This window comes from Miscanthus floridulus, chromosome 2 (genome assembly GCF_019320115.1).
Source record: "Miscanthus floridulus cultivar M001 chromosome 2, ASM1932011v1, whole genome shotgun sequence".
NCBI classification, from domain to species: domain Eukaryota; kingdom Viridiplantae; phylum Streptophyta; class Magnoliopsida; order Poales; family Poaceae; genus Miscanthus; species Miscanthus floridulus.
Window position 1 is genome coordinate 147,818,020 of NC_089581.1, and position 67,232 is coordinate 147,885,251.

General features: G+C 45.5%; 1 protein-coding gene and 2 pseudogenes across 1 annotated transcript; all 3 read right to left on the bottom strand.

Moving 5' to 3' along the window:
- Positions 1 to 34,699: 34,699 nt before the first annotated feature.
- On the bottom strand, positions 34,700 to 45,180 carry LOC136540027 (aspartic proteinase nepenthesin-1-like; annotated as a pseudogene).
- A 322-nt stretch (positions 45,181 to 45,502) lies between these two features.
- LOC136540028 (pentatricopeptide repeat-containing protein At1g56690, mitochondrial-like) lies at positions 45,503 to 48,956 on the bottom strand. The gene is made up of 4 exons (XM_066532012.1): positions 46,741 to 48,956; positions 46,424 to 46,573; positions 46,062 to 46,314; positions 45,503 to 45,753 (listed from the first exon to the last, which is right to left on the bottom strand). The coding sequence occupies exon 1, from the start codon at positions 48,918 to 48,920 to the stop codon at positions 46,800 to 46,802; it is 2,121 nt and encodes a 706-aa protein (XP_066388109.1). The 5' UTR covers positions 48,921 to 48,956; the 3' UTR covers positions 45,503 to 45,753; positions 46,062 to 46,314; positions 46,424 to 46,573; positions 46,741 to 46,799.
- Positions 48,957 to 50,402: 1,446 nt separating this feature from the next.
- On the bottom strand, positions 50,403 to 59,675 carry LOC136532545 (ABC transporter I family member 20-like; annotated as a pseudogene).
- Positions 59,676 to 67,232: the final 7,557 nt, after the last annotated feature.

The following is a 67,232-nucleotide window of genomic DNA, read 5'->3' on the forward strand; positions in this document are numbered from 1 at the left end:
GCTAGAGCTAAGAATTGCTTGTTTGAATCTTTTAGCATGGATGTGTTTAACCAAGTGTTCACATTAAATACGGCACATGAAATTTGGTTAAAACTCCAAGAGCTCCATGACGGTACAAGTAATGTCCGTGAGCAAAAACATTGTCTAGCTAAGCAAAATTATGATTCCTTTGCTATGAATGATGATGAGCTTGTTCGTGATATGTATTCTCGATTGAATCTAATTATCAATGAGCTCCATTCAATAGGATTATTAAAGATAGATGATGCCGACATCGTGAGGAAGATCATCTCCGTTCTACCACAAAAGAAATATGCAAGCATCATCACCATCCTTCACAACATGGAGAACTTGAGCACCATGACCCTAGGCATTGTCATTGGCAAGTTAGTGGCATTTGAAATATCACGTAAGATGGGGCAAGAAGAAGCTTCTTCATCAAGCAAAGGCAAAGCTCTCGCTTGTAGCGAGAAGAAAAAGATGAAGGGCAAGAAAGTTGAGTCAAGCTCAAGCTCAAGCTCCTCAAGTGAAGAAGAAGAAGATGAGGGTGATGATGATGATGAACAAGAATCAAGTGATGATGATCAATCTTTCTCCTCCACCTCCGACCTTGACGAAGAATCAATCAAACTTATCAAAAAGGTGGAGAAGATGATCCAAAGGCTCAATGTCAAGGGTGTGCCCATCCAAATTCAAGATCTCATTTTCACCAATCAAAGAAATGAGCAAAGAAAGAAAGGATGCTATGGATGCGGCGAGTTGGGGCACTTTGTGGAAGTTTGTCCAAACAAACCCACACCCAAGACAAAGAAGAAGACGTGCAAGAACAAAGCCCTCACAACAATAAGGTCATGGGATGATTCTTCAAGTGAAGAAGAAAACCATCATAAGAGGCGAGGTCACAAGCACTCATCATCAAGCTCTTCTCGTGTGTGCCTTATGGCACGAGGTAACGAAAGCTCATCCTCTAGTGAGAGTGATAGTGATGATGATTTGCCTTCTTATAATACAATTGTGCAACAAAATCTTAAATATGCTAAAGTTTGCACTAGTCAACAAAAGAAGCTCAAAAATTTAAAAGAAGAGCTAGGTAGTTCACAAGAAGCATACAAAAATTTGCTTGAACAATATGAAAACTTTGCAAATCTCAATGTTGAACTATCTACTAAAATTGAGCAACTTAAGGCTAGTGCAACAACAAATGCATGCACAATCAATGATGAGCAACTTTTAAAGAAAAATGAAAAATTAAAAGAAAAGTTAGCTAGCTCACAAAATGATTATCAAAGTTTGCTTGCTAAAATGGAAATAATGTGCAAACATTGTGATGAGCTAACAAATAAAGTTGCTAATCTTGAGGCCGTCAAAAATACCCCCACCAAGGCATCTAAAAAGAAAAGTTCTATCATTAAAAAGGATGCCTCTACTTCTTGCAATGATTTATGTTTAGACTCACCTTTGTGCAACCAAGTTTATGTTGAGAAAGTTATTGTAGATACATGCACACAAGTGGTTGCAAAGGAGAATGAGCAACTCAAGCAAGAAGTAGCTCGCCTCACCAAGGACTTGACTCAAGTGAAAGGCAAGGCGAAGCAAACCCAACTTCATCAAGATAACACCATCAAGGGAGTGAAGAAGCTTGATGAAGGACAAACCGTGGTTTGTTATGTGTGCCACAAGGAAGGTCACAAGTCCTATGAGTGCAAGGTGAAGAATGGGGGAGGAGCAAAGAAGAAGGAGAAAAAGAAAACAAGCAAGCTCTCCAACACCTACACCAACAAGGTGGACAAGAAGGCCTCCACACCTTTTCTCTTGAAGAAGAAGAAAAATGACAAGGTGGTGGCCATCAAGGTGAACAAGCAAGCCAACAATGGGGTCAAACGCTTTTGGGTGCCAAAGGAAATCATTTCCAACATGAAGAGCACCAAGAAGGTTTGGATCTCGAAAGGGAAGTGAAAAGTCCGTCGGACGACGGGGAATTTGGAGACTTGGCAAAGTATGGGTGCATTTCATGGGGTGCATCATGATGGACAAAGTCATTGCCAAGTAGGTTAGTGAATACTATGGACCCAAATTCCCCTTCCCATGTTAGGTAACTAGATGTCATTACTTTCAATTAGTATTCATTTCAATTGGTTTTGTCCTTCAATTGATATACTCTTAAAACATCTAGTTATCTTTCATACATATGTTTGCATTTACTTGCTTAAATCTTTTGTCATGCATTCAATAGGTACATCATATGGTAGGCTTGCTCGGTTTCATTATCAACCCTTGGAGCAAACCTACATGGTTTAAAAATTGTTTAGAAGCACGGCACATAGCTTGTTTTACAATTATTTATCTAATATGTGCCAAAGTCCAAATTGTAGATAATCTCTCTCAAATATCATCTTTCAAGTGGTATTTTGATACTTAAATCAATGTGCACAAATTTCATAAGTATTCAACACTTGTGTGCACAAATTTAGGGGGAGCTTAATCTACAAGTTGGATGCTTTGAGACTAACACCTTTTCAAGCTTATCTTATGTGTTGTAGTTTCATTGCATGGAAAATGGAGTCCCCGGAGTTAAGCATCATTCTTCAATTGGCATCATCATGTTGTTTACTTTTCTTTCATATATGCTTTCTCCATGCATTATATAGATTAAACTCTCTTATACAATAAATTGCTAATTATGCATATGCTTTGCTTTCTACCATATGTATGCATACATTTAGGGGGAGCTTAGTCTATATAATGTGAGAGTCAAATTTTGTGATCCATTTCACTCTATACACAAAGGATCACGAAATTTGACCCTCCCTTGTGCTACTAATGTCTTCCTTTTCGGTGTTTGATGCCAAAGGGGGAGAATTTGAAGGACCAAAGGCAAGCATCAAGTTGATGTCTACAAGTGGTAATGGTCTAAGAAAGGGAGGAAAGTGAATTATGGATTAGTCTAAGTAATGGGTGAATTTTTTTTAGAAAGATAGGCTTTAATCCATAATACCACATGGGGACATTTGCAACGGCAAGACATGCTTTTAAGTAAAGTTTTAATTGGTATCTGTCAATTAGTATCATATAACCTTGCCCTTTGCATTGCAACCTAGCAAGTAGGTAGTTTTTAACTTCCAAATTCTAATTATTTGCTTGCTTTGGTCATGTTGGCATCAATCACCAAAAAGGGGGAGATTGTAAGGAAAATGGACCCTTGGCCCATTTACTTTGGATTTTGGTGTTTGATGACCAACACAACCAAATTGGACTAATGAATTTGCAAGTGTTTATTTTGTAGTTCAATAGGGTGCAAGACATGACTTGGACGTAGGTGACGTGATGATCCGATGATCAACACCTTAAGAAAGACCTTAGGAGCACAAGAAAAGACCCAAGATATTAAGCAAAGTCTAAGCATAAAGATAAGAACCAAGCCGTACGCAAGATCGCGAAGAAACGAGCTCGCAGAGGCGATCGAACACTGGACCGGACGTTGGAAGCGCGACCGGACGCTGGACCGGTGGCTCGATAAGACAAGCGACCGGACGTGAGGGCCGGACGTTGGCGGCAACCGATCGGACGCAGAAACGCAGCATCCGATCGAGTACAGAGAGGTTCCAAGCACGTGAAACTATGACCGGACGCGTCCGGTGGCAGGCGACCGGATGCTGGCAGTGTCCGATCGACAGTTCGCGGCTGCAACGGTCGAGACGACCGGACGCGTCCGGTCAGGACGATTCAGCGTCCGATCAATAGCTGTTTCATGGGAATTCGACCCCAATGGCTACTTTCTCAGTGGGGCTTATAAATACAACCCCCAACCGGCCATTTGATAAGAGTGGAGCTAAGGAAACATACCAAGGGTGTTGATACACCATTTTAGTGATCTCCACATGCATAGTGCTTAGTGTTTTATTAGGTGATTAGCATAAGTGCTTTGCGAAGTGCTTAGGTTGATTAGACCACCGCTTATGCGCTTGCTCTAGGTGTTTGCCTAGTGTTTAGTGAGGTTTGCATACCTCTTGCCACCCCGTGCTTGCGAGCACAAGTGTTGTACATCGGAGGGGCTTGAAGTCTTGCGAGATCACACCAACCGCGGTTGTGGTGTGGCCGCCATCGTGTACCGGAGGGAACAAGGCCCATGACGTTTCGGCCGGAAGCTTAATAGTGAAGACGGTGGGGAGCATCTGGGAGAGGCTTGCTGTGAGGCACATCGGAGACCCACTTATGCGTGGGGAAGGCCCGAGGCTATCCACGGAGTCACCCGACTGGGAGCTTGGCCCTTGCGAGGGATTCCTTGCGAGGGGCTCCAACGAGGACTAGGAAGAAGCTTGTGCGCTTCTCGATACCTCGGTAAAAATACCAGAGTCGTCGATGGGAGTTTGCATATCTCTACCTTGCTCTTTAGCTTCCGCATTTATATTGATTACTTTACTACGTTTGCGGTAGAGATAGCAACATACTAGCAAAACCATAGTTGCACATCTAGATAGCTTATCTATTGCATAGGTTTTGCTAGGGTTAGAAAAAGAGGCCATAGTTTACAGTTAAAATTTTAAGTTGCCTAATTCACCCCCCTCTTAGGCGTCACGGTCCCTTCACATGCTTATCTGAAGGGGTGCATCTTATTTAGGAAAGAGTATGCGGAAGAAAAGTACTGTGTGAAGTGTGAATCATCTAGGTTCCTAGAGGTAGACTCTGGTGATGGTCAAAAGAGGCAGCTCGTAATCCCCGTGAAGAACCTACAGTACCTTTCTTTCATACCGAGGATCCAACGGCTTTACATGACTGAGGAATCCATGAAACAGATGACATGGCACAAAAACGGATGTCGATATAATCCTGAGAAGATGGTACACCCATCCGATGGTGAAGCCTGGACAAGGTTTGATGAGATTCATTGTGAGAAAGCTCTAGAGGCTCGTAATGTACGTGTTTCACTGGCAACAGATGGGTTCAATCCTTATAGAATAGCGGCTGCCCCATACACCTGTTGACCCATGTTCGTTATCCCCCTCAATCTCCCCCCTGGCGTCCTCTTTCAACGACAGAACATATTCTTGTCGTTGATAATTCTAGAACACTTGGGGAATAATATGAGTGTGTACATGGATGATTTGGTCCATGCTTGGGAGGAAGGGGTATGGACATACGACCGAGCTACAAGGACACACTTCAAGATGCATGTTTGGTACCAGTACTCCCTGCATGACTTGCCGGCATATGGGATTTTCTGCTGCTGGTGTGTTCACGGGAGGTTCCCATGCCTAGTATGCAAGGCTTCTCTAATGTTATTTGGTTGACAAAGGGTGGCAAGTATTCTTCGTTTGACAAACATCGACAATTCCTCCCTCCTGACCATCCATTCAGACTAGACATCAAGAACTTTATGAAAGATGTAGTTAAAGACCCTGCACCGCAGATGGTGATAGGAGCCGTGGTTCATGCTCAGTTCAACGCTCTCGAGGTCAATAAACAAGAAGGTGGTTTTGTGGGATATGGCGAGCAACATGCCTAGACTCAGAAGTCATGCTTGTGGAACCTCCCCTATTTTGATGATCTTCTTCTTCCACATAACATTGATGTAATGCACACTAAAAAGAATATCGCCGAGGCAATTTTTGGTACAATCATGGACATTCCTGATAAGACAAAGGATAATGTTAAGGCTAGAGTGGATCAAGCGAGGTTATACGACAGACCAAAGCTAAACATGGTGCCTCCCAGAGCCGGCAAGTCGTGGAGAAAGCCTAAGGCCAATTTCGTCCTGACGAGGGCCCAAAGGAGGGAGGTACTAGAATGGTTCCAAACGTTAATGTTCCCTGATGGGTATGCAGCGAATCTGAAGAGGGGAGTGAACTTAGCTACTATGCGAATCAACAGGCTCAAGAGTCATGATTACCACATATGGCTTAAGCGCCTACTTCCGGTGATGGTTCGAGGCTATATCCTTGAGCATGTCTGGCAGGTGCTAGCGGAGTTGAGCAATTTCTTCCACCAACTATGTGCCAAGGAGTTATCTCGTACCGTGGTTGCATAAATGGAAAGAATGGCGCATGTGTTGCTCTATAAGTTGGAGAAGATTTTTCCACCCGGCTTCTTCAATCCGATGCAGCATATGATTCTGCACCTCCCGTATGAAGCACGAATGGGGGGGGGCTATGCAGGGCCGTTGGTGCTATTCAATTGAGAGATGTCAAAAGGTTCTTCGAACTAAATGTAAAAATAAATGCAAATTGAAGCATCTATTGTAGAGGCATATATTCTGGAGGAGGTGTCAAACTTCACAACAAAATTTCTAATCACTTTGCATTTTTGCCGAGCATCCATTGCAGAGGCATAAATTCAATTGAAAAATGGGTACGCAAATTCATTTCTTTATTCTAACACTCAATTCTGCATAATTTCTAACCATTTTGCATTTTTGTCGCAGTCGTCGTCATATGATGGCTAGCCTTGCTCCCAGTTGAAGGCATGGGTTCTGTCCAAAAAGGGCAAGGCGACGGCAAACGTTGACTTCAACCCAGAGGACCCGCCCGAGGCGTACAACGATCCCAGCATCCACAGCAGCGTCAGTGAGTACATAGTGATGGTAAGGCAGGTTCATGGGCCACAGTTCGATCCGAGCACCCAGGATCTTGATGGAGAAATCGTGATGAGGGTGGGAGGAGGCAAGAAGCATGGCCGATACTGGATTGGCGACAGTACACTCGACACGACCTCTACTCCCACTCTCTCCTAGATCTGAGCAAGGAGCACGAGCTCGAGCCCGCGCGATACGCCCACGGCTAACCGCTACACAATTTCAGATGGAGGCTCTCCAGGTTATTTCTGTTTTATTCATCGTTCGTTGATTGTTACGTACTTTAGCTTTGCATTGTAACATTAGGATGAAATGTTATAGGCCTGGGTGGAAGCAGAAACGAAGCAACGGGAGGAGATGGAGGCGAGGGTGGAGGAGAGGATTCAGTAGAGGATAGAGGCTGAGAGACAGAGGATGGAGGAAGAAAATTTGTTGAGGATGGACCAAATGTTCCAATACATGCAGAATTTTGCATCGAGTATGGGTCAACCTTTGCCACCGCCACCGATGCTATTCCCTTCACTTCAGCCACCCACAACCACTCCTGTGAGTCACTTGACACCTTATACTGCAGATTGAATACTTTGACTTAGATAACTTTAGATGTTAGCCTCAAGACACGGACTTAAAAGAATTAGGGTGTTGCATGCTTGCTCATCATCACACAAAAGCATGATCCAAATGGAATGCATGCTAGCTTTGCTAGAAGCTGGACCAGCTAGCTAGCTGTGCTGATATAGCTCATGAGTCATGATGTAAGAGTCAATGCTAGTTTTTGTGACGAGAGTATACATACTACTGGCCTGGTTAACAAAAAAAAAATAGTCTAGTAATTTAGTACCTGGATCTGGATGGCATGATGGTGAGAGGAGGAAGTGTTGGCTGGACAGCTGGTTGGGATCTGCTGACCGTCTTGAGACAAAGCAGCTGAAGCAGCAGCAGCAGATGGTAAAGTGGTAAAAATGTCCGAAATAGTGATGTGGATAGTTGCTGCAAGAAACAGCTTCGTGCTTGCTCTGTTGTGCTGATCTTCTTGGGTGAAGAAAGCAGAGGCAAGTGGTGAAAGGAAGTGTTTGTTGCTTGCTTATCTTCTTGTTGAGGCCGAGGACTTGAGCTCCATGGGACACGTTCTTGGTTATGTGGGCTCCACCCTGACGGAGCTTTACTTGCTTCAGATGTTAAGTGCAATAGTGATTTGTGTGTACGAAGCAAACAGGGCAAACTTATGTGGGCTTATGACCTATGATCAGGAGGTCCCTGCTCTAACCTTGCTAGATAACACTAGTTAATTAGGAGTAGTCACCATTAACAGTGCCTTGTCAGACACACACTAGTACCTGGAATCCTGCACACGCCAGCTATGAAAATATATACTGCCAACTGTACTCCATGCAAGAGGTCCCTGATCTGAATATCCTTTTTTTAAGAAAAATTAAACATCATCCTATAATCAGGAGGCTGTACTTTCAGTATTTTAAAATGTCATCTATGCACAATATAAAAATGTCCGAAATGTCCAATACGACCAAGCTGTCAGTCTGGATGTCCAGTACTAGTACAGTACGTGTATTTATTTCATTGACCATTCTGAATGCTCGCCGTCGTCAGCCGGTTACAGCGAGCAGTTTTGCTTTGACGGTCACTCGGCCATGCAGCCCTGGAGTTTGCTGTTGTTCCTCGCATCATTAAGGGGGTGTTTAGATCCCTTCCAGTTTGGAAAATGGACACTGTAGCACTTTCGTTTGTATTTGACAAAAATTATCCAATTATGAACTATTTAGGCTTAAAAGATTCGTCTCGTCAATTACGGGCAAACTGTGCAATTAGTTGTTCTTTTTACCTATATTTATTGCTCCATGCATGTGCCGCAAGATTCGATGTGACGGAAAATCTTGGAAAATTTTGGATTTTGGGTGGGATCTAAACACCCCCTAAATTAAAATTTTTAACCCGTGCTCACCTCACCTGTTTTACCGCTGCCACATTGCCTGATGCATAGGAAGAACCCAACTCAAGAGCAGCCTTTGCAGTTTGGTATTCTTGAAGCTTAATGCATGCAGCACTGTAAACAAGAAATAACGTAGTACATAGATAAAAATGAGCAGAGAGAATTATGGGAGTGTTAATCTATTATCATTTTCCTGCAACTTAAAAAGGAAGCTAACACTGTTTCGAATACTTCTCTTTTGTGCAGAATCAATCGGCAACATCAAATAATCAGTTTCAAGACTCGGATTTGTCGTAAAGGTTCCAAGGGCCTCCGCAGTGATTACATTTGCATTTGTGGCTTATTGTGACTTAGTTGTGACTTGTGATGATGGTTTATTGTAAATTGTGATGATGGTTTATTGTGACTTGTGATGATGGTTTATTGTCAATTATGATGATGGTTTATTATGATTGTGACATAATTATGTCTGTGATGATGTTTTATTGTGAATTGTGATGGTTTATTGTGAATTGAGAGGGGTCCGTTATACGTGACAGATTAGTAAAAAAGGAGGGTCTTAGTCGCTTTGCCGAGTGTAACACTCGACAAAGAGAGGAGTTGCCGAGTGTCAAGGAAACACACTCGGCGAAGAGGCCATTTTCTGTTATCTGGGAACCTTCTTTGCCGAGTGTATTCAAATGGACACCCGGCAAAGTGATCATAAAATCTGGTCGTTGCGTGCTTGTTTGCCAAGTGTTTTGAGCGTGACACTTGGTAAAGTGTCTAAACTTTGCCGAGTGTTTTAGGCTGGACACTCGGCAAAGTTTGGAAACTTTGCCGAGTGTTTTGGTCTTAACACTCGGTAAAGTATATGAACTTTGCCGAGTGTTTTGGTCTTAACACTCGGTAAAGTATAGGAACTTCGCCGAGTGTTTTAGTTCGGACGCTCAACAAACTTGAGAAACTTTGTCGAGTGTTTTTCCGTCGTGCACTCGACAAAATCATCGTCACCGTGCCATCCCGTTAACATTTTTTTGCCGAGAGTTTATTTTTGCCGAGTGTTTATTGACACTCGGCAAACTATTTGCCGAGTGCTCGATAAAAAAGTTTGCCGACAAATTAATGCCGTGTGTTGTATGCCGAGTGTTACACTCGGCAAAGACTTTACCGAGTGCCCCTGGCACTCGGCAAAGCTACTTATCCCGTAGTGGTGGGAGGGCCTATGGTCATCAAATGTTGATATATAGTACATCCTAGCTAATAATATATTCTTCATCTGTACCTAATATTAAAGCCAGGAGCGTTTCTTCCATCTGTCATCCCTTCCACCCAATGAAAAGTGGTCCGAATTGCTCCTATGTCTCTCCCATGGCTAGCCAGAACTTCACTAACATTGTTGGATTTTATGATCAACTAATTGCCTACAAAAAACCCATAATGACAAAGTCCAACTATATATAAGCCTAGATTCGTTTTCGCCCACTGTGTTCTTTTCTTCAAGTCCTTCGATGGGATATCATGTGTATTAGGCCATTAAGGACGGTTGTGTTTGTTGCCGACTGAGAGCCATCCGTTCTTGATCAAATAGGTAGAGTGAGTTTGCTGTCATCATGCTAAATTCACAACTTAGGCCTAGCTTTTCAGACCTAAGGTCCATGTGAAACACACTTGTGTTACTAGTTAGGCCGAATGCAGCCGCACTACCGGAGACGGCTTCTTTGCCGAGTGTCTCAGACTTTGTCGAGTGTTTTTTATCGGGCACTCGGTAAAGAGGCTGTTTGCCGAGTGCCAGAGAGAAAGCACTCGGCAAAAAGGTGGTTTGCCGAGTGCCGAACACTCGGCAAAGAATAACACTCGGCAAAGACCAGGTTTGCCGAGTGTCAAACAATAACACTTGGCAAAGGGCCGCCGCCGTTAACGGCCGGCAGCCGCCGTTAATCCTTTGCCGAGTGTCTTCTCCTGACACTCGGCAAAGAGGCTTCTTTCCCGAGTGTCATTTTTTGACACTCGGCAAACCATATTTTTTTTTTTACTTTTGACCTCTAAACTTTTTCTGCAGTCGTCAGACAATACCTGGTACTTACCTGGTACTCCATGTTCCAATGTGGCACATTTCTTGGACTTTTTCTATATTTCTTTAATTTATTTTATTTAATTAAATTTTCTTGGATAATTCAAATTATAACTGCTAGTCATTCGAATAATGAAAAAAATGAATGGAAAATGATATTCATGTTATTTAGTATAATGTGAGGCCGTATCTAGGAACAGGCCACCAATTTCGAACATCTTGTTCACGAAACATGACCACGAACTTGCGGTCGAGTTGTTTTTAAATTCTATAAAAAGCAAAAGAAGTCTGAAAATCATGAAACTTATCAAGATGTCAAGATATCATATGTGGAGGCTGTGATAAAAAAATTGAGGAGGTTTCACGCAAGTTGTCACGTACGATGCTTGCAAACCGAAGTCGGCCTCTTCCCTGTACCAACGAGAAACAAGGGGTTGGATGCAGAATAGTAACGACATATTTAACAAGTTCGTTGAGAACTTACTGCATGTATGGCGCCACATCATCAAGGTTGGTCAACACGTATAGCATGATATGGCACCACTCTTCATGATTCAAGGTCTTGGGGGTCGATGCACTTGCGCTTCCGAGTTGCCCTCAGAAAAGGCTGAGGTTCGATTCATTTTTTCTAGCATTGTAACGAGGGGGTGGATTATGCACGTGAAAGAAATAGCTCAACTCTGCTAGCACTAGCCAGACATGCTCAGGGACATAGCCTCAAGCCATCGCCGGAAGAAGCCACTCAATCCATATGTGGTAGTCATGACTCTTCATCCCTAAAACTCGCATAGTAGATAAGTTCACTCTCCTCCTCAGATTAGCTGCATATCCATCAGAGAACATTAACGTCTACATCCATTCTAGTACTTCCCTCCTTTAGGGCTTGCTCAAGACAAAATCGGTCTTAGGCCTTCTCCATGTCTTGCCGCGACTAGGAGGCTTCATATGTTGATTTGGTCTATCGCATAACGTTGCCAGATCCACTCTAGCCTTAACATTGTCCTTTGACTTGTTAGGAATGTCCATGATTGTTGCCCAAAGTGCCTCGGCGACATTCTTTTCAGTGTGCATTACATAAATGTTGTGTGGAAGAAGAAGGTCATCAAAATAGGGGAGTCGAGTCAAGCCCGACTTATGAGTCCACATATGTTGCTCTCCATATCCCACAAAACCACCTTCTGGATTGACCACGAGACCATCTATCTATTCATGAACCGCGGCACCAGTCATTATCGGTGGTGTAGGGTCTGTCACTATGACACCTTTCGTAAAGTTCTTGATGTCTCGTCTGAATGCATGGTCAAGAGGGAGGAATTGCCGATGTTTGTCAAACGATGAATACTTATCACCCTTCTGCAACCAAATGAACCTCAGACCTTCCTTACATACTGGACATGGAAACTTCCCATGAACACACCAGACGCAGAATATCCCATACACCAGGAAGTCATGCAGGGAGTAGTGGTACCAAACATGCATTTCAAAGTTTTTCTTTGTAGCTCGGTCGTATGTCCATACCCCTTCCTCCCAAGCACGGACCAATTCATCAATCATAGGCTCCATGAACATACCCATATTATTCCCCGGGTGTCCAGGAATTATCAACGATAAGAATACATTCTGTCGTTGAAAGCATACGCCGGGGGGAGATTGAGGGGGATAACGAACATGGGCCAACATGTGTATGGGGCAGCCATCATTCCATAAGGATTGAACCCATCTGTTGCCAGTGCAACACGTACATTATGAGCCTCTTTAGCTTTCTCATGATGAATGCCACCAAAGTGGGTCCATGCTTCACCATCGGATGCATGTACCATCCTGTCAGGATTGTATAGTTTACCATTTTTGTGCCATGTTATCTGTTTCGTAGATTCCTCGGTCATCTATAGCCGTTGGATCCTCGGTATGAACGGAAGGTGCCGTAGGATTGTCACGGGAATGTCAAGCTGCCTCTTTTGGCTATCACCAGAATCTACCTCCAGGAACTTAGAGGATTTATACTTTGGACAGTACTTTGCTTCCACGTATTCTTTCCTAAATAGGACGCACCCCTTCGGGCAAGCATGTATCTGCGCATACGACATCTTAAGTGCACGAAGGAGTTTCTATGACTCGTGCATGCTCTTTGGCAGAAGGTGACCCTCCGAAAGCAGGCTGCCAATAACTGTCAACATACCATCAAAGGCGTCTCGACTTAGGCTATACTGGGACTTTAACGCCATTATGCGTCCAATGACATCCAGTTGAGAAACCTTTGTCTGGCCATGAAGGGGTTTCTGTGCCGCGGCAAACATGGCGTAGAACACCTTTGCAGTTGCCTCTGGCTCCTCCTCCGTACGTCCTTCAACGAACTATGCCTCGTGATAGTCATTTAACATGTCTGCTACCCCGGCATCAACATCATAATCCTCGACGCGTGGTCTCACCACCTCTTCTCTCATACGATCGGCTTCACCATGGTAGACCCACCGGGTATAGTCTGCCATAATTCCATTCTTCCAAAGATGTTCTCCCATGACCTTCTTCGTTTGTCTTTTTCTGTTTGCACATTTGCTGCAGGGACAACAAATTTTACTCACTCCTTTAGCAGCCATGCCAAATGCCCGTTCCAAGAAAGCATCGGTCTTGTCAATCCACTCATTAGTGACCTAACCCTGACTTGTGTGCGGCCCATGTACATCCACTCATAGTAATCCATCCTCTAACATATATAGCGACGAGTAATACAAACATCAATTGCATCTACACGATGTTCCTACTATCTAATAGGTGAGGATAGGTCCTAATCCCATGCGAGGATGCGTATGTGGGGTTAGTTTCCATGCTCTACTCCTATCCGAGACAGAATTTCGGCAGCACATCCCCGCTGTTCTCTAAATACACATCCTGTCAGGGAGAGTGTGTATCCGGAGAACAACAGGGAGATGATGATGAAACTCTGTCTCAGATCTGAGCAGACCATGAAAACTAACCCCACCTACGCATCCGCGGGCTGTCCAAAAAACATAGATAATTCGAAATAGATACGGTTTTAGATATAGAAATATCTGCATATTTTCAACCGTATCTCTTTCGAACGGGAGACGCCTAACTGGGTTACGTGATCTACGACCATGATACGGAAAGAGGGGTTATACCTAGGGTGGCGGTGGAGTCAGGCTAGCGGGGCCGTGGCGGGTCGGTGTAGTGGTGAGGCGACGCGGTGCAGGCAGACCCGCAGCGGCGATGAAGGCGATCGGGGTCGCCGAGGTGCTCCGGCTCCGCTCCGACGGGCTCTTCTCTACAAAAAAAAGAAACATAAAACTGTCAATACAAAATTTCGACAGCACCTCCCCTGCACGGTGAGGTTTCCAAAATATGCAAGAAAACTAACTGCACGATGGCCGACATGCACATATATATGAATGGTACGATGACCGACATGCACAAGATTATATCCAACCACATATATATAACAATGTCACAACCACTCCTGCGACTACCACCACTGCTACTCTACCACTACTACTACCGCAACTACTAGTAATACTACGACGATGACAACGGTAGGGCATACCTAGTGGGCGTCGTAGGGCAGCGGTGGTGAAGGGGCCAGGGCGCCGGTGGACAAGGCGACGGCTGGGGAAGCGCTGGGGACAGCGCGGGCGGGGGCGGAGGTGGCGGCGGGGCTGGCGCCTCCTTCTTCTTCTTCCTCCTCCTTCTCTTCCTCCTTCTTCCTCCTCTCCTCTCCTCCTCCTCCTCTCTCTCCTCCTTCTCCGACGGCACGGCACGGGGGGCGACGCGGGCGGGGGCGGCGGCGGCGGGGCTGGCGCGGCGGCGCGGGCACAGGCCGGGGCGGTTTCGTGAAGAGGCCGACTTCGGTTTGCAAGCATCGTACGTGATAACTTGCGCGAAACCTCCTTAATTTTTTTATCACAGCCTCCACATATGATATCTTGACATCTTGACAAGTTTCATGATTTTCGGACTTCGTTTGCTTTTTATAGAATTTAAAAACAACTCGACCGCAAGTTCGTGGTCATATTTTGTGAACAAGATGTTCGAAATTGGTTGTCTGTTCCTGGATGTGGCCTCACATTATACTAAATAACATGCATATCATTTTTCCATTCATTTTTTTCATTATTCGAATGACTAGCAGTTATAATTTGAATTATCCAAGAAAATTCAATTAAATGAAATAAATTAAAGAAATATAGAAAAATCTGAGAAATGTGTCACGTTGGAACATGGAGTACCAGGTATTGTCTGAGGACTGCAGAAAAAGTTTGGAGGTCAAAAGTAAAAAAAAAATATGGTTTGCCGAGTGTCAAAAAAAAATGACACTCGACAAAGAAGCCTCTTTGCCGAGTGTCAGGAGAAGACACTCGGCAAAGGATTAACGGCGGCTGCCGGCCGTTAACGGCGGTGGCCCTTTGCTAAGTGTTATTGTTTGACACTCGGCAAACCTAATCTTTGCCGAGTGTTATTCTTTGCCGAGTGTTCGGCACTCGGCAAACCACCTTTTTGCCGAGTGCCATTTGTTTGCCGAGTGCTTTCTATCTGGCACTCAGCAAACGGCCTCTTTATCGAGTACCCGATAAAAAACACTCGGCAAAGTCTAGGACACTCGACAAAGAAGCCGTCTCCGATAGTGTATAATGGTGAGTATTAGCTGGTTGAAATGATCTCGCGTCTGAATTTAGTAATTTACATGCAGCTGCCTATTTGAGTTTCCAAGGAGAAAAAATAGGAAGGAAACACTTCTATGTTTCTAGTTCCCATAGCACGTGGTGAACTGAACTGGCATTTAGTCACACACATTTTCATTTTTATGCATATCTCAACCGCACGATCAATCTATACAGAAAAAATCAAGAGTTAGCTTCATCGACATCGCGGCCCCTTCCGTCCTTCCTACGGCTACAACAGCATCGCCGCCTTCATACAGCATAGCGCAGCAACCAGAGCAGCCCGCAGCCGGAGCCTCGACTCCTCGAGGAAGCCGGCAGCATGGAGCGAGGCACCACGTGAGGCGGTGAGGGTGCCGGAGCCCGTAGCGGAGTCGAAGACCCATCGAGGAAGCCTGCTATGGAACCCGCCGTGCGAGCGTTAGAAGCCGAGAAGGCACATATGAGCTCGCGGAGAAGAGCGGCGCATCGGCCCGGCGGCCAACCCGGTGGCACACTGGCACCCATGAACTGAAAAGGCGCCCGTTGCTGTCGTCGGCTCGTCGCGGAGGATGCCATCATGGTGCTACTGAGCTCGGCCCTTCCTTGATGCTTCATGCTTCAGTACTCGAGGTACGGCGTCACCGGCGGTGTATGACTAGGGCAGCGAGCAAGTTCGCTGTTCGCGTAGCCACGCTTTCCGCCTCCGTGTCCATATATGACTTCTTGGACCAAAGGCTTTCGGCCTGTCATTTCATCTCCTAAGCATAGCACATTGTTTTCGGCGCGGAAGAGAATTCGACTTGAGTTCAGTGTGAAAAAAATGGACACCGAGCGGATAGAAAAAATATGGGAACTATGGAGAAAACGGACCGGATACGCTGATATTATATTTGTTTTCATATTTCTGTTCGGATTCAGATTCGAATATGGTTAATATCAACCATGGCTTTGTTCGCTTGAGCTTATAAGCCAGAATCAATTCTACTTTTTCAGCCATGAATAGTGTTTTTCTCTCACAACAAATCAGCTCTACAAATCAGCTGCAGCAGCAATAAGTCCTGCCGAACAGAGCCCATATTGGATAGGATACGATTGGATATCGATATTATAAATATACGATTTGAGTATTCAAATACGAATACGATATCGGACGTTGAATATCCGGACTCGAATACGGATAGATCTGAGCTTCATTAAACGGATTCGATCTTATATACGGTCGGAAAATATCCATACCGTTTTCATTCCTAATCGAACCATGTGAACGACGAACCAAGTCAAGAGCACTTTACGAATATAAAAAAGATGGTTCGAAGAATCGCTTCACTCTTTAGTATTAGGTAGAGTAGAGATAGGGGACGACCTAGAGGGTTTTCTATTATTGGATTGCATCAATCGTATCTAATGGTCAATAATGTTTCGAACTTGTGCGGAAAATCATGTTGCAGTTCACAAATCAGGACGCGACCATTAACAAACTTTTCCATGTGTCATGCTCATGCAGATGCTAGGAGTGCATTCTGGCGCATAGGCACACCTGCCAAAATCTGCCGAAGCTAATGGCTTTTTTAGGACTTCCCCAACGCGTCAGGATGGCCTACTTCCCCCCATCCTCCACCTCGGCATCAGCGTGCCATATCACTTTCTTTTGGTGGTCTCACAGAGCCCAGCAGTAGCCTACAGAAGAACCAGGATCTCTACCTGACAAATAGCAGGAGAGAACGCTCGAGAATGCACCGTGACCGGCGCATGGTGGCCTTGAAGAGTGAGAAATAAGAAAAGGTGCTGCATGCCCGCTCTTAGACGGTCTCCGATAAGAAACTTACGCCTAAATTTAAAGCGGGTAGCACGAGATTCAAAATCAGCATCTAATAGAGTATATATATGGAAAACCTATTTTAGGTTGTTTAAGAGACACAACTTAAATATGGACATCCTCTCTCCTAGAAACTTATTTACAGAAATGATTCTCTTTTGGATCTTTTTATTGGAGAAAATGACGAATATGTATTGAACCTTTTGTCTGTAGCACTACCCAAATGACAAATGAGTCTTGTATTTTGGGTGTTGTTGTTGGAGATAGCTTTAGCAGGACGATGGGATAGGCTGATGGTGTGGCTTTAGCTATCTCCAATAACAACACCCAAAATACAAGATCTATTCGTCCTTTGAGTAGCGCTACAGGTAAAAGATTCGATACATATTCGACATCTTCTCCAACAACCAGATCCAAAAGAGAATCCTTTCTGCAAATAGATTTTTAGGAGAGATGATGCCCATATTTGAGTTGTGCCTCTCAGACAACTCAAAATAGGTTTTCCGTATAGATACTATGTTGAAGACTAATTTTAAATCTCTTACTACCTATTTTAGATTTAGATGTCTATATGAGTTTCGATCCTAAGAGAGAGTGAATATGGAATCTGCTTTTAGTCTGAGGCTAATGGTTACGTGTGCCTTCGTTGTACATGCCCTGAAAGAAAAAGAAAAGACACAAATGATAATGAATTGCTGCTCGTGTACCAGATTGACCTTTTTGTGTGCTGGAAAAAAACAGTACGCGGTTGTGTTGTGTACTTGCAAACAAAGATAGCAACAGATCGAGGATGACCTCGAATTTTTCTCTGGTCACACAACCTTTTGAATCTTTTAGCTACCCTGGAACTTCCTCTCCCTCGGTCCACCAGTAGAGAAATAACTTTTAATCCACTTTGAAATTTGGCTTTAGTTTCGATATTTTTCGCGCCCGGGATTAGAGAAACCTTTAGTCCTGGTTGGTAGCTTCAACCGGGACTAAAGGTCCCTACCCAACGGCTACTGAGGTGTGTCAGAGGCACGTCAGTGCGAGAATCTTTAGTCCCGGTTTGAGACATGAACTCGGACTAAAAGTGACTTTTAGTCCCGGTTTGAGGCACGAACCTGGACTAAAGGTACCTTTAGCCCCGGTTTATGTCTCAAACCCGGACTAAAGGTGTCTCCAAACTGAATTTAAAAAGAAAGCGTATCTTATTTAAGTAAGATGTGTGGTGGTAGGTGAGATGGTAACACGTGTAAGAGCTGAAGTGAGAGGTCGTAGGTTCGAATCTCCACAACTGCAACTTTTTTCACCCAATAAACACCTCTACTCCCGGTTGAAGGAACCGGGACTAAAAATCAAGACCTTTAATCCCGATTTCATAGTACCGGTTCCAAAACCGGGATTAAAGGGGGTTGGAAACCGGGACTAAAGCCAGTTTGTCTACTAGTGGTCGTGGGTTCTCTTTCCATGGGCGGGGCAGTTCATCTGGCATGTGGAGGCCCCTTGCGGAAGGTTAGGAGTTAGGATAGAGTAAGCCGCAGAGCAGCGAAGGGCTTGGAAAGATGACAGGAGCATGCCTGCCGATAGATTTGGAGTGAAAACTGAAAAGAAAGGGGAACAGGCAAACAACTGCAGAAAGCCAGCTTTCTAGGGTGCTCGAGCGGGGGCGTCTGTCTACTCCGACTGTGGCCTAGAGGCTCAGGCATCATTAGCGGACACTTGTTCGCCACCGCCTAGAGGCTCAGGCATCGTTAGCGGACACTCGTTTGCCACCATGGATGGTCTAGCTCAGCTTCGCGGATGCTGAGGCGCTGAGGGTGGATGGTGACGATCTGCTAGATTCGCCTTCGGCCCTTGCCAGGGAGTTTGCTAGGCGCGTCTTCGCCCCGCTGAAGACTCCCATCCTCAAGGCGCCACCTCGACATCGAACCCGTAGCTCTCCATCGTCGGTCACCATCCGTCATAGCTAGCGTTTGGCGGCAAAGTGTGTCTCTCGGGCCCCTAACGCCACCCTTCAAGCGCAGAAAGTGCTTTTGTCAAAGTGGAAACCTTCTGCCTCACAGCCGTCGGATTCCCAGGTGGTGGTAGACTTCCAGCAGACATTCTAGGGTTCGCTCGACTTCGAAAAAAGGGCCACACTTCGAGCGCTTATGAAGTTCGACGTGACGGGGTTCGAGTGTATGTTTTGTTAGATATTATGGGCTTGGCCCATTTATTTAATATCTCTATTAAACTCTATGGTCCGTACATGTACATTAATGGTTTTATACCATATGGGAATTTAATCGAGAGGAGACTCTACTTAAATACTTGATCATTGATCGATCTATTTGAGAAGTAAAAGTGAATCACCTGGATGCCACACGCGCGCGCACGCGCCGCCGCCGCCGCCCGGCCCGGCCCGAGCCCGTGCCCGTGCGCGTGGGCGTGGGCGAGGCAAGGCGAGGCAGGCGGGCGGCGGCGAGCGAGCGGACGGGCGGGCGAGGCCTTTATTTCTGAAACTCCGTTTCCGTTTCCTGTGACGAATTGATTGGAGGTTAACTCCCGTGACTTCTGGCTCTCCGTCTCCGTCTCTCCCACCGCAGAAGGGAGGTGTGACCCCTCGGTGCCATCGGCTTCTCGTCTTCTGGCCTCTACCTATAAAACAAATCCTCCCCTCTCGGTTAGGTTCTCTTGGCGAAGTACACCACTTTCCAGCAGTGCAAGTTCTTCCCGTTCCACCTCCGGCGAGCACCAGAGATGGAAGAGTAGGCCTCCGGAACGCGTCTCCGTCATGGGCTTCACCTGCTCGGGTGAAGACGGGCGATTACGTTTTTGGGGAGTGTCGGTGGTGGCACGACTACTCGCTGGTGAACCTGTAGCGGTGCCTCTTCACGGCGCCTCTTCACGGCGTCCTTTTCTGCACTGCATCGAGCGGGACGACTACAACAGCAAAGCACCACCATGGCTTTTCCTGGTGCGAGCGGCTCCGCCGCAGGGTATAATCTCCTTCACCCTCTTCTGAGTTTCATTATCAATATCATGATGTTCCTAGGCAATACTGCTTTCATATTCAACATGCTCTGTTTGGTTGATTCGGATGATTATGCTAGTACTGGTTTTCTGGTTCCTTTTAATTTTGTGATCATCATGATCTTGATATTTAAGAACACATCTTTTATATTTGTGATCATGTCTGTGATGCTTCAGCTATGTAAAACGATCATGTTTGTGATGCTTCAGCTATGTAAAACAATGTTTCACATATGTTTTGGCTCTATAATTTGTCTTATCATCATGTTAACATTTGTCATGAATTGTTTCTGTCTTTTTATTCATGACTTCATTCTCTTTTTTATTGCGTTATTTTTATGGATTAAAATAAATATGAAAATGCCTTATTTTTCAACATTCTAAAAACGTAATTTTAGGACATTTTCATCTGTTGGCTTTGCGGGCATGCTAAAGCCTACGCCGTTTGAGGGCACTCACTACAAGAGGTGGCGTGAGAAAGCCCTTCTGTGGTTGTCGGCCATGTGCTGTGGTCATGTGCTCAATGATCAGCCTGCTACTGTGAGATCCGATGAGGATGAACAGGCTTAGGGACATGCTGAGACCATGTGCAAGGCTGCACTATTGAGCATCATCAATGATTCTCTGGTTGATGCCTACATACCACTCCCGACTGGCAGAGCTGTGTGGGAAGCCCTTGAGGCCCGGTACGGTCTTTCCGACGCCGGCTCTGAGCTGTACATCATGGAGCAGTTCCATGACAACAAGATGGTTGATAACCGTCCTGTAGTCGAACAGGCTCATGAGATACAGGGACTGGTGAAGGAATTGGAGCTGTACGGCTGTCCTCTCCCTGACAGGTTCGTGGCAGGGTGCATTATTGCTAAGCTGCCACCTTCCTGGACTGATTTTGCTACTACCTTGAAACACAAGAGGCAACAGTTTAGCATTGCTGAACTTGTTGGCACTCTTGATGTTGAGGACAAGGCAAGAGCAAAGGATGTTAAGGGAAAGAGCAAGGGTGGGAATGGTGAGGCGACTACTAGTGCACATGTGGTGCAAAAGTTTCGTCCTAAGCCACAAAAGAAGAAGCCCTAGCAGGAGCTTAAGCAGAAATCCACTACCTTCTTCAAGAAAGGTAACAATAAGAAGATGGGATTAGACAAGGCAAAGATGAACTGCTTCACTTGTGGGAACACTGGGCACTTTTCTAGAGAGTGTCCTGAGGCTAAGTGGAAGCCCCCACCAAAGGCGAAGACAGTCAACACCATTGAGACTGATGCAGACGCTGCTGGGTATGGTAATTTATCTGCATTTACAGTTTGTTCCTCACCTGATTGGTGGGTTGATACAGGTGCAAATATACATGTGTGTGCTGATAAGTCCTTGTTTTCTTTTTACCAGGTCGGGAGGAGTGGAGCCTTGCTGATGGGGAATGGCGCGCGTGCTGGTGTTCATGGTGTTGGTACGGTGGATCTGAAGCTTACTTCGGGGAAGACCGTGCAACTCAAGAACGTGCATCATGTCCCCTCAATAAGGAGAAATCTTATTAGTGGCTCTCTGCTATGTCGAGATGGTTTTAAACTTATGTTTGAGTCGAATAAATGTGTTATGTCGAAGTATGGAACCTTTGTTGGACTAAAGGTCCCTACCCAACGGCTACTGAGGTGTGTCAGAGGCACGTCAGTGCGAGAATCTTTAGTCCCGGTTTGAGACATGAACTCGGACTAAAAGTGACTTTTAGTCCCGGTTTGAGGCACGAACCTGGACTAAAGGTACCTTTAGCCCCGGTTTATGTCTCAAACCCGGACTAAAGGTGTCTCCAAACTGAATTTAAAAAGAAAGCGTATCTTATTTAAGTAAGATGTGTGGTGGTAGGTGAGATGGTAACACGTGTAAGAGCTGAAGTGAGAGGTCGTAGGTTCGAATCTCCACAACTGCAACTTTTTTCACCCAATAAACACCTCTACTCCCGGTTGAAGGAACCGGGACTAAAAATCAAGACCTTTAATCCCGATTTCATAGTACCGGTTCCAAAACCGGGATTAAAGGGGGTTGGAAACCGGGACTAAAGCCAGTTTGTCTACTAGTGGTCGTGGGTTCTCTTTCCATGGGCGGGGCAGTTCATCTGGCATGTGGAGGCCCCTTGCGGAAGGTTAGGAGTTAGGATAGAGTAAGCCGCAGAGCAGCGAAGGGCTTGGAAAGATGACAGGAGCATGCCTGCCGATAGATTTGGAGTGAAAACTGAAAAGAAAGGGGAACAGGCAAACAACTGCAGAAAGCCAGCTTTCTAGGGTGCTCGAGCGGGGGCGTCTGTCTACTCCGACTGTGGCCTAGAGGCTCAGGCATCATTAGCGGACACTTGTTCGCCACCGCCTAGAGGCTCAGGCATCGTTAGCGGACACTCGTTTGCCACCATGGATGGTCTAGCTCAGCTTCGCGGATGCTGAGGCGCTGAGGGTGGATGGTGACGATCTGCTAGATTCGCCTTCGGCCCTTGCCAGGGAGTTTGCTAGGCGCGTCTTCGCCCCGCTGAAGACTCCCATCCTCAAGGCGCCACCTCGACATCGAACCCGTAGCTCTCCATCGTCGGTCACCATCCGTCATAGCTAGCGTTTGGCGGCAAAGTGTGTCTCTCGGGCCCCTAACGCCACCCTTCAAGCGCAGAAAGTGCTTTTGTCAAAGTGGAAACCTTCTGCCTCACAGCCGTCGGATTCCCAGGTGGTGGTAGACTTCCAGCAGACATTCTAGGGTTCGCTCGACTTCGAAAAAAGGGCCACACTTCGAGCGCTTATGAAGTTCGACGTGACGGGGTTCGAGTGTATGTTTTGTTAGATATTATGGGCTTGGCCCATTTATTTAATATCTCTATTAAACTCTATGGTCCGTACATGTACATTAATGGTTTTATACCATATGGGAATTTAATCGAGAGGAGACTCTACTTAAATACTTGATCATTGATCGATCTATTTGAGAAGTAAAAGTGAATCACCTGGATGCCACACGCGCGCGCACGCGCCGCCGCCGCCGCCCGGCCCGGCCCGAGCCCGTGCCCGTGCGCGTGGGCGTGGGCGAGGCAAGGCGAGGCAGGCGGGCGGCGGCGAGCGAGCGGACGGGCGGGCGAGGCCTTTATTTCTGAAACTCCGTTTCCGTTTCCTGTGACGAATTGATTGGAGGTTAACTCCCGTGACTTCTGGCTCTCCGTCTCCGTCTCTCCCACCGCAGAAGGGAGGTGTGACCCCTCGGTGCCATCGGCTTCTCGTCTTCTGGCCTCTACCTATAAAACAAATCCTCCCCTCTCGGTTAGGTTCTCTTGGCGAAGTACACCACTTTCCAGCAGTGCAAGTTCTTCCCGTTCCACCTCCGGCGAGCACCAGAGATGGAAGAGTAGGCCTCCGGAACGCGTCTCCGTCATGGGCTTCACCTGCTCGGGTGAAGACGGGCGATTACGTTTTTGGGGAGTGTCGGTGGTGGCACGACTACTCGCTGGTGAACCTGTAGCGGTGCCTCTTCACGGCGCCTCTTCACGGCGTCCTTTTCTGCACTGCATCGAGCGGGACGACTACAACAGCAAAGCACCACCATGGCTTTTCCTGGTGCGAGCGGCTCCGCCGCAGGGTATAATCTCCTTCACCCTCTTCTGAGTTTCATTATCAATATCATGATGTTCCTAGGCAATACTGCTTTCATATTCAACATGCTCTGTTTGGTTGATTCGGATGATTATGCTAGTACTGGTTTTCTGGTTCCTTTTAATTTTGTGATCATCATGATCTTGATATTTAAGAACACATCTTTTATATTTGTGATCATGTCTGTGATGCTTCAGCTATGTAAAACGATCATGTTTGTGATGCTTCAGCTATGTAAAACAATGTTTCACATATGTTTTGGCTCTATAATTTGTCTTATCATCATGTTAACATTTGTCATGAATTGTTTCTGTCTTTTTATTCATGACTTCATTCTCTTTTTTATTGCGTTATTTTTATGGATTAAAATAAATATGAAAATGCCTTATTTTTCAACATTCTAAAAACGTAATTTTAGGACATTTTCATCTGTTGGCTTTGCGGGCATGCTAAAGCCTACGCCGTTTGAGGGCACTCACTACAAGAGGTGGCGTGAGAAAGCCCTTCTGTGGTTGTCGGCCATGTGCTGTGGTCATGTGCTCAATGATCAGCCTGCTACTGTGAGATCCGATGAGGATGAACAGGCTTAGGGACATGCTGAGACCATGTGCAAGGCTGCACTATTGAGCATCATCAATGATTCTCTGGTTGATGCCTACATACCACTCCCGACTGGCAGAGCTGTGTGGGAAGCCCTTGAGGCCCGGTACGGTCTTTCCGACGCCGGCTCTGAGCTGTACATCATGGAGCAGTTCCATGACAACAAGATGGTTGATAACCGTCCTGTAGTCGAACAGGCTCATGAGATACAGGGACTGGTGAAGGAATTGGAGCTGTACGGCTGTCCTCTCCCTGACAGGTTCGTGGCAGGGTGCATTATTGCTAAGCTGCCACCTTCCTGGACTGATTTTGCTACTACCTTGAAACACAAGAGGCAACAGTTTAGCATTGCTGAACTTGTTGGCACTCTTGATGTTGAGGACAAGGCAAGAGCAAAGGATGTTAAGGGAAAGAGCAAGGGTGGGAATGGTGAGGCGACTACTAGTGCACATGTGGTGCAAAAGTTTCGTCCTAAGCCACAAAAGAAGAAGCCCTAGCAGGAGCTTAAGCAGAAATCCACTACCTTCTTCAAGAAAGGTAACAATAAGAAGATGGGATTAGACAAGGCAAAGATGAACTGCTTCACTTGTGGGAACACTGGGCACTTTTCTAGAGAGTGTCCTGAGGCTAAGTGGAAGCCCCCACCAAAGGCGAAGACAGTCAACACCATTGAGACTGATGCAGACGCTGCTGGGTATGGTAATTTATCTGCATTTACAGTTTGTTCCTCACCTGATTGGTGGGTTGATACAGGTGCAAATATACATGTGTGTGCTGATAAGTCCTTGTTTTCTTTTTACCAGGTCGGGAGGAGTGGAGCCTTGCTGATGGGGAATGGCGCGCGTGCTGGTGTTCATGGTGTTGGTACGGTGGATCTGAAGCTTACTTCGGGGAAGACCGTGCAACTCAAGAACGTGCATCATGTCCCCTCAATAAGGAGAAATCTTATTAGTGGCTCTCTGCTATGTCGAGATGGTTTTAAACTTATGTTTGAGTCGAATAAATGTGTTATGTCGAAGTATGGAACCTTTGTTGGAAAAGGCTATGAGAGCGGAGGCTTGTTCCGCTTGTCTTTGGTTGATACTTTACCTCTTGCAGTGAATAATGTCGTTAATAACGTTAATGTTGAGATGAATGTTTGGTATTCTCGATTATGTCATGTTAACTTTGGTTGCATGTCCCGCTTAGCTGGTCTGAATTTAATTCCTAAATTTGACGTTGCCAAAAGCTCCAAATGTCATACATGCGTTGAGGCAAAACAACCTCGCAAGCCTCACAAGGCAGTTGCGGCGAGAGAGTTGGCACCACTTGAACTCATCCATTCCGATATTTGTGAAATGAACGGAATTTTGACAAAAGGTGGTAAGAGATACTTCATAACGTTCATAGATGATTGCACTCGATATTGCTATGTGTACCTAATTAAAACAAAAGATGAGGCATTAAATTATTTTAAAACCTTTAAAGCTGAGGCTGAGAATCAACTTGAAAAACATATCAAACGGTTGCGGTCCGATCGCGGGGGAGAATATTTCTCTAATGAATTTTCTGAGTTTTGCGCGGTGCACGGTATAATTCATGAGAGGACACCTCCATACTCACCACAATCCAATGGGATTGCTGAGAGAAAGAACCGCACTCTAACTGACTTGGTGAATGCCATGTTGGAGACAGCTGGTTTATCTAAGGAATGGTGGGGTGAGGCAATTTTAACTGCGAATCATGTCCTAAATAGAGTGCCCACAAAGAACAAAGAAATCACTCCATTTGAGGAATGGGAGAAAAAGAGATTAAATATTTCTTATCTTCGCGTTTGGGGTTGTTTGGCCAAAGTGAACGTGCCAATAAACAAAAAGCGAAAGCTTGGACCAAAAACTGTAGATTGTGTTTTCCTAGGCTATGCCATTCATAGTGTGGGCTATCGTTTTTTAATAATAAATTCTAGTGCTCCTGATATGGCTGTTGGAACGGTCATGGAGTCTAGAGATGCCACGTTTTTTGAGAATGAATTTCCAATGAAAATAGGTGCATCTAGCATGTCTAGTCATGATCATGTTCCTGAACTTCATGAATCGAATATACACGCTGATGATAACACCCATGAGCTTGAGCAAAATCCTGAGGAGGATGATAATACTGTCACTCGAAGGAGTAAGAGGCAAAGAGTTGCAAAATCCTTTGGATAAGACTTTATTATATATCTCGTGGATGACACTCCCACAACTGTTTCTGAGGCATACTCCTCTCCTAATTCCGACATGTGGAAGGAGGCAGTGCAAAGTGAGATGGACTCCATTATGTCCAATGGGACGTGGGAAGTGGTTGACCGTCCATTTGGTTGCAAACCTGTGGGCTGCAAACGGGTGTTTAAAAAGAAGCTGAGGCCTGATGGTACAATTGAGAAGTACAAGGCTAGGCTTGTTGTTAAGGGTTATACACAGAAGGAAGGTGAAGATTACTTTGATACTTACTCACCTGTTGCTCGATTGACGACCATTCGTGTGTTGCTATCCCTGGCTACCTCACATGGTCTTCTCATTCATCAGATGGACGTTAAGACAGCCTTCCTAAATGGAGAGCTTGAGGAAGAGATCTACATGGATCAACCTGATGGGTTTATTGCAAATGGTCAAGAGGGTAAAGTTTGTAAGTTATTGAAGTCCCTGTATGGCCTAAAGCAAGCCCCCAAGCAGTGGCATGAGAAGTTTGATAAAACTCTAACATCAGCCGGCTTTGTTGTGAATAAAGCTGATAAATGTGTATATTATCGGTTTGGTGGTGGTGATGGTGTGTTATTATGCCTATATGTGGATGATATATTAATATTTGGCAACAATCTAAATGTGATTAAAGAAGTAAAAGATTTTTTGTCGAGTAACTTTGAGATGAAAGACTTGGGAGAGACTGATGTTATTCTCAACATTAAGCTTTCAAGGGAGGAAGGAAGTGGTGGGGTAACTCTTATGCAGTCTCACTATGTGGAAAAGGTCTTGAACCGATTTGGGTACAGTGAGTGTACGCCTGCTCCTACTCCGTACGATCCAAGTGTTCATTTGAGGAAGAATCACAGAATTGCAAGAGACCAATTGAGATATTCACAGATAATTGGTTCTCTTATGTACCTAGCTAGCGCAACCAGGCCTGATATCTCGTTCGCTGTAAGCAAACTGAGCCGGTTTGTGTCAAATCCGGGAGATACTCACTGGAATGCTCTTGAGAGAGTGCTGCGCTATTTGAAAGGGACAATGAGTTACATCATTCACTTTTTCGGGTATCCGAGGGTACTAGAGGGTTATTGTGATGCTAATTGGATTTCTGATGCGGATCAGCTGTATGCCACGAGTGGATACGTGTTTCTACTTGGAGGTGGTGCTGTTTCTTGGAAGTCTTACAAGCAGACTATCTTAACAAAGTCTACAATGGAAGCAGAACTGACCGCATTGGATACCGCTAGTGCTGAGGCAGAGTGGCTCCGTGATCTCCTGATGGATTTGCCGATTGTTGAGAAACCAATCCTAGCAATTTCCATGAACTGTGATAATCAAACTATGATCACTAAGGTAAACAGTTCTAAGGATAACATGAAGTCCACAAAGCATGTGAAGAGACGTTTGAAGACTGTCAGAAAACTGAGAAACTCCGGAGTAATTGCATTGGACTATGTCCATACATCAAATAATCTGGCAGATCAATTCACTAAGGGTCTATCACGCAATGTGATAGAAGGTGCGTCGAGGGAACTGGGTTTGAGACCCACATAGAGCCATCAACAGTGGTAACCTATCCTATGTGATCGGAGATCCCGTGAATTAGGATGGCGAAACAAGCTGTTGATTGACTGAGGGAGAGACCCCTTAGATTATAGCTCAGTTCGTTGGAGATGCACCGTCTCTCCAATACTGTTAGGCAGGATGATTAAGTTCTTAATGTGATCCGAGCGGCTTGGTATAGCGGGGATGTTGTCCTACAGAACATCCTATAAGGAACACACCTATATGAGCTCGATTGCTAGTCACAATCTATGAGATGTGGGTAATCTCTAGATGCTCATGAAAAGGCCTCGAAGTGTGACTTATATGCTTCAAAACAGAGGGAAGGTACTTGGCAGCCTAGTATCAGTTAAGAGGCTATGTGAAACTCATCTCGCACAAAACTGTCAATTCAAGGTTCTGTCCATTGTTCAGTTGTGGATGAGTGTAGCTAGCTTTCTAGATGGATGTTCAACTTAACAGTCTCCATCGAAACACTGGTATATAAAAGGAATGTGGTTCTGAGAACTTCAAACTGCGTACCCTAGAGTTTGGTGGGGATTATTAGATATTATGGGCTTGGCCCATTTATTTAATATCTCTATTAAACTCTATGGTCCGTACATGTACATTAATGGTTTTATACCATATGAGAATTTAATCAAGAGGAGACTCTACTTAAATACTTGATCATTGATCGATCTATTTGAGAAGTAAAAGTGAATCACCTAGATGCCACACGCGCGCGCGCGCGCCGCCGCCGCCGCCGCCCGGCCCGGCCCGAGCCCATGCGCGTGGGCGTGGGCGTGGCGTGGCGTGGCGAGGCGAGGCAGGCGGGCGGCGGCGAGCAAGCGGACGGGCGGGCGAGGCCTTTATTTTTGAAACTCCGTTTCCGTTTCCTGTGACAAATTGATTGGAGGTTAACTTCCGTGACTTCTGGCTCTCCGTCTCCGTCTCTCCCACCGCAGAAGGGAGGTGTGACCCCTCGGTGCCGTCGGCTTCTCGTCTTCTAGCCTCTGCCTATAAAACAAATCCTCCCCTCTCGGTTAGGTTCTCTTGGCGAAGTACACCACTTTCTAGCAGTGCAAGTTCTTCCCGTTCCACCTCCGGCGAGCACCAGAGATGGAAGAGTAGGCCTCCGGAACGCGTCTCCGTCGTGGGCTTCACCTGCTCGGGTGAAGACGGGCGATTACGTTTTTGGGGAGTGTCGGTGGTGGCACGACTACTCGCTGGTGAACCTGTAGCGGTGCCTCTTCACGGCGCCTCTTCACAGCGTCCTTTTCTGCACTGCATCGAGCGGGACGACTACAACAGCAAAGCACCACCATGGCTTTTCCTGGTGCGAGCGGCTCCGCCGCAGGGTATAATCTCCTTCACCCTCTTCTGAGTTTCATTATCAATATCATGATGTTCCTAGGCAATACTGCTTTCATATTCAACATGCTCTGTTTGGTTGATTCGGATGATTATGCTAGTACTGGTTTTCTGGTTCCTTTTAATTTTGTGATCATCATGATCTTGATATTTGAGAACACATCTTTTATATTTGTGATCATGTCTGTGATGCTTCAGCTATGTAAAACGATCATGTTTGTGATGCTTCAGCTATGTAAAACAATGTTTCACATATGTTTCGGCTCTATAATTTGTCTTATCATCATGTTAACATTTGTCATGAATTGTTTCTGTCTTTTTATTCATGACTTCATTCTCTTTTTTATTGCGTTATTTTTATGGATTAAAATAAATATGAAAATGCCTTATTTTTCAACATGTTTGAGGAGGCTTGCTAGTCTCGTTGGCACCTGTCCAATTGATTGCACAACTTTTTTGTAATATAATTTAAGTTAGTTTATTTGGATCATGTTGGCTTCCATCATTCCACGATAATTTATGGATTACTTAAGATATTGTAATCAGTCTTATACGTGTGGCAAGGACACTCTCGTGAAAAAAAAGACAACGTCGCCATGGGGCGGATCCCTTCTACTGCCCTCTCTCGTTCCCATGTGCACGTCCTTCTCCAAGCTCATTTGTGCGTAGTCTGAGCTTAGTATGTGGCCCTCTGGGCCCTCCGCCTCGGCTCGACGGCCAGGACAGAAACAGACGCACGTGTCAAAGAAAAGACAATAGGTTATGACACAAAGTTCACTGGTTGGCAAGTGTGGCAGCTCAGCTAGGAATGAAAACGGACGCCGTCGCGCTCCAATTTTTATTTTTTACTTCCTTTTTCATATTTATTATGGGATCCGTTTTTATATTTATGGAAATGAAAGAGAGGATTTCCCGTCCATTTTTACGGGATCCCATTTTCATGCGAGATGAACCCATATTTACCCCATTTTCAATCTATGCGGGGTATGTTGAACAGCTATATATTCTTATTTTTATGTTAATACACCTACTAATCATCAATTATGCATGTTAATAAGTTAACACACAAGGCATGCAAGTGAATATTAGATCGATCTTCATATGTGTATATTGTTGTGTGACTTTATACATGTATACTTGTGAATACTAGATCATGTGATTCTAACTAGATTTTTTGGTGGTCTGTCCATATTTGTCTGTTTCTATATGTCCGCATATTTTGATTGCACTCAACAATCAACCACTTGCTCTCCCCTATAATGTCAATTCTTTATGGCACTTTGATCCAGCACATCTATTGTTAAAAATTTCAATGAATTGGGAAACAATTTTAGAGCTCATGAACAATATCAAACAGGTACTTGCTCACCGTCTTCCTCATGCACAAGACTACACCACACATAGTAGCGGGCCTCATGCAACCTTGCTGTCTTGCATGTGAAAGCCCTAGTTTAATTTTGATAATTGGGTGTCAACCATGTGGAATAATGCTTTCATTGAGTATGGTTAAGCTAGGGTCCACTTGATGGTGATTGACAAGGCATTCGGTGATGGAGATGGATATCATGATCACAAGTGTGCATTACTGCCCTGTTTGCTTGGCTGATAAGCCATGACTGAAAGTATTGTTGACTGATTTGTTGTGAGAGAAAAATAATGTTCGTTGACTGAAAAAGTACGGCTTATAAGCCAAGCGAACAGAGCGTACAATTCTTAACTTGTGCTTGTGTTGTTGCTTGCCTACAGTTAACTAGTGTACTAGCTTAGTCTTCTTGTTAAGTTGTGTGGTTTAGTTGCTCCTGTTGCTAGCTTCTTAGTTGTTTAGTAGAGCCTCTAGTTACTTGTTTGTGTGAAGTGCTTAATTCTTGTTATTTGCAACTAGAATTGAATAGGGGGTTTGCGTTGTATTGCATAGACTAGGCAAGTAGTGCTTATCAGGATCATCTCTTGTACTAACACCTTTGCCTAGTGTTTGTGAATTTGTAGAAAAATTAATTAGACTATTCAGCCCCTCTAACCATCCATAGATCCTTTCAGCATGTGCTTGCTCACCGTCTTGCATGTGCTAAATGGGGTCGTTTCTTGCCAAGTGGGTCGCAAATATGCAAATCTTCCCACCGGATAATTATTTGCTCATTCTACATTAAAATGACTGTTTTGTTAGTTGTTTAGTGCAGCCAGTTTAGCTTTAGCGAAAATAAAACAATAGCTTTGCATTGTACAACAATTGTGTAGCTGTTGATTACGTACCACTAATTTGGCCCCCTTGACTTCAAGGCACCTTCGCCACTCACTACAACACATCTCTTAATTAAAGGTGTTTTGTTAAATGCCCTGTTCGCTTGGCTGATAAGCTATGGTTGAAAGTACTGTTGGCTGATTTATTGTGAGAGAAAAATAATGTTCGTTGGTTGAAAAAGTACGGCTTATAAGCCAAGTAAACAAGGCGAAAGGCATTTTTATAAAACTACCTTAATTTCTTTTTACTTAAAGGCATTCTTATGAAAAGGCCTCTAAAACCACTTTTATAGAGGCAAATATAAAACCAGTACTGGCCAGAACATCTACAGTGTCTATGACACTCCCACTATGACTGTGGATGGGTGTTGATTTCTGCCTATGGCTTCCTCTCCAATTTGACCATCCGAGGCACTCTTTCTATTCATGACACCGTTCAACAAATGTGGAGACGGTAAAGTATATTAGGATAAATGTGATAGATTATGATCATTTATAGTATCAGCCCGCGTCTTATCTCTAGGGAGACTATTTACCCTCTACTAAGCAATTAGCAACGTACTCCTATAAAACTCATCTATAAGGTTTAGCAATACAACACTAATTCTATCAATTCTATTCTCCAACCTTTCAATCTATCGTACTTTTTTTCCAACCGAGAAACCTTCCCATTCCCATTACTTTCATAACAGAAATACAGAGTTTGGAGGGAAATAACAGAAAGAAGAACGAAAGTGCGCAACTACTCTGGCTCAGAGCTAAAGACAACCATCACAAAGCGAACCTATGACCACCAACGGTCAGCATAACATCACCCTTACAAGTTTGTAAAACGCATCCAGAAAACCGGCTGTTGCAACACTAGACCAAAACAAGTTCCAGAGACCAAAAGTAAAGGAGCCAGCGTCCATCTTCACAAAGTAGCATTCCATCCAGAAGAAGCCACCTAGGCTGGAGTATCATCTTGTCCATCCTGGTCACCACCGAGGATGCGTCTTGCATCTTCTTGATCTTCCCTCTGGCACTTCAGGATCCTGTTTGCCAAGCGCAGCATCGTGTTGATACCTTCGATCAATTGCTCTCTGTCCGGCTCAGCAAAAAGACCTGCCCAGTATTTCATAAGCGCACACATATGACAGATAATATCTAAAGGACTCTTGATGATGATTTTGTCAAAGCATGTTTTATTGCGTGACTTCCAAATTGCTCAACAAATAGCTGAAACTCCTAAAACATGATACTTTCTACCAAGAGGTAACCATCTGTCACACCATCTCCAACTTTGATCTAAGTTCCCAGGAACAGTATCAGCTCCAAAACACTTAGCCACAATTGCCCATACTGATTTTGCAACATGGCAATGGAAAAAAAGATGCGAAATACTTTCAGGTTCATCACAAAAGTAACATGTCAGATCTCCTTGCCACTTTCTTTTAAGATTGTCTTTAGTCAGTATAGCATCATTCATAAGTAGCCACATAAAAATCTTGATTTTTGTAGGGATCTTTCCCTTCCACAGTATTTTATGATAAATCCCAGCATCACTCCTAGTCAAGGCATTATACATTGATTTCACAGAAAATTTATTGTTCTTTTCTAAAGACCACAAAACCATATCAGAGCCATTACCAAAGTTAAAGGTTGAGACGTCAGACAAAATTTTCTCCCATTGCAATCTAAGATCTTCAGGTAACCATCTACGGAAAGTAATTATAGAGACCTCATTCCTAACCTGGTCAACCATAACATCTTTAAGATTACACAAGGCAAAAAGTACAGGAGCAATCTCACACAAAGGTTGCTGGTACAACCATGCATCTTTCCAGAAACGAGTAAATCACTCCAGATATGAGAGCCATTTAGTTTATGTGATACATTATGGATTGAGTTGTTCCTTAAATACTTATATCTGACTATCCTTTGCCACAACCCATCTTCTTTTTCCAACTTCCACCACCACTTACAGAGTAAGCTAACATTCATTTTCCTCAAATTTTTAATTCCCAAACCACCTTTTTTCTTGTTTTTGCATATTTTTTTCCCATTTCAACAAATGATATTTCTTTTTCGTCCCCCCTCCTTGCCAAAAAAAGGATCTCCTGATCTTGTCCATTTTATTCACTATTGTTTTAGGCAACAGGTAAACCGACATGTGGTATATAGGAGAATTGTTGAGACTAGAACTGATCAGTGTAGACCTACCTGCAATGGACATACAGCTACCTTTCCAAACATCCAATCTTTTCAAGCATTTATCAATAAGTGATAACCAATCTCTAACATGTAAACGACTTGGACTAACTGGTACTCCCAAATACTTAATAGGGAAGAGCCCAACTTGACAGTTGAATAATTCAGCATAGGTCTGTCCCATTCTCTTCATCATTGATTGTGATAACTTCACTTTTGTTAAAATTTATTTTGAGACCAGCTATCATTTCATACAGATATAGCAAAAACTTCATGTCATTTGCCCCTTTCATATCATGTTTCAAGAAAATTATTGTATCATTTGCGTATTGAAGAACAGCAACTCCATAAGGAATAATATGATCAATCAAACCGGTGAAAAGGCCATTATGTTGAGCTTTAATGATCATTCTAGTCAAACAATCAGCAACCAAATTGAAAAGGATGGGTGAAAGGAGATCACCCTGTCTAACCCCCTTAAAACTTTTAATGTAAGGACCAATAGAGTTGTTCGGCTTCACACTTACAGTATCTCCTGTAACCACCTGTTTGATCCGGTTGCGAAAGGACTGCGAAAGAACAAGGTTTTTTATTCCAATTTTGGTACTCTTTATAGGAAAATTTTGTATACACTCCAACGTCGTTTTATCAGTCATTCACATAGGATGGAGGCAACTTTCCTGTTTTTTTCACGTAATTTTTCGGTGTTTTACAATCCTGGGGGTTTTGTACATCCATTTCTTTCGAATCCCTATGTTTTTTCTATCTACGTGGCACTGTTCTTATGGAGCCCTAAAGCCTGTTGCACCGAGCAGGAACAAAGGATTGTACATCCATTTAATTTCTTTCGAATCCCTAAGTTTTTTTTTTCTATCTACGTGGTACTGTTCTTACGGAGCCCTAAAGCCTGTTGCACTGAGCAGGAACAAAAGATAACATGTTGCCCACCAGGTCGTAGAGGACGTGGAGGTTCTGTTGCTGGTAGTTGCCGATGATGGTCAGGTCATCGCCGGCGTTGATAGCACCTGCGTCATCGAACTCAACCATGTAGTTCTCCCTCGGCAGGTCCAGCGTTGCGCCCTCAAAGTGCAACACCAGCTTTGGCACGTCGGGTTTAGCTCGCCGCGGCACCGAGAAGCAGAGCTGCGAGAGCGACGATGACGTCGCGTTGTCCACGGGCAGCCTCACCTGAGCCGTGAACACGTCGTGCACGAGCTTGTACGCATCCTGGGGCAGCGTTGTCATGCCGGTGCCAGAGTCGATGATCGTGCCGCCCGTCCCGTCCTGCTTCAGCGCGAACGTCGACTCGGAAATCCGCAGCCTCGTCGAGCCGACGGTTATGCCCTTTAGTGACAGGTAGTATGCTCTCAGAGACGAAAAGTTCTGGACCAGAGGAGTGGACTGGACTTCACCACTGGCGTCGCTGTAAAGGTTGGCCGAAAGGCCGAGCAGGACAGAGCTGGGCTCCGACCCCGTTATGGCGGTGAAACAGTGGGAAAAGTTGTCCACTTTGAGCTGCGATGGCAGGGACAACGCGCCGCGCCCGAAGCCGGCGATGCCGGTCTCGTTGGACGTGAAAATCCCGTTGTTGAAGAGACCGCAGCCGAAGGCCAGGTCCGGAATGGTGGCCTGCCCGGTGCCATCGGCGGCCGTGAACGTGAAGGTGTCGGCGTCGAGGTGGCCGGTGGTTATGGAGCCGTCGGCGTATGCGTAGACGTAGACACAGGTTCGGTTTCCCTAGTTGTGCTTGCCGCAGGACGACCAGGTGAGGTTGTCACACATGGGCGAGTTGCAGGGGAGCACGCCGAACGTGGAGGAGTTGGACGTGTTATACCGATAGGATTACTAGGAGCGTAGATCTAGCTAGGTACTTGCTGTGTGAATAGTATTATGAATCCTAGAACGACTACTAGAGCAGTAACAGTAGGTAGAACGAGAGAAAGGTAGAGGTAGAAGATGGACGCGTCAAATCTAACACCGTAGTGGAGGAAGATCCCTCGCATCCGCCATGGAGTCAATGTCTGCGCTAGGGCAGTGACGGTCGGTGAAGACAGTGTCGGTGATGCGCGGTGGCGACCGGCGGTGAAGGCAGTGGAGTCCGGTGGCGGCGCGGCTGGTGGCTTCCCGTCACTGGCTGCACGTCCTCTAGATCGGATTAGGGATTATCGGTGGGGAGCTCGGCTCAGGCGAACCTCGTGATAAGAGCCGCCGGCCCCCACCTCTTTTTATAGCGCAGTGTGATAGGGGCCCTCCAGCCATAGTGGGTTGGACGCCCCCGATCAGGGTGCGAATCAAAGGCTCAACTGGGCCGTTGGGTCCCGTTAGGATTATAGATTAATCTAACAATCTCCCCCTTGATCTCCTTCCATCTTTCATTTTTATACCATTTACTTTTGTTCATTCCATTACAGATTAGCGCATAGAGCATGTCTCATCGTCATGGTCCATTGCCGATAGATTTAACAGCTACAACACACCACTCTGTTCTGAAATAGATACTTATCTTTGGGTCTTCTTTTGTCCAGGAATTATAGGCTTTCCCTTAAACCCATGCCGGCTACATGTTCTCTGAACACATTGGCTGGTAAGCTTTTTGTAAGCGGATCCGCGAATATCTTTTTAGTACTTATGTGCTCAAGACTTATGACATGATCCTGGACTTTATCTTTCACAACATAATACTTTATGTCAATGTATTTGATAGCACCACTTGACTTATTGTTACGAGCATACTGTACTGTCGGATTATTATCGCAGTATAACTTAAGTGGTCTATAGATGTCGTCAACCACCTTCAAACTGGGTATGAACTTCTTTAGCCAATTCACCTGCCCCGTTGCCTCATAACACGCTACAAACTCGACATACATTGTGAACGATGTAGTGACGGTTTGCTTTGAGCTTTTCTATAAAATAGCTCCCCATGCGAGAGTGAATACATATCCAGACGTGTATTTTCTATCATCTCCCGCATAATCAGAATCTGAATATCCCACTATGTGGAGGGAATCAGATCTTCTATACGTCATCATGAGGCCTTTTGTTCCTTACAAATAATGCAAGACTTTCTTTACTAATTTCCAGTGTTCTGTTCTAGGATTGCTCTAGAATCTGCCAAGTAACCCGATAACAAATACCAAGTCAGGACGCGTATATACTTGAGCATATTGCAAGCTTCTGACAGCTGAAGCATATGAAACCGCTTTTATTTGATTGATCTCATATTGGTTCCTGGGGTATTGAAAATCTCCATATTTGTTGCCCTTGACTATAGGAGCAGGTGAGGGACTATATTTGTGCATACTGAATTTCTTTAAGATTCTTTCTATGTATGTCTTCTGTGACAGTCCTAATACCCATTTACTTCTATCTCGGTGAATCTCGATCCCTAGAACGAACGAGACTTCACCAAGATCTTTCATATCAAATTTTGAGGACAAAAACTTCTTTGTCTCTAGTAGTAGACTGACATCACTACTAGCAAGTAAGATGTCGTCCACATACAGGACAAGGAAGATAAATTTCTCATTTTTAAACTTTGCATAGATACAATTGTCCTCAACATTCTCTTTAAACCCAAAATTTCTTATTGTCTGATCAAACTTCAAGTACCATTGTCTTGAAGCTTGTTTTAATCCATAAATGGATTTCTTTAGGCGGCATCCTATTTGTTCTTTTCCTTCCATGACAAAACCTTTCGGTTGTGCCATATAAACATTTTTCTCTAGGTCTCCGTTGAGAAATGCCGTCTTTACATCCATCTAATGTAATTCTAAATCGTAATGTGCCACTAATGCCATTATGATTCTGAAAGAATCTTTACATGAGACTAGCGAAAAGGTCACATTGTAATCAATCCCTTCTCTTTGCGTAAAGCCTTTTACCACAAGTCGTGCTTTATATCTCTCTATATTCCCTTGAAAGTCAAGTTTTGTTTTGTAGGCCCATTTGCAGCCTACTGTTTTAGCTCATTTAGAAATTATTTTCAAGTCCCAAACTTTATTGGTATTCATAGATTTCATTTCATCTTTCATGGCCTCAAGGCACTTTGATGAACGATCACTTTTCATGGCTTCTTCAAATGAGGTGGGATCATCCTTCATTTGAAATTCCTCAGTATTGTATACTTCATAGTCAGCAGGAATAGCTGATCTTCTAACTCTTTAAGACCTTCGAGGGGCCTCTACATTTGGCACATCTTCTATTTGAGGCTGTTGTTGCTCCCCCTCATGTGTGGCAATAGTGAAAGGTCCTTGTTTGGTTTTGGTAATTGAGTGACAACTTAGGTGGACTAATTGTGTTTATGTAAGATACACAGGTGATTAGTCTATAGGTATATGTGTGTGAGCAACATATGCCATAAAGGTGAAAATGGCTTGGAGATGTTGCAAAGCTCACACATATGATGATGAAGGAGCTTAAATGCACATGAGACATGACATTGAGTCATGTGATCAAGGTGGAGAAGATCAAGACAAGACTTGGCTTGATGGACCGGTTGCAAGCGTGAAGGGCAAGTCAAAGGCTTTAGAGTGATGGACCGCGTGGCGGTAAAGCTTGAGCAAGACTTGGCGCCGATGGATGATGGCAACGGTGAAGAGCAAGTAAAGTCAAGATCGATGAACCAATATGATCATGTGATGATATAAAGTGGATCATATCATTGTTGATCGTGTTGGTGCATGTGTTGCATCGACATTAGAGGAGATGGAATGGAATGCACAAGGCAAAGGTATAACCTAGGGCATTTCATTTCACCGATCATAGGTGTGTAGAGAAGTTTATGACCAGGTTTAGGATAGATGGTCATACTATCAAGAGGAGCAAACTTGTTTGCATATCAGTCATCTAGTGCCACTCAAGTGATCTAACTTTGCATCATCGCTAGGATCGAGTGGCGTGGCAAGTTGAGTGGCTAACATCCTTTGGGAAATGATTGTGAAAAGTTAACACACATACACATGGTGGTGTACACTTGGTGGTGTTGGCACATCTACAAAGGAGGTGGTGTTTGCAGGGTTGATTCGGCGCTTTTGGGAAAATAAAATGCCTATTTTCTATTGTGCCGGATGCAAATTCTTATGGTTAGCACATTGGAGTAAGGGTAAAGAAGTAAGAAGTGAAAACGAGTTGATCGCGAAGACGCTGGCGTCGGTCAACTGACCGGACGCTGGGTCTGAAAGCACCGGACGCTGATAGGCTGCGTCCGGTCAAACTGATGGGTCTGCACAGTACCGAGGGTATTGCACCGGACGCTGGTATGTGTCCGGTCAAGGTGGACCGGACACGTCCGGTCGAAGAAATTCGCCTCGGGGAGCTTACTATAAATGACCAAACGCTGAGGTCCAGTGTCTGGTCAGTTGAAGCTACTACGTCCGGTCAGGTCAAGTGACTGTTGGAATCGGGACACGTGGCCGTCTGTGGGCGACCGGACGCTGAGGTCCAGCGTCCGGTCAACACGACCGGAGCGTCCGATCGGCCCGACTTTTGCCCAGTAAAGGGGTAACGGCTAGTTTAGCCCTTGGGGCTATAAATAGAAGTGGTCTTTGGCCATGACTGGTGCTGAGCACCTTGGGGGACTTTGTGTCCATGCTTGAGAGGGCTTAGGAGCCCTCCATCTCACACATACTTGATAGCGATCATCCGATTGTGTGAGTGAGCGATTCTAGTGCGATTGCATCGTGAGGTTGCATCGAGTGGCACTAGGTGATCGAGTTGTAAGCCGGTGGTGCTTGTTACTCTTGGAGGTTGCCACCTCCTAGACGGCTTGGTGGTGGTCCATGTCGAAGCGCGCAAAAAGCTTGTGTGGCGCTCCGGAAAAGTGCTTGTGAGGGGCACTTGTGCTCGCCCCGCGGGAGTCACGAAGAGCAACATTAGTAAAGCGTGTCATTGAGCTACCCTCACTCAAGGGGTAGGTTCTTGCGGCATCCGACGTGCGAGCTTAGCGGTGATGCCAATTAGCCGCCGAACCACCAAGTGAGCGGTCGACACAACGGGACTAGCGTGTTGGCAAACACGTGAACCTCGGGAGAAAAATCATCGTGTCAACCTTGTTCTTCCCGTTGGTTTGCATCTCCGTTACACAAGCTTGCATTTACTTTCATATACATTAAGCTTGTGTTGTTGCTTTTGTAATTAGTTAGCTTGTGTAGCTTGCTAGTTACCTTCATGCTTGTGTAGCATAGAAGTAGCTCTCTTACGTGGTTAATTTGGTTTATGTAATCTTGTTAGTCACATTACTTAGTTTGTGTAGCTAAGTAATTGCGCTCTCTAATTTAGCATTGGTTGCCTTGTTATTGAGTATTGCTAGTGAGTTTAGTTGGCTTTGTGCTTTTGCTTACTAGCATATGTAGGAGCTCCCTTGTAGCTTAAAGTACTAGTGGCATAGGTTTGTGTGACCTTGCTTCTAGAATTGGTTAGGAGAGCTCTAGCTAGGCCAACACCTTTGTTGCTTGATTAGTATCTTTGCAAGGTGCTAGTGAACATATATAGAGGGGTATAGTCTTGGCTAGACCGATAGTTTTAATTCTGCACTTGTTTCGGTTAGCCAACGTGATTAAGTTTTAAAAAGGACTATTCACCCCCCTCTAGTCACCATCTCGACCCTTCAAATAGGTTCTACAGGATCCTGAGGAACAGGTTCCTCATCATCATTCATTGTTGCCACAGGCGGAATAACAACAGGTGCTGGCACTACAGTATCTTGCACTGTTGGTGCAGCGACAACAGGTAGTGAGAAAAATGACTCATGAATCATCGGAGTGGGCGCATACACCCGCTTCTCTTCAAGGTCAATTTCTTAAGCTACCATGCTCCCTCTCATCATTTTATCCTCTAGAAAGACAACGTGTCTTGTTTCCACAAACTTTGTATGTCTGTTTGGACAGTAGAAATGAAAACCTTTTAACTTTTCTGGGTAGCCAATGAAATGGCAACTTACTATTTTGGGATCTAGTTTTCTAATGTTTGGGTTAAATACTTTATCCTCAGCAGGACTCTCCCACACACGTAAGTGGTTTAGTGAGGGTACTTTTCCTGTCCACAACTCATATGGTGTTTTGGGCACCGACTTACTGGGTACTCTATTGAGAATATGAATGATGATTTTTAATGCCTCCATCCACAGGCTCAACGGTAAGGTGGAGTAACTTATCATACTACGCACCATATCCATCAAAGTACGATTGTGTCTTTCAACTACTCCATTCTGCTGAGGTTTGCCTGGTGTAGAATACTGGGCTACTATGCCATTCTCCTGTAAGAACCATGCAAAAGGTCTAGGAACTTGGCCATATGAGGTATGCCGACCGTAGTACTCCCCCCACGGTTGGACCTGACTATCTTAATCTTTAAATTATGTTGGTTTTCAACTTCTACCTTAAATATCTTAAATTTATCCAATGCTTCTGTTCTTTCTTTGATTGGATAAATGTAGCAATAACGAGAGTAATCACCTATCAATGTTATGAATGAATCATAACCATCCATACTCTTTACAGGAAATAGACCACAGATGTCTGTATGAATAATCTGTAGAATTTCTACGCTTCGTTTGACATCTTTCTTAATTTTCTTTACATACTTTCCTTTAAAGCATTCTCTGCATTGTTCTAAATCTGAGAGCTCTAATACAGGAAGAATATCATTCTTAACTAGTCTTTCTATTCTCCCCCTCGAAATATGGCCTAAACGATAGTGCTATAATTTCGACAATGCATCGTGAGCTCTCTTTCGTTTTCTGTTTACAACCGCAGACGAGGATACATTCACATTGTCGCACGTAACGTTCCCATCATCGCATACAACATTTACATCATCACGTAGTGATATCAAATAAAACTCATTTTGTAAGATAGCAAGACCAACACATGCATTATTAAATGTTATCTTATTTTTGCCATTTCTAAAATGACAATCATATCCATCATTGTCCAAGAATGAAACACTAATCAAGTTTCTCTGTAACGAGTGAACATAAAGAACATCTCTAAGTAAAAGTGTGAAACCATCAGCAAGCTCTAGAGAAAGATCGCCAACGGCTTCGACATCTGCTCAGACTCTATTTGCAACTTTAACGTGTCTTTCTCTTCTTTGCGTAGTCCTCGCCGAACGGAATCTCTATAAAGAATTAGCAACATAAACAGTTACACCTGAGTCACTCCACCAAGTAGATTTTGAATATTGTACATACAGAGATTCATTTATGAACGTAATAATGTTCTCACCTTTCTTTGACATGATCATCTTTAAGTAATTGGGACAATCTTTCTTATAATGTCCCGTCTTCTTACAATAGAGACACTGGTCTTTATCTACTGTGAACATATTCTGCTGAGGCTGATGCAGCATGAGACTCTTTCTCTTTGACTTTGAGGAAAAGTTAGCATTATTATTCTTTCTTATTGTCTTTTAAATAATTGATAGAGCCACCATTGACAGCTTTCATTCTCTCCTCCTCTTGCACACACATATTTAGATGGATAAGAAACTCTTCCTTAAGAGCCAGATCCATTGGTTTTAACTTGGATGTCAAATTGCTCATTCTTAATATGTGCTCTCTTATGCCACCATTACCTGAGTACTTCTCTGTCACCAGCTATTTTATCAGCTGGGTAGCATATGTCTTTGAAGAGCCAGTAAACTGACTCTTTATTCTTTTGAGGTACTCGATGACGGTGTCACACTCTGGGATTGAGCCCACAATTGCAGGCGCAATCATGTTCTTTATCACAGCTAAATATTTTTTATTGGCAGTGGCCCACTTTCTATGTTCAAGGTCATATGATATTCTTTGGGATACAAAATCCCTCTCTTTGGTTGCCCAAACGACATCAGCCTCGTTTGTCTCCCTCACCAGTGCCACAGGCTCAGTGGGACACGGTGAGGTGACCACCCAGTCCACCTCAGCCAAGATGAAGGTTATGCCAATTTTTTTCTTCCACTCCGTGTAGTTATCACCTTTAAGAATGGGGATCTCTTTGATACAACCCATCAAGTTGTATTCGTCTGAAAACACAATTCATATAGAGTGAGAACATAAACATAATAATAACAATTACATGCCTTAGTTCCAACGTTAGTAAAAAATAAAACATACAATTGTCCTCTACACTAATTCTACATCATTGTTGGCTAGAAATAGAATTAATGCATGACAAAACTCATCATAATATAGCCATTAATCAACGTTGGTCAGAATAACAACAATATTATAATAAGCTAAAACATATTCATTTTTCAAAATTAAATTCTCCCGTTGGTTTGAATTTAATAATGAAAATAATATTTTTAAATACGTAGCGAAAAATAAATCTCAATTTAATAAATTTTACCCACAGGAAAATTCTCTTTTCTATTTTCTTTAAGCCATTTATTCATTTTCCAGGAAATAAATATTTACTGGAAAAAGAAAAAACAAAAAACTAATTCATTTCAGCACTGTTCATTTGGCCTAGCCGGCAAAATGCCCCGGCCCAACTCCCTTGTATGCGCGCTGCCCGCACCCAAGCCGCAACCTGGGCCTAGGCCAGCAAAGCCACGCGGCCGCTCGCACCCGCCTGGGTCGGCCTTCGGTCCGGTCGATCTCGCCCGCTCATTCAGATCCAACGGTTGTCCGCGCGAGTCGCTCGATCAAAACCACGACGGCAGCGGCTCCCCTCGAACCCTAACGCCATTTCTTTCTTCCCTTTCTCTTTCTTCACCGCTCTTCTCAGTGCAGCGCAGCCGCAGTCCGAGCGAGTCGAGCGGGCGAAACTGTGGAGTGATGGTGCTGTCGTCGGCCCCCTCACCGGCGTGCGCGCTCCCCAGCGGGTGAGCGTGCCGCCGTCAAGCGGCCTGGCCGCGGCGCCCCTTTGGCCGGAGCCAGGCGAGTAGCACCCCCAGCTCAGCCTTCTTCTCCCCACGCGCCGATGAGGCCGCAACGCTACGCAGCGGCGAGGTAGACCCCCTTTCCCCAACATCCCCCTCTGATTTGCTTCTTTCTTTTGTTCTTCTCAGATTCAACCAATTGAGGATTTAGGGTTAGGGTTTCTTTTCTTGTTAGGGTTACACTGTTTATCTTCCCCGTGAAATCTTCACGGGTTTAGGGTTCGGCTCTTAACTTCTTAAGGCCAAAACCCTCCTTTTCTTCTCCTTTACTTAACCCAGTTAGGGTTAGGGTACAACCGAACCCTCTGTTCTTCTTAGACCCGCACTGGATCTAACCTTCTACTTCCTTTTCTAATCGGTTTACCCGTTCTAATCTAAAAACCCTAGAAACCGATGGCTCTGATACCATTGTTATACCGATAGGATCACTAGGAGCATAGATCTAGCCGGGTACTTGCTGTTGAATAGTGTTATGAACCCTATAACGACTACTAGAGCAGTAACAGTAGGTAGAACGAGAGAAAGGGAGAGATAGAAGATGGACGCGTCAAACCTGACACCGTAGTGGAGAAAGATCCGCTCACATCCGACATGGAGTCTATGTCTGCGTTAGGGCAACGACGATCGGTGAAGACGGTGTCGATGATGTGCGGTGGCGACCGGTGGCGAAGGCAGTGGAGTCCGGTGGCGGCGCGGCTGGTGGCTTTCCGTCACTGGCTGCGTGCCCTCTAGATCGGATTAGGGTTTGTCAGTGGGGAGCTCGGCTCAGGTGAACCTCGTGATAAGAGCCGTCGGCCCCACCTCTTTTTATAGCGCAGTGTGACAGAGGCCCTCCAGCCATAGTGGGCTGGGCGCTCCGATCAGGGCGCGAATCAAAGGCCTAACTGGGCCGTTGGGTCTAGTTAGGATTAGAGATCAATCTAACAGGACGGGTCCAACGGTCCGAGCGCCCGACTGAAGCAGACGGGGCATGGTCGACACTGCGTCCAAACGAGGTCGCTCCCGGTGTCGAGGATGAGCTGCACGGGCTGTGGCGGCGTGCAGATGGCAAGGTGCACCAGGTACTCCGTGTCGGGGACGCCGTTGGTGTAAGGTCCCGGGTCTACGCGGGCGCTTGTGGCACGCCCTGAGGCCGAGAGCAGCCGCGCGGCGGGGGCCTTGCTGCGCGCGGCCATGCGGTGCAGCAGCTCGCGGCGGGTGAGGCTGCGGCCGCCGTCCACGTGGTGGGCGTGCAGCTTCAGGGCTGCCGCATCGCAGCAAGAAAAGGTCAGAGCAAGCAACGGCAGCCAGAGAACCATCTTTTCGAACGAGAGCGGTAGGAAGCTATCTTCTGAAGCTGCTTCATTTGCACTTGGTTCAGTTCAATCGAGCATACTCCGGTAGTGTTATCTGCAGGTTTTTGGAACAGAGATGGAGGCTTGTATATAAAAGATTTTGTACTTGCACTATTTGAGCAGTGTTTCGTAACTTGAGTAAGAAAAAATCAAAGAATTTGATATCGTACAGATATACCATTTTCCACGGGTACAACTCTTAGCTACCGTGTTGCTCACGTGCTCTTTCTGCCGTCGATGGTCATTCCTCCTGTATGCTTTGTCAAAAGATGTACGTCGTGAAAAGGATAGGGTAATAATAGAAACACACAACGCAGATCATTCTTCCTAGCACTTGACAGAGGCAGAATGGAAAGGAAAGGAACAGGTCGACTTGGGAGTTGGTGGAACCTTAATGCAGTGAAACATGGAAATTACCGATTGACAATGTGGGCTTATAGCTCACTGGCTCGCACAGGTTTGTCACATTGCAGGTGCAGCCATCCTTGGAACTATGGCACTTTAATCTTACACTCATGTTCAATCTAGAGCAAATATTCTTATGCTGGTTACAGTTACAGTTGAAATTTACTTCAGTTCAGGTCAACTTTTAAATAACAGTTGGATTTTTTTTTTTCCATTTCAAGTCGATCTTCAATAGTAATAGTGATAACTCCAACTATGTTATCCAATCGGTGTACCTTTAGATTCATGAACAAGGACTACGGATGTTGCAGATGTTACAAAGCTATGCCTCATTCTTCAAATTTGTACCTGCAGTCCATGAATCAGCATCATTACTTCAGTTTTGACAATAAAATCTGGTGCAAATTATTCTGTAACAAAGACCTTGCCAAACTAACTAGTTTCACCTGAAAACATATATTACACTCTTTTTTCTGAAACTTTACATATTTACATACAATACAAGGAATAATTAGTGGGTGTTTGTGTGTGGGTTTGGGTCTATGTATGACTCTCTCTTCTTCTATTAATATAATGATATTTGAGAAAAAAAATTGATGTCCACATATACAAATGAACACAGTAACATTTTAAAGAAAAAAAGGTAGTTGCTTTACCTTGGTCCCTGCTGGTGGTAGAATTATGTTACAAGAAATGTAAGTGAATTTCCATACTTGATCTCCACAAGTAATTGTCTAATCTGACCAGTGACAACCTGCACATAAAAGCATAATGTGCAGTCGTTGCTCTGTCGTTTTGTGAATTGTGACTATTCGCCAAACTTGGTGAGGTGCTTTAAGATGAAATACTGAATGCTGCTAGTCAATGTTTCACATCTATGATTCTGAACATCATACCAGGTACTAGTATCTGCAGAGTCGAAGTTTAATGTGAAATTAAAAACATGAATCTAAATGAGCGCACAAATTTTCCAAATGAAATATGACTTAAGTAGATATCATATAACAGTAATTTTCACCTCATAGCTTTCTTCGACTGTATCAACTCAAAAGATAAATTGTTCATGTTGAAATCAGAGGCTCTGCATTACAATAGAATTCGCAGTTGACCATGTGCGGATCCTGGATGTACCTCATCTTCAGTGGAAGTAACATCCTGAATGTGTTTCCTATAATAGATTAAGATATTACTAAACAAGGTACAGTGAGGCCTTTCAGTGGAAATCAATAGGAAGTATGTATTGTAGCTAATTTAATTAATGATTTGGAAAACTAAGGGTGACTGTCTTGAGTAACGAGACTTTCCGCTCAAAAAAAAAAAGGTAACGAGACTTACCAAATGAAAGGGTCATCAAAGCGATGATGTGAAGCAAGGAATTTACTAGAGCATTCACCTCACCAATAATCCCTGCATGAACAAAACCCATCTTTGAAATGATGGAACCGATTTGCATCTCTCAGTATGATTTCCCGAGATGTTATCTTAGCAATCAACTTTATTGCAGAGTGGCAATCACCACATACTCTGAGATTTTTCATGACACGGATGGGCAATTCTTCTGGGATTTTCAATAATCCATATGCCACAGCCTGCCTCTCACTGTGATACCGTAGGCTATGAGTTTTTTGCTCATCATCTATATCATGAAGCACAAAACTTCCATCAGCTGAGTATCCAGATTCCATCAACAACCCATCTAACTTCTCCAGCATTTTAAGGATAATAGCATGCTCTGGATGTGCTAATACATCACCCGATGTAAAGAGATGCACCCTCTTGTTGTATTCTATCCAACTACAGCCTGGTGATTTGTTCAAATGCCTTGAGCTAATGAATTTCCGCATCTTAGAAGCATCTTCCCATCTTCCAGAGGATGTATAAATGTGAGAGAGCAAGACATATGGTCCAGCATTTCCAGGCTCTAGCTCTAAAAGCTTCTTAGCAGAAATCTCAGCAATCTCAGCATTCTTGTGCATCCTACAGGCTCCCATCAAAGCTCCCCAGACGACAGCATCTGGTTCAACTGGCATGGTCTTTATCAAATCCAGTGCTTCCTCCACAAGTCCAGCTCGACCAAGCAAATCAACCATACAAGCATAATGCTCCAATCCAGGTTTGATGCAAGAATTTGTACCCATAGAATTAAAAATATCCCTGCCTTCTTTAACTTTTCCTGTGTAGCTACATGCTGTAAGGGCCCCTATGTATGTAATTCCATTAGGCACCATCCCAGCCAACCTCATGTCATCAAATATGCGGAGTGCTTCCTCTCCCAACCCATGTTGAGCATAGCCAGTGATCATGGAGTTCCACATCACAACATCTTTGGGCTCAAACATGTCAAAGACCCTTTTGGCCTTATCCAAATTGCCACATTTGATGTACATTGTGATTAATGCTGACACGGCAAAGATGTCCATGTCAAAGGAGCGCCTCAGCATTGCACCATGCAACTCTCTCCCATAATCAAGAACAGCCAGTGCTGCACAGACCGTGAGGATGCTGATGACTGATGGGTAGTTTGGACGGATTCCAATGTGCAACATCTCATGGAAGGTAGACAGTGCCTCCATCAAGAACTCATTCTGCTCATATGCTTTGATGATTGCACTCCATGTTCCATCATCTCTCTCACAAATCCTGTCGAAAACTGCCTTGGCAGCATCCACCATCCCCCGCTGCCCAAACCCAACTATCATCGCATTGCAGGCGGCCAATGGGTGATCTGGCATTGCATTAAACAGCTCCTCAGCATCCTCTATGCGGCCAGCCTGTATATACCCAAATAGCATTGCAGTCCACGACACCTCATTTCGCTCAGGCATCACCTCGAACAGCTTCCGAGCAAGGTTCACCTGCCCATTCTGAGTGTAGCCAGAGACCATAGCTGTCCACGATACAACATTCCTCTTTGGCATTTCATCAAACAGTGTGCGCGCCTCAGCGACCCGGCCAACCTGGCAGTACCCAGACAGCATGGCAGTCCACGCTACAACATCCTTTGCAGGCATTTCGTCAAACAACTTTCGAGCCTCGTCAACACGGCCGGCGTCGAGGAAGCCACCGAGCAGCACCGTGTACGATATGTGATTGCGCTCAGGCATCTGGCGGAACAGCTGTATGGCGTCAGCCAGGAGGCCGTGGCGCACGTACCCGCGCAGGAGGGATGTGAAGGAGACGACCGAGGGCGGGTAGGGGATGGTGGCGAGCGCCGCGGCGGCGTCGGGGAGGGTGTGACGGCGCAGGGAGAGGCCAGAGATGAGCGCGTTGTAGGAGGCGAGGTCCCGCGAGGGCATCCACTGGAAGACGCGGAGCGCGGATTCGGGGAGGTGATTGCGGAAGTAGCCGGCAAGGAGGGCGTTGTAGGAGGCGGTGGTGCGGAGCGGCATGGCCTCGAACGTGGCGCGGGCGCCCTCCATGTTCCCCGTGCGTGCCAGCCGGGCGATGCGGGCGTTCGCGTCCACTACCGCCGGCGCCGAGCTCGACGGAAGGAAGCGGACGGGCGGGAGGCGCATGGCGGCGAGGTATGACAGGAACGAGCACAGGAAGTCGGCCCTTGCCGACGGATGGCCACTTCGCAGGATTGCACTCGCCGAAAAGATGGTGGGTTTATGGTTCTGTACTTTCGAAATTGTAAAGTTCTCGAATCACATTTACCCCCTCTGTCCAAAATATAATTCTTAGGAAAAATATTGAGTTCAAACCATGGAAACGTGAAAACCCCTCAAAAAAGATACTCAGAACTTTTTAAATTTTTTGAAATGATGCAGGTTCATAGCACATCTATTGATGTACATTATTGCAGAAGTGGAGATGCAAAATCGTTTTGTAATATTTCATAAGAAAATGATAAGTTTCATGTGGATATGTGCTAAATGACAAAATCTCAATATTTTTGTCTTCTAGTGCAAGCACACAAGTTTTTTTTTTTTATTTTCATATTTGTTTTAGATTGAGTTTGCATCTAAAGTTCTGTAGCAATGCAAATCTATAGATGCACTATTGATGTTTGTTGTTTCGAAATTTTCAAAAACTTATATATATATATATATGTGTGTGTGTGTGTTTAGGGGGGGGGGGGGGGGGGGGGCTAATTCTTATGTGCAAACAAAAACTTTATTTTTACCTTTATTCTACTCAAGCATCTTAATTTGACCTAGTTCCTTTATAAGGAATACGACATTTACAATACATTTATAATGCAGATAAATATCACTAGATTAAATATATTTTCATAGTAAAGCTATTTGATTTTAAAAATTGTGATACCATTTTCTATAAACTTGGTCAAATTAAAGAAATTTGACTTTATTGAAAGCTAGTAATAAGTCTTTTAGGAAGGAAACAGACCATTCAGTATTTCACTAGCTTTGACTGAGTCTATACAAAATACACAAACATCTATAACTATAAATTAGTTCTTTAAATACATCATGAAATATCCCTTGACGGTGCCTTTATTTTATATTATAGATAATAATATATTTTTTTTATATAAATCTAGCTAAAGTTTAAAATAAAATACTTTGAAAAAGACTAAAACTGACTTCCGTTTTGTATGGTAAAAGTAGTCAGCCTGTTCGGGAGGCCGTATCGTATCGTGGATTATTTACTGCTGGCTGGTTTAGTGTGAGAGAAAAACACTGTTCCCGACTGAAAATTTACGATCGTTTACGAGCAAGCGAACAGGACGAGTGTTTGCAAGGATTATCAGTGATACTAGCTTATAACAACATGCCTATGAAACTTGGAAAACATCCCAGATTTTGCCGAAACAATTTTATCAGAATAGCAGGAACTACAACAGAACAAAGTTTAGGAACGAAACATATAAGTTTTGTCAGAATCTATTTAGGAACGAAACATATTATCATGTATGTAATTCAACAATCTTTTTTGTCAACTCACATCTCACATGCTCTGTATTTATGCATTTGTTCCACTTTGGCCATACAGTTCCCTTGCCTTGCATTTACGTATGAATAAACATGACAACATCTGGTAACCCGACCTAAGTAATATGTGGTACGCAGTATATATACGTTGTTACAGTGCACACAAATGTGGTACGCAGTATATATACGTTGTTACAGTGCAATTTCTTTTTCTAGAACACTCAGCTGCGAAGAAAATTACTCCGTACATTGTAAATATCCAAACTATAGAGAGAGAATTCTCCTTTCCAGACGGAACTTTCGCTGTAAATGCCAAAGCTCCAATGGTGTATCTATTGGATCTGCAAGACTGTTATTTACCATTTTCAATAAATAAAAAGCAACGTACAAAACAATATCATTGCCTAAGAACGATGTTTGAGCTGAAAACGAAATTCTCCTCTCCTGCGATCGTCGAGGTGAGGCGCCCTGCTGCCCACCCGTTGTTTACAACTCTGGCTGCGTTCTTTGCTGGATCACCTATAACCCGACTACCCTTGACAAGCTTGTCGAATTCTAGTAGGCCTTTCTCCTTTCGCTCCTTTCTCCTCCTCCTGTCCTCATCTCTTTCTTTCCTCAACCAGCTCTCCACAGTTCTCTGAAATGCAAATGCAAATCTGAATGGCCATGCTGTGCTAAAGCATACTGTGAATGGCCATGCTGTGCTAAAGCATACTGTTCTATATGGATGGATGATACTTACCATGAGAGATAACTGGCTCATTTCTTTCACCTTTTCCAAAGGCAGTGCTAATTGCAGTTTCCCATGAGCAATGTAAACCTTGAAATACAACAACAACATTAATCATCTAAGTCCACAACTCCACAAGAAATACTTGAGCTTATAAACAACGAGATACAGGGGAGCTTACAATGTGTGTTGGCCAATCATCAAGACCATCAAAAATATGTGTGGCATAGATGATTGTTGCACCTCTTTCCTCACATTCCTTTTTAAGATATGTTAACAGATTTGATCTTGCCAGAACATCAAGGTCAACTGTGATCTCATCAAGGAGGAGAACCTGCATTGTTTTTTTTTTTTCTTTATGAACATCTCATGGTGTGGATAATAGCATGATATCCTTTGATGACATGGAAAAGGAAAACAAACCTTGAATGCCTTAAGAAGTCCCATGCAAATCTGGACACGTCTCCTCTGACCATCTGATGCCTTGTGCATACGCCAGGCAAGGTCGATGTCTAAAATCTGAAACATGGTAGAAAGGTAGTTCAACAAAACAAGCTTTTCTAGCAAACCAAGTGCACAGTTGACTTGTCTAAAGTTTAGGTTTAATGAAGCCAATTCAAATTATCAACTAACACATCCTCCACAGAATTCAAGGCTTGCAAACTAAGCTTATCCAAAATCTATTAGGAATCAACCGCTAAGGATAGTAATTAATCAATGAAATAGTAGTGCGATATCTTTCAACATTAACACTTAATTACGTTCAGCATATATAACCTATATGTTTTTCCATAGATTCAAATAATAAAGGTAACATGAATATTAAGATCTCTTCTGTTGCTTTCCCAGGGAACAATGACAGAATTTGCATTTACAAATGGGTGTTCTCAATCCCCAAAGCCCTTGTAATTACATTAGAAGTATGAACATCATGCCATGAGAAAAGATTGGTGCTTACTGAATGTGCTATTGATTAGTTTTCTTAAATAGTACGCCCTTTACAGGAAGACACTTGCACACTTCAATTAAGTGTTGAACCCAAAAACACAAGCATTTGAAATACAAACTAATATACAAATAGCTAAGGACCAATTTGGATGGGCCAATAACTAGCTGGCTAAAGTTAGCCTAAATTAGACCCTTTTGGCCAGCTACTGGGCTAATGGCTAGAATGTGTGGGGAAAAAACCTGCTATTATGCCCCACATGTTTGGATGGGCTAATGGCAACAGGTGGGGGTTAATGGCTAATTTTATTAGAGTATATTTGGTAGTTAGGGATATTGTAATCCCGTATTGCCATATGTCCTGTACTCTATTTATACTACCCAAGGGCTCAATGTAAAACATCCATGCAGTATACCCATTGCTTCCTACCTTCATGGTATCACGAGTTTAGGTATTTCCTGAACCCTAAGGCTCCCACTGCTGCCACGCTGCCTCTAGGGAGATCGGTCTTTGTCAGGGGCAGGCCCTTGATTTTGGCCGCCTAGCATCGTCAAGCAGCAGCAGATCAGAGGAGGAGCACTTATCATGGGCACCGCCAGGCTGCCGCGCCATCACTCACGTCCCACCCTGTGTTCTTCTCCGTCCTCTGCCCCTCCAATCTCCCTCATCATGGGGCACCAGGCCACCGCACCACTCTGCCGGGCTGCTGCATTGGTTGCACCGCAAGGTTGTGCCCGATCTACCCAGCCGCCAGTGATTCGCCACCCACCAGGTACCTCCCCATGCTGTGGAGGCGAGGACGCCGCGCTGTGGGAGACGCTAGGCCATCGATCCACCACTGGCTACCAGTCATCTTCCGTCCCCTCCCTGTTTCCTTCGTTGACCATGAGTTCACCATGGTGGAAGAAAGGGAGAAGAGGGACATCTGGGTATGGGTACCCGAAATTCTACACGGAGATGTTCTCTACTTCTACTATTCTGTCTTATTTTTTTCCTGATCAGAGATCAGGATTGCGTCGCCTATTTTCCAATCCCTCAAGGATGACGTTGTCATTGTGTGCCTTCCCAGGCAGCAATGAAATTGCTCGTAGTCAAGCCATCTTCACAGTCGCTGCCTCTCCAAGATGGTGCCACCCACACTGCCGGTCCTCGTCATGCTCGCTCTCAGTCCGAGCCCGAGGCTACTGTTGCCACCTCCTGGACGTTGCCACCAATGTTGCAGATGGACGTGTGAGCCCTCGTCGATATGTCCAGTCAGCCTCGTCTACGTTCACCATCCAATCAGTTCACCATCCCACTGCGACTGTCGGCAAAGCTAGTGATTATGTGTACTAATGTGCCTATGTTGATGCTTCAGACTTGCACCACCCTCCACGGCTTCAACCACGTCCACCTCGACCTCCGCTACTTCAGTGACAAAAAGGACTATAATCCGCATGAGCTACTTGTCGGTTTCTACTTGTCGGTCTCTACTCGTCCTCGAGCTGAAACGAAGGAAAGAGAGCACGGAACTCATCCACGGGTTCCCAAGTGGCGTCATCTTCAGGTAAGTTCTCCCACTGAACCAGCACATGCCACACACCACGCCGCAACTGAGAACGAAGCACGCGTGCAGGCCGATGAAGCACTCGGCCATGACGAAGAGGAGGAAGTGTCGGGGTAGTGGAGGGCGGAGTGCCCCGAAACGGCTTGAGAACCACAACATGGAACACATCATGAATCCGAGCTCCCTCCGGAAGACGCAGACGATAGGCCACTTCGCCAATGCGCTCAATGACCTGAAACGGACCAGCAAATCGTGGACTTAGCTTGCCACGGAAGCCCGGCACCAGGGATTGCATCGGCCGATGAAGAAGGCGCAGGAGAACCCAATCGTCAACGTCAAACTGAAGAGGTCGGTGGTGAGCATCATAATGCCGTTTGGCATATTCCTGAACTTGCAGCAGCCGATCACGAACATCGGCGAGAAACACGTCACGATCGCAGAGAAGCTTGTCCACCTTGTCTGTCCGTGCCGTGCCGGCGGTGTAAGGCAACAGAGGCGGTGGAGGCCGACCATACACCACCTCAAACGGCGTCGTCCGAAGACAGGAGTGGAATGAAGTGTTGTAACAAAGGAAGCCACTGAAGCCAAGAACGAGGACGATCGCCAGTGAGACACCTCAAATACATAGCAATTGTGCGATTGACCACCTCGGACTGTCCATCGGTTTGCGGATGAAAAGCGGTGCTCATCTTGAGCTTGACCCCAGCGAGCTTGAAGAGATTGCGCCAAACATGCCCCGTAAACACTGGATCGCGATCACTAACAATGGACGCCGGAAAACCATGAAGTCTGACGACGCCCTCAAAGAACACCCTGGTGACAGAAGCTGCGGTGTATGGGTGACTCAGTGGAAGAAAATGCGCCTGCTTGGAGAATCTGTCAACCATCGTTAAAATCACACTCTTCCCATGCACACGCGGAAGCCCCTCCACGAAATCCATGGAGATATCAGACCAAACTTGCGAGGGAACCTCTAAAGGCTGAAGGAGACCAGCCGGGTGCAGATGTTCTATTTTGTTACGCTGACACGTGAAACAAGAACTCACAAAGTACCGGACAAGGCGACGATCATGATCGATCACAAACTCTTGGCGAAGCCGCTGCAGCGTCTTCTGTGTGCCTTCATGGCCAACACCGTGCGCCAACTGGAGAACGATGGGGAGGACCGAGGACGTCGCTGGGACAAACACGCGGGCACCGCGCATGATGAGACCGTCAGCGAGACGCCGAGGCTCGCCACGGTTTGCCACAATCGAGTCGCGCAGCGCACGCAGGTCGTCATCCAGCTGCAGTTCGTGGCGTAGGTCGTCGAATAACTAAAAGGAAGGCTCCGTGACGGCATGAAGCAGCAGATCGTCCACCTCCCTCCGAGACAACGCATCGGCAACGACATTGAGAGTGCCCGGCCAATATTCAATCGTGAAATCATACCCAAAGAGCTTACTGACCCACTGATGTTGGGGAACTGTAGAGAGCCGTTGATCCAACAAGAACTTCAATGCATAATGATCTGTTTGGACAAGGCCGATGAGTTCCCTCTCATATGCGGCTAACTTGTGGTGCCGAGCTGCGAAGAGTCTACTGAAAAATGCCAGAGCATCGGCGCCTTGATGGAGTACCGCGCTGAATCCAGAGCCGGATGCATCACAATCGACCATGAATGATTTGTCACAATCAGGAAGTTGGAGAACCGGTGCACTGGACGGGGCCTTCTTGAGGGCGTTGAACGCGTCCGTGGCTGCGGGCGACCACAGGAAAACCCCCGTCTTGAGAAGTGCCGTCAACGGGGCAGCCACCGAGCCGTAGTCTTTAATGAACCGACGATAGTACCCGGCGAGGCCGAGGAACCCCCGGAGCGCACGCACGTTGCCGGGTTGAGGCCAAGTGGCAACGGCCGCAACCTTCTCCTGATCCATTGCAACACCAGCCACGGAGATGACATGTCCCAAGTAATGTACCGACGTCGTTGCGAAGTCGCATTTAGAGCGTTTCAACCGCAGGTAATGGTCACGCAGTGCAGTCAAGACTACGTTGATGTGCTGCAGATGCGTCGACCAAGAGGGACTATAGATCAAGATGTCGTCAAAAACACAAGGACAAACTTACGCAGGAACGGCCGGAGCACTGTGTTCATGAGACTTTGGAATGTCGCCGGTGCATTGGACAGCCCAAAGGGCATGACCAAGAACTCGAAGTGACCCTCATGAGTCCGAAAAGCAGTCTTCTCAATGTCATCAGCATGCATACGAACTTGAAGGTACCTTGAACACAAGTCCAGTTTGGAGAAAAACTGGGCCCCGTGAAGCTCATCTAGTAATTCTTCGACCACTGGAATTGGAAATTTGTCTTTAATGGTGAGCTTGTTCAAGGCACGGTAATCCACGCAGAACCTCTAGGAGCCGTCATGTTTCTTGACAAGTAAAACAGGAGCAGAGAACGCTGAGGTGCTCGGACGGATCACCCCCATTTGCAGCATAGCGGCGCACTGGGATTCCAGTTCATCTTTCTAGAGCTGTGGGTAGCGGTAAGGGCGCACGGCCACTGGCGCCGCATTAGGCACGAGATGAATGCGGTGATCACAGGCGCGAGCGGGCGGCAAGCCGTCGGGCGTGGCGGACACATCTTCAAATGAGTTGAGGAGCTTGTCGAGCAAGGCTGTTCCGGTGTTGCGGCCCGTGCCGTGGAGAGCATGGAGGCAGCGAGTGGACTGCACGTCATAGCGGGTTGAGCCGATACTGCGCCAGAACACGTGCCGACCTGCCTTGGTGAACGCCATGCACAAGTCATCAAAATCCCACAATATCGGTCCGAGGGTGCACAAGAAGTTGACACCGAGAACCATGTCCCACCGGTCCAATGGAATAGTATAGCAGTCGACTGAGAAGACTTCTTCGGCAATGCGTATGCCAACGTCGCGCGCGAGCCCCTGGCAAGCGACGCGGTCAACATTTGCGACCATGACACCGGCACCTGGGCACAGTTCAAAGTGGATGCCAACGCGACGTGCGACGTCCCCGTTGATGAATGTGTGAGTAGAACCCGAATCCAGCAACGCCATGCACTGCACGTTGCCAACTTGGACGTAAACCTGCATAGTATCTTCAGTCCTGATGCCTGCAATGGCCGATAATGATATGGTGGGTTTGTCTTGGCCGGCGTCTAACGTCTGTTCATCCTCATCGGACTCCGGCTCCTCAACAATATAATCTGCCACTTCGAGGTAAAACAGACGCGAACACTTGTGCCCCTGCACGTATGGTTCATCACAGTTGTAACACAAGCCCAATTTGCGGAAATCCGCCATCTCTGCCGACGTGAGGCGCTTGAAAGGCCGGCTTGGGAAGGACGCCGAGGCTGTTGATGACGGCGTAGCGTCCCCTGTCGACGGTAAGGCGGTCTGTCCGGCCGGAGCGCGCCGAGGAGGATGACTCGGTGGTGCTGGGAGCGCGAGGGGCGCTGATGCATGGCGACGCTCATAAGCCAGAGCCAAGCGCATGGCGCGGTGCAAGTCCTGGGGGTCATGTAGCTCAACGTCAACCCGGATATACTCAGGGAAGCCCCCGGTGAACAGCTGTGCTTGTTGTAGCAGCGCCAGATGTCCCGCGTGCGCCAAGCGCGCCTGGAAGGCTTCCATGTAAGCATCGACGGAGGCACCGAACGGTAGGCGAGCGAGCTCGACAAGATGGTTGGTGGACAGCGCCGGCCCGAAACGCTGGTGGCAGAGCAGACTGAAGTTGACCCACGACGGCCGACCGGAGTCACGTTCCAACACATAATACCATTGCTGTGCAGATCCCGTCATGTGGAAGGACGCGAGCCAAACCTTGTCCGCCTCACGAGTAAGCTGGCCGCGGAAGGACTCGCAACGGTTGAGCCATCTGAGCGGGTCTTCTTTGCCGTCGTAAGTGGGGAAGGACAACTTATGGAACTTGGGAACGCCCTGGCTGTCCCCATGCTCCTCAGGGTGATGGCGCGGTTCATGCACCATCGTAGCAGAAGAGTAGATCGGCCCGTTCAGAATGGAGGACAACGACGGTACCGACGACGGTGATGACGGAAACGGGATCGACTGGATCGGAAGCCCCGTCGGAGGTGGCTGCGAGGTGACGCTAGCGGCCGTGGGCACCGGAAGCGGCGCCGTGGACCCTAGCAGTGACGGCGAGGGCAGGATCTCTGAGACGACCGGCTCGGACGCCGGAAGGCCCCCATACCCCGGCATGCCATATTGTAGGAGCGGCGTGGTGGAGTACGGCAGGCGTGGTGGCGTCGAAGGACCAGGATGGCTCTCGACAGCTGCCAGGCGCAGGGACATCTCCGCCATCTGCCGCTGCATGCCTTGGAACATCTCTCCCATCTGCCGCTACATGCTTGCCAAGGCGGCCAAGGAGTCTTCAAGGGTCGGTGGTGCGGGAGGCGGTGGACGGGCGCCCGACGTGGTGAGAGGAACGGATGACGACGGCGTGGTGGTACCGGTGGTGGGTACAGCGGCGGCTACGGCAGGAGCACCAGAGGAGGCCATGGTCTCTGATACCAGATTGTTGGAGCTCAGGATCCTAAGGTTGTAGCGGTGGTGAACAGGTGGACGAGGCTTGAAAGCGCGGCGACGAACCTGCGGCGCCGTGCTCGGCGCCGGAGCTAGGTCTACGTGAAAAGCAAATGACGAGTAGCAGTAGGCAAGGGCTGGGTGCCCAAGGGAGATAAGAGTATCTCAATCCCAGGCCAATCCATTCAATCGTAATTGTTCAATACTTATATAAGCAAATCTTCAACCGATTCAACTCTAACTTAATCAAGTAACAAACTCGAGAGATAGGTATCCTAGATTCTAGGACTTGATAACTGATTGGACCGAATCGTGCAGTCCAGGCCCATGACGACCGCACACCAACTCAGTCAGGCTCCTAGCCACGGTGCCTGCGCCTGTAGACCGTACCGGTCATAACACAGCATCTACGCATTATGCCCAATCCTTCCTGCTTCTAAATTCTAGCCAGACACCCCAATTAGCCCTTCTCTTTTAGACCATCCAAAGAGACCCTAAAAATATTGTTTGCAGGTTGGTAACGCCCAGTGAAAAAAATGTAACCATACTCTCACCCGAGAAACAAGGGATTCCCGATTACGGGGAAACATTTGTGGAAGCACTACATCCAAAATAACAGAATTTGAATCTCACAGCAAATCACCATTGTAAATACTAAACATTTTAGACTGCATAGACATATAATCCATTGGAGAATGAGATGATCAATAACTAGAATTAATATGTACTGTCATAAAACTGTGTTAACAATTACTAAAAACTTGTATCTGAAAACTGACAAGCACACTGCTCCATGAAAAGAATGGGCACATATCCATGAAAGTTTTACAGGTTTTGAGAGTTAAACCTGCCTTGATAAGCTCATCTCTCCTCTTTGGATCAACACCAGCAACACCAAAAATCATCTTCTCTGCCGATATATCCATCTGAATGTTCACCTGGTAGCCAGCAAAGGCCACGTCGCGTCTCCACTGCACCACAATTAACACAGATTAGATTCGACAGGAACATCCGACGGCGAAATTGGGCATGCTCATTACATTTCCAAGACCGAACAAAGGGACTCTCAAATCGCTATCTCACCTCACCGCCGAGATAGCAGAGGTCGCCGGAGGAGGTGAGCGCCGTGTCGTGGAAGGCGGACCTTCCCAGGACCCGCACCATGCTCGATCCACCATGTGCTTCCCGCCTAGTATCTTCAGTATCGTCGTCTTGCCTACCACATGGAAACCGAAGCCGCCGCCGCCGCGCTCAATCAACAGACAACACCAGAACAGCCGAGAGAAACGAAGAAGAAGGTGGAAACGCGGGTAGTAGGGGGTACCTGCGCCGTTGGAGCCGAGGAGGAGGCATCGTTGGCCGGCGTCGAGGGAGAAGCAGACGTCCTCGATGAGCGGCGGCGCTCCGGGTGGCGGGCGGCCGTCGATGCCCGGGTAGGTGAAGGAGAGGTGGCTGATCTCAACCGTTGGCGCCATCGGAGCTGGGGCCGCTCGCCGCCGTGACCAGAGCCCGTGGCCGGAGGTTGGTCTGGTTGGTGGAGAGACGAGGCGTCGTAGCGGGCAAAGCGCGCGTGAAGGGTGGAGAGCCCGACTTGCAGCCAGTGCGCCGTGGCGTGGTAGTTGGGCCGCGTTTAGTGGATGGCCCAGTGCGAGACGCGGCTCCGGATTCAACAGAGGACAGCAGACGGCCACGTCTTAAGGCTCTCTCGCATTTGTCGCGCAGTGTCTTTCATGCTTCAGCAACCGATGTGAGCCTCTGTATCTTTCATGCCACGTTTCGGTGAGCCATATTTCGCCGAGAGGTTGTGAGACGTTTCGGTCGACGTACTACAGCTTCTGAGCCTAGGTCCATGGATTCGTGGACCTTGAAAATCGCTTATCATCGGCGCGCACCGTCCGGTTTACATGACGAGACAAATGCGTGGCCAACCATCTGGTGCGTCACGTGCTCGCTCCTGCATGCACGTGCCTGGCCGCGTCCAATGCGTCCATGCCGCTCGCGATTGCTCGTGAAATGGCAAGCAACGGCGCACGCCTGCATGTACGAATCCCCATATCTCACCATACGTGTACAGCCACAGGCGCCGATTCGATAACCGACGTCGAAGTGTCAACCCCGTTCTTAGACGCCCGGCGCCACCGACGCTCCATCGTGTCGCTGTCCTGGTCTCCCGGACGGCTGGAACCCCCGGCGATGGCGACCGAAGACAAACTCACGACATGCAGCACGCCCCGCTACTGTCAGCTCAGAAAAGTTCAATTGCAGCCACAATGGAAAATCGCCGGTGGAATTTTGCGGGTTAATTAAGTGATGGAGGTCACTGTTTCCCCCGATCGACTAATTAATCTGTTTTGGTCGGTACGCCTGAGGCCGGCGCCGGTCCACGTCAAGTGGCGATCCACCGATGGCCCGGTGATCCAAACGTGGAATGCCCAGGCACCTTCGTAAACATTTTGATTCAAATGGAGCACCCGGGCACGCACGCAACCGGACCTTTCCGCACTACTAGAATGGACACAGTTTTCCTAGGGACGAAAACCCTCGCAAAGGCCTAAGTACTCTTGTTTCGGGGGATATGTTCAAAGGGAGCATTTTCACGAGAAAGGACCAAATGCTCTAAGGTTTTGCTAAAAAAAAAGGGCTATTGTATTCTTGCTCCTATTTTAAATCCTAATTGTGATTTTACCCTTATTTTTCTTTCACTTTGTGTTTTTACCTCTGCTTTTTCAAAACGAAGGTTCAGTTTATCCCTATTCCGTGAACAGCAGGTAACGGTGTTAAAAAAGTTGAAAGATGACATGTTTGCCCTTCCGAATATTGTGTTTTTGCCCCTATTTCAAACCCCAATTGTGATTTTACCCCCACTTTCTTCTACTTTGTGTTTTTACCCCTACTTTTTCAAAACGAAGGCACCGTTTACCCCAATTCTTAACTCAGTTATCTACATCCGGATCAAAGCAATTAAAAATTAACAAAAGCCCTGTAAAAAGACAAACTTACCCCTTATCTCTCGGTCGTCTCTCTTAGGGTCGTCCCTCTCAACGCTAGCAGACAGCGGGCGGCTGGGTACAGCGGCGGTGGCGGCGGAAGGACAGCGTCGAGCCGTCGAGCGGGCGCGTGCGGCCAGGCAGAGGAAGCTGCGTGGGCGCGCGCGGCTTAGCCTAATGTGGGAGCGCAGCCAGGCACGCGGCTCTGCTTGGTGCGGGCGCGCGCGGCTTGGTCGGCGTCGCGAGCGTGCGTCTCGTGAAAGCAGCTGACCATAGACCCAAAAACCCGCCTCTCTCTCAACTCTTAGGCTCCATTGCCTGGCCACACACGCCCACTCGCCTCACACCGCCCGACGGGCCCACTGTTGGCCTTCCGCCGCCGCCGCACCCAGCCATCCGCTAGAGTTGAGAGAGAGAGGCGGGTCTTTGGCTCCATGGTCGGCTGCTTTCATGAGACGTTTGCTCGCGATGCCGACCAAGCCGTGCGCGCCCGCGCCAAGCAGAGCTGCGTGCCTGGCTGCGCGCCCACGTCAGGCTAAGCCGCGCACGCCCACGCCGCTTCCTCCACCTGTCCGCACGCGCCCGCTCGCCGCGCCTGCCCGATGGCCCGACGTTGTCCTTCCGCCGCCACCGCCGCCGCACCCAGCCACCCGCTGCCTGATAGCGTTGAGAGGGACGACCCTAAGAGAGACGACCGAGAGATAAGGGGTAAGTTTATCTTTTCACAGGGCTTTTGTTAATTTTTAATTGCTTTGATCCGGATGTAGATAACTGAGTTAAGAATTGGGATAAACGGAGCCTTCGTTTTGGAAAAGTAGGGGTAAAAACACAAAGTGGAAGAAAGTGGGGGTAAAAGCACAATTGGGATTTGAAATAGGGGCAAAAACGCGATATTCGGAAGGGCAAACTTGTCATCTTTCAACTTTTTTAACACCGTTACCTACTGTTCACGGAGTAGGGGTAAACTGAACCTTCATTTTGGAAAAGCAGGGGTAAAAACACAAAGTGAAAGAAAATGGTGGTAAAATCATAATTGGGGTTCAAAATAGGGGCAAGAATGCAATAGCTCAAAAAAAAACTATTTCCCTAGGGTTTTGTTACCCCTAGGGACCTCTGCTGACATGCCACTACAAAGTCCAGCATGTAAAGGTGATTTCCCTAGGGGTGATTTTTTTAGGGAACAATATATTCACATGCAAAAGCAATTTCCCTAGGAGATCAGATTTGTAGGGAAGAAATGCAACATGCCACATCATAGAAATGAAAACGTAATATACATTTGAATTCACATACAAATTCAAACATGGAAAGGTACACATGCATTGATTCCATCAATTCAACATTCATCAATCCATAGGGTCTTAAGTTGCAATATTCCTGTAGAGGCACTAATACAAACTAACAATAGTCACAAACCTCATAGCGCGTCGTATAGACGACGAAATAAAATATGCAAGAAAGTAAACCCCCATAGTTAGTGTTAGTTTACTTATTGCCACCTAAAGATTCTTAATTGGGCTTAACTGGAGGTTGTCGCTAGCATACATTTGAAAAATCAGATTTGACAAACTTACCTGTAGCTAGGTTTTTAGTTGAAAATAGAGTTTTCAAAACCAAAACTTTGTTTCTAAAGCCATGGATATGATAGTATTATGTTTAACCTTGCTCCGATGCTAGCTGTGACAGAACCGTCCAATTCATACAAGATCAAGTACGGCCATCTCCGATAACAAGTTGGCACGCACACACTTTTAGTTATTGAAACCCGGTACTCCGCCAAGTGTCACGAAGAACCTCGGTAAATCCACGTCACAACCAAGACCGTAATAGATTAAGTAAATACACATCATATACATGGAGTTTGCAGCAAAAATAATATTACAATTGAGTTCATAAATAAATAATACACACTGAGTTCAAATCTGATTAGAAGAAACAACATAGCTTTGACTTAATTATAATAACATAAGTTAAAATACACTGCTAGCTTAAATGACATCCTCCAACCAAAAGCATGTAGATGAGAAATAAATACAGAGTCATCGAGCCCACCAGCACTTAGCTGCCATCCTTAGTAGGACGAGAACTTCACCTACAATATGGTGGGATAAAACCCTGAGTACGAGAATGTATTCAGCTAGACTTACCCGATACGAGAGAAATAAAAAGAGTCTCAAGAATATGTAAGGCTTATTTGGTGGGGTTGGTTGGATAGCATAACTTTGCAAAAGAGCATTACTATCATAAATTCTTACTTTTAATATTTTAGCCAATATTTTAGCATCAAATTTAGCGAAGCTTATTATAGCTATATTTGCACATATTCTATAGCAATCACTTGATTATCATTTATAAGCATCACAATAATAACCATATCTAGTTTATCATAATAATCAGCATAACCATCATCTTCCATCAAGTATTACTACGATGCTAAAGCTAGTCGAGTTTCTTATTATCCGAGAGAGACGACGATTCGAATCGATTGCAATCAGCTAGGCAGAAATCCATAACACAAACCCAGGCATACCACGCGAAGACAGTCTTAGGTCACCTTTGGTACAATTTGAAAACAGTCGTGAGTTTGAACTGAGCTGCACACTCAGGGACCAACTAGAAGCCGAGATGTTCAGACAACGGTCTGCCCAAGGTCCTATCCGTGTCCCCGCACATACATCCTCCCCTCCAGTGTGCGTGTCATACATCTCAAATTTCTAGCCCGAATTGAGCTACTCGGCTTCATGGTCGGAACGACTTATCCAGCCAGCTAAGTGAAAAGTTGTGTTCAATCTCGACAGAAGGTCCAACAATGATACGATCCTTAAACGACACAGATGAGATCAATATAACCAATCATCACCATTTGCATATAGGATCCCACCCGGTCTCCATTTATACAATCATCACATGATTATTTTCAATGATAGCAAATATAGCCAACCGTGATCGAGTATCCACCTATATCTCGCAGATGACAGGAAATCACCCGGCTTCTACCGGTCTAGGCATGGCTAAGCATAAATCGACCAACACATACTAGTAAGGGTTTAGGTATGTATATCTGGTGGACAAGGTAAGTCATGCAGCAACAGTTTCATCCAATTCCTATAACTTAATGTGCAGTACATAAAAGATAGACTCGAGTGCATTTATAAAAATAGAGAGTAGTAGGCTTAGAATACTCCAGGGCTTACCTAGGATCCAACACTAGGTCAGTGTTTGTTAGATGACACTCGCTTGGTGATCATCTCCCATCTTAGCACTTGCTTAGTCCTTTCATCTTCAGGTTAGATCCACCAAACATCTTCGGGTTTGACTCCAACATCACATCCTTCTGTCCTTCACGTAGTTCATCTAGCGTACCTAGATGAGATATAGCAATACAAGTGCATGAATGCGATGAATGGCAACATGAGATGCATCATATAAAAGCATTCAAGATAAGCACAAAGTTACACCAAAAAGACATAAGCACCTATAGTTGTTTAACTAAACATCACACAATCTATTATAGAGAGATAGCAAGTATATCAAGCATGACAAACAAGTTAACTTAAGTTCAGCTATTTCAATCATTTATCAATCAAGAATTAACTAAACATGTTCAACCAACACAAGAGCAAGTTAAAGCAATCAACTCAAGAACAAGCACATAATCTAGACAGCAGCACAGTAGGCACTTGTTTTAGTCATAACTAGAGATATAATTATCCAACAAGGATGATCGCAGACTTTCTAAAAAGCTAAAGAAATTACCTACAAGTTTATTATTAACACCCAGAGCTGATTTGAAAGCTAACAAGGTCAAAACATACTATAAAACAGATCTACACAAATAAGGACAGAAAACTGACATCAACTTTAGATATACATATCTGGAGTTATGGATATCCAACAAACACAAACCTTCACTTTTTAGAAGGATTATTCAGTTATCTATAACTTTATTATTATCATCTCAGGATGATTCAACAGTTAACAAGACTAAACAACACCAGGAAGCAAATCTGTTCAGACTTGGACAGATTCAGATGTTGAACTTTAGACAGCCATATCTGGAGTTATAGACCTCCAAAAGATGTGTTATTTAACATTTTAGAAAGCCTATGAAAAGTACTACAACTATTTATCTGTTATCAAAAGGTGATTCAAAGCTTATCTAAGTCAAACAATGTAATATTTTAGATCTATACAGAGCATATGCACTGTAAAATCTATAACTGCTAAACCAGCAAGCCTAAAACCTTAAAATTTTAGGAAAACTAAGATATAGAAGTTATCTACAACTTTTGTATTCATTATATTCACATAAAACATCATTTGCATCAAGAAATTATCACTACAACAACAACTACACATACAGCCATTTCAGCACACATGTGTAACCAAGTTCTCCACTTGGTTCATTAGCAAGATCATACATGTACAACTACTTACCTCGCTCACAAACTACTATTAGCATAGTTATTTAATCTCAGTTATAGATAACATGAAAAACATATTAACACATATTCAAATGAGGGCTAAAGTAAAGATTAAAACTCACATAAGCAATATAATCATGATTTATTATATTAACATAAGAGCATACATATATGACATATCAAAGCTCAACCCTTTCAAGCAATAGTTAACCCAAACATCTAGTAACCAAAGCATCACATGGATTATATATGAGCATCTTGTAGCCAAACCCCATCTTTTAATTATATAATAAAACATATATAATAATTATAGGTGATGTGGCAAACATCTCATTTTAAGCTGAGATTTTTATAGATGATAGGTGATGACTGAAAGCATCTAGGCCCCTAGTTGGGTTTCGGTGATTAATGATAATACAAGATTACTATGACTAACGTGTGTTTTGTAGAGACAAGTAAGTTAGGTCATGGTAATGGAGATCAATTGGGCAATCAAGGTTGTCATGCCCCTACGATGGAAATCGTTTCGGTTTTCAAAAGATGGACGACAAGGTTAAGGATGACTAGTTCTAAGTGTCGATTGAAGTTGAAGTGACACTTAGAGTAGTTTAGGACTTTGTTTTTCCTTTGGCCGTACTATTAAGGGGGGTATGGACGGGTAGCTTGACCTAGGTGAGTCTAGTGAGTTAGGTGTGGTGCACACTTGTTAAAACTAGCTCTAGGTAGCTCCTATGAATGCCTAAGATCCTTTGGAGCAAACTTCATTCACATATAATTGAGAGTTGGAAGTGAATGGAGGGTCAAATGCTGACCGGACGCTGGCTCCAGAGCGACCGAACGCTGGTCGCAGGGTCTGGTCAGTTCATTTGACCAGCAGTCTATGTTCGGTGCGACTGGACGCTAGAAAGGTCATGTGACCGAACGCTGAGAAGCAGCATTCGGTCGACTCTAGTAAGGTTCTAGAGAAGGGAATCTACGATCGGACACGTCCGGTCAGTACTGACCTGACCCTGAGGGTTTAGCGTCCGGTCAACACATTTTCGCTCGTTCGCGGGTTGAACTGACCAGAGCATCCGATCAATACGACCGGAGCATCCGGTCACCCCGTAGAAGCTCATAACGGTTCGTTTTTCAGGCTACCTTATAAATAGAAGGTCCACTCGTGTGTGGAGTCACTTTTGCTCATTCCAACAGCTGAGAAACACGTTTGTGAGTGCCAAGAAGAGCAAGGTCCTAGTGAGGTGATTGAGATTTGAGAATCCAAGAGAGTAGCCTTATTAGTGAATCAAGAGTAGCCAAGTGTGCATCCATCTTCTCATTAGGCTTCGTGTGGTCAAGTGAGAGTTCATGCTTGTTACTCTTAGTGATCGCCATCACCTAGACAGCTTGGTGGTGATTGGGAGCTTGGTGATCACCCGGCAGAGCTTGTGGGTGATCCAACTCAAGTTGTGAGCGGCTTTGGGTGATTCGCCGCGACGGAGTGTCGAAGAATCAACCCATAGAGAGCACTTGATCCTTGCGCGGATCAAGGGGGAGCTACACCCTTGCGCGGGTGCTCCAATGAGGACTAGTGGGGAGTGGCGACTCTCCGATACCTCAATAAAACATCACCGTGTTCCTCTCTCTCCATTTACTTTGAGCATTTACTTTGAGCAATTCAATACTTGTTCTTACATTCATAGAATTGCCATGCTAGAGTAAGTTTGGAATATAGGTTGCAAGTCCTTTGTGCGTTAGAGTAATAGAAATATTTTTC

What these genes read in the sequence shown, in the direction of transcription:
- LOC136540028 (XM_066532012.1), bottom strand. Translation starts at nt 48,920, where the DNA reads ATGCGCCTCCCGCCCGTCCGCTTCCTTCCGTCGAGCTCGGCGCCGGCG.